The following is a 72,047-nucleotide window of genomic DNA, read 5'->3' as shown; positions in this document are numbered from 1 at the left end:
ACCTGTTATATTGCTATATATGTGTGTAAAAGCCAGGTGTAGTAAGATAAGCACTGGAATTACTAATACAGGCATTAAATGAGCACAAGATTGGCCTTCCATTTGCTCTAAGTAATGCAGACCAAGAGTTACACTGTAGCTTCAACATATTGAACTTGTTTTCTGTTCTTTATAAAATTCTTCCTGGCAGGCCAAGCTGCATCAAAATTACAAGGGAACTCAGTTCTGCTGCTGCTGACAGCACTTTCTTGTTAATCTTGCTTTACAATACATAATGCTGTTTGCTTGATTGCCATGTTCGCCCTTGCCTTCATAGAAATTTTGTGCCATGGAATAATTTTTATATGAGGAAGGAAAAAAACCCTTTTCATCTACTCAGATGCACAAAAGTCATGAATACAGGCAGCTCCAGTGCTAACCTGTACACTGGACTAAGTCCCTTAGGTTATGTCTGACACCAAGGGCAGCTGCCTGCTCCTGTATGAACAAATCCTTTTCCCTGTGAAATGGAACAGCTGCATCCTTAATCCCACAGGTAATGACCCCAGCTCCTGTTAGCTCCTCAGCTGTGTCTGGGAGCTGTGGGGGAGCGTGTGGGTTGGTCCCAGGCAGAAAATGCACCAGGAATCATTTCTAGAAACTGTGGATAATCAACACTGTTAACTTAATGGTACAGATGGAGCCTGAGAGTCCTCTTCTAGTTAAACAGGAGAAATAGGTGCTTTGTCATAAACACCAAATGTAGATTATTCAGATCTTTAGCTACTTATTTTTCTTATTAAAGAGAATTTAAAAGTATGAAGAGTGACTAGGAGAGAGGCAGACAACTACATGGTAGAAATCCAAAGGTAGATGGGATGAATCTGAACTCACAGCTATACTTGCAATATAATGTCCCATATTAAAGTCAGTGGAACTTAATTAATAGATTGGTTTTACACATGCACTTCAAATGTCCCTCCTGTCCATCAATGACGTCTAAAATCAAGGCCAGTTCTTTCAATCCTGTTTTCATTGAAGCTGAGGGCAAACTCTCATTTCTTCATTGAACCCTGGATTTCCTTGTTAAGGTTCAAGTCTCCAAATGAGAGATGCTCATTTTAATTGGATTACTCACTAGTGTCTCTGCTGATAGGCAGCAGAGACTGAGAAAAACAATTATAACTCTGATATTCTGGACAGCTTTGCTACTCTAGCTCTCCCCCAGCATCTGAAGAATTGGCAGTTCTTAGAAGAGAGTCCATACTAAATTAGGAAGTGTTCCTTTCTGCTCTATATTAACAGCTTGCAAGCAGCAGGAGACCAAAGAGTTTTTCTCTATGAATTATTTTTTTTTAATGCAGAGAATTAGTTCTTTTCTTGTTCTCTATTTTTATTGCAACACTTTTGCCAAGACTCCATATGCCAAGATGTAATTAGCTTTCAGAGAAGACATTTGCAGATCTGGCACAGACCATGGATAGTTTAACAGCTTCTTTTCTGTTTCTTCTGAATATTAAGCAGGAGCATATAATTGCTTGTGACTTCTTTCAGTGCATCTCTGGAGTTGAAATAATTTTTCAGAATTAAATAAATATTTCAAAAAATAAGATTAGCACAAATAGTATTCAAAGAAGATATTTTAGGCACATACAAAATCAGGAATTCCTACAATTATGTGGTTCATTTCAGTGCAAATCCAGCCCTATCTTTTCATTATACATATATTCATTCTCTCTCTTTCTATATAAAGATGCCAGGTGTGTGCACTAGAGAAGAGCTAATTTTCTGAGGGCCACCCTGTCTTTTTGTATTCCTTGTCTCTGGAGTGCTTAATATGCCATTCATTTCTCTTTATATTTTATGGCTTTTAATTTGCTCAGCAATTTGTTCTTAACCAGACATCTGGAGCTAGCACAATATTTTCAATCAGCTTGAAGATCATTGAAAGCATTGAAAATTTTTACTGATATCACTGCTTTTCACATCACCCAGAACTGTGCCTGCTCTCCATGGTATGAGCCATAACTGCACTGGCCCTCAGCTCCTCCAGGCTGGCTGATCCTTGCTGGTTTGCTGCCCACCATCATCTGAGCCAAGTACAACGGATACCAAACCTCACAGCCATGGTGATACTCCCCACATTGCACTGGAACAAGCATGCAGACAGGAATGAGGTAAATCAGCCTCACTCCTAGATAGACTGAGGATAAATGAATATCCGAGCCACAGATGGAAGCTGCTGGAAGGTGCATTACCAGTGATGGATTGATTGGGGATTTCCTCCTACGTCCTACTTACAAAGAGCCCCTCTCTGACTGCAACAGCTCTGTGAATAGCTTCTGCAAGGATGTCTGCATCTTTTTGATGAATTTTCCACAGCACATCTTCGCCTCTGTTTGCTGGACCACGTTTGGCTCTATGGGCCTGTGTTCTCAAAAGTGATAGGTATTTTGAAGGGTTTTTTCCCACACTTCTTGTCTGGCTCTTCCACACATCCATCTTCTGGCTCCTGTGCAAAAGCAGCTGCCAGTGGGACTTGCAAGAGCTGCTCTCAATGGCAGTGAACTCCCTTTACTGTTTCCCATCCGAAAAAAAAATATTGAAAGTTATTTTACTTCTGTAAGACTTTCAGAAGCTGGACTCAGTGATCCTGGTGGGTCCTTTCCAGCTCAGGATATTCTGTGATTCTGTGATAACTGCCAGTGGTGGCAATGCACATATTAGACAGTACATTGTTAGAAGATGCTGTGGCATGGGGACACAGCAGGGACAAACAGGTGAAGCAACCTTGTGCAGAACAGGCATAGGCATGAGGCTGCTCTGTGCATGGCACTTCTGCAGGAGAGTTCTTAGGATGTCCTGCAGTTTATGCAAAGCCCTGATGAAGTTTCATCTAAGTAAAAGTTTGGCTGAGGTAGGAAAAGACATTTGAAAAATCACAGACTCATAGAATTGCTTGGGTTGGGAGGCCCTTAAGGATCATCGAGTTCCAAATCCTCTTCATGGCAGGGCTGCATCCACTCAGGATGCTCAGGACTCCCTCCAATCTGTCCTTGAACACTTTCAGTGACAGGGCATCCACAACTTCTCTGGGCAACCTATTCTACTGCTGAATTAAATAAGTTCTCAATTAAAATGGAGTGTTTGCACATGTCCAACTTAAAGACTGCTTAGGATTTTAAACCAAAAAGTGTGACTTGACCTGAATACATGGAAGACATAAAAAAATTCAATTTCTTTCATAAAATACCTAACTGAAATGTTTTGCTGCTTGACTGCACATTGGCAATGCACCCAGTGGGAAAATATAAAGGCATCTTGGTTTGCTCAGCAACTTAATATGTAGAGCTATCAAACAAAAAAGATGTCAGTGTTCACTGAGCTGGTAACAGAGACTAATCCACTGCAAGGCTGGAAAAAAAATGTGTCTTGGGTCTTACATAATCTGGACAGCTCAGTTTTCAAAGGGATGTATTTTTGCATGTCAGAAAGTCAGGCTCTGATTAAGAAGGCATTTAGCATAAATTACATGGTTTTGACAAAGGAAAAGTGACAAACAAGCAGAATGTGATGCCTCCCCTGCCCTCTGGCTCCCTCCAAAGACTTTTTCAAATCCCATACTAATTAGATGCATTTGCAAACAATTGATGTGTCATGCCTTTAACAAGCAAAGGCTTGTTTTCTGTGAGCTAATTGCACCAAAAATTCATTCAGATTCTCCTGTCCTTTCCATAGGAAGGGATGTTAAGGATGGCTGAGCACCACATGCCATGGATCACCTGCCTTCAGCCTTCTGGTGTCCCTCACCAGCTGATTCCCACTGCCTGAAGAGCACAAGATGAGGCAGCCACTGTCAGATTCCATCCACTACTACCAGCCCAAAGTCTTCAAACAAGTGCCTGGGATGCTGCAGGCTTTCTTCACCTCTCCTGTGTGGACACTCCAAACCAGAAGGCTGGCTGTTGTCACTGGAATGAGGCTATGGATATTGCAGTGGGAAGCTTCTGGAAAGCTATGGATGTTTGATCTAAACAGCATCGTACTCATGAAATCCAGCACAAGCCAGCTGAAGGCTGCCAGCACACCCAGCTCTCCACATGTCCCCCCCTCCTATTTACCTTCAGCCTTTCTGTGCATCTTTGTCCTGTGCATGTCTGGAGAGTGAGGAAAATGTGTTTTTTCTCAGACTGCCATACAGTCCTCTCTATTATCACCACTGCAGGAGAAATTTTGTTGCCTTACAACTCAAATATTCTCACTTCAATACAGGAAGCAGACAGAGGGAGGACCATGACCACATAACTACACCAGTCCTGTGAGGATTAATCACAGGACTGTGAGAAGCAGGCATAAGTGACCTCAGGAAGCTGCAGATATGTCAAGCTAAAACAAAAAGTGAAATAACATAAATAGGGGCCCTAAGGACAGAACTTTTAGCAAGGCCATTGTTTGAGTCTGAATACAACACCAGGAACCAGGCTAGAGCAGCAGTAAGGCTAAGGTTGAGCCCCCATACTGCTGTCAGCTCTGCATGGGTGCCTTTCTGTGCAACATGTGGAGCTCTGCACCGTGGGAAATGGGTTTGTAGAGAGTTGTCAGGGCCTGACAGAAGGCCCCCACAGTATGCTTCCGTATGCAAACTTTGAGATAAGAAATGCTGATTTAGAAATGCCATGGAATAGGACAGATATTGTTGAGAGAGAAATGGAGCTAGAAAAAAGTTTTGAAGGATTACCTTGCAAATGAGACTAGATACTTTGGAGAAACAGAACTGTGAAAGATGCTTTGTAGTGGGACCCATGAGGGGTAGTTTTAGATGATTGGCTTGAAGACATTTACAGCGTGGTGTGGCAAAAAGCTGATAGGCCAAGAAACACTTCTAGTGCAATGTAATTAGGGGCTTCAGATTGTGATGGTGTGAATTATAACATCTGTATTGTCTCACCCTTCTCATGAGACTGAAAATGGAATAAAAGTTTTTAGAATGCCTCTCAGTTGCCACATCTCTGGGTCAGGAAAAGGGCATTGTCCAACACTACACAGCCTGAAGGATGCCTACAGGGTGGTGATGAAAGAACCAGCACCTCCAGCAGCACTTCTGACTGGGTGGACATGGCAGGAGAAAGAGAAAGTGAAGGAAAAAGAAAGAGAAAGAAAGATCAACAGTCCTCTCCTTCCTAGGCCACATTGAGGATTAAATTATTCACTTGATGGGTAATGTGAGATTGAAGGCAGCAGAACTGACACAGCAGAGACCCCCAGCAGCACCAGACATTAGGATGTTACTTGTTTGAAGCATGGTGGAGGAGAATGCATTTGTCATCATGCCATGGATGGCATGGACATGTGAACTGGGGGAGGGCACCAGCTGGCATTGCTTCTGTTGGATTCTGCAGCTCCTGAGATACGGCTGCAAACATGGGCTGAGAGGCAGGGCCCCATCAGCCTCCTAGAAGGGTTGGATACTCTTCCTCAGGATGGACTTTGTTTCTCTAAACTGTCACAGTGTAGAGCTGCTGTCCTCAATGTAAGCAAATTTATGAAACAGAACGAAGAGTCTTTTGCACCCAGAAAAAGAAAAAAAAAAGCTGGTGAAAGGGCTGCAAGGCACATCCTGTCAGGAGAGGCTGAGGGCTCTGGGTTTGTCTGGTTTGGAGAAGAGAAGGCTGAGGGGAAACCTCATTGCTCTCCAGCAGCTTCTGGAGGTGAGGGAGAGTGATAAGTTCTTCTCCCTGGGATCCAAGTGACGGGATGCATGGAAGGGTTCAAGTTGTGTCAAGAAGGTCAGAAAGGACATTGGGAAAATGCATTTCTTTACTGATAGGATGGTCAAAGACTTGAACAGGCTTCCTAGAGAGGTGATCAATATCTTAGACCTGGCACTGTTTAAGAGGCATTTGGATAAAGCCCTTCACAACATGCTTTGCATTTTGGTGAGCCCTGAATTCACTGGGCTGCTGGACTAGAAGGTTGTTGCAGGCTTCTTCCAACTGAACCAGTCTGCTCTGTTCTGTTCTGTTCATTTCTGTTCTGCTCCATGCTACCCTATTCTATTCTTCTCATCCCACTTGTGTGGGGTTTGACACATACAACCTTAGGGGTGCATCAATGGATTTATATGCATAGGTTCTGCCAAAATTCATGAGCCCTTGTTTCCAAGGATTCAACATCTATGCATGGAGTGCAGCTGAATTTCTCTGTCTGGTGTGGAAATGCCAGAACAAAGGAGGAGACCAATAAGAACAACTCAAGTTCACAAGGATTTAGTGCAAGAATTTTTCATCTCCTGTATTCAGACCACAACTCTTTCTCCTGACTGATGTTCTCAGGTTCACTGATGTATTTGCCATTTAAAAAGCTATTTTTGAACTCCCAAGTCATGCTTCACTCCAAAATTCTTTACAATGGAATTCACAACGAGTTTCTTGACTAAGGTCTAAACAACTCCTGCATTTTTTATTGTCTGCCATATTTCTATACCACCCCATCAGAATAATCAAGGTTAAACTGCCAAGGTCTGAATCTTCTGACAGAGTGCAGTAATAAATTTAGTGAAGACACTGTAATTGCTTCACCCTGAACTGCCAATGAATATGTTGAATATTGTAGAGCTTCTCACTGCCTTCTTATCATTTCCCAGAAAGATATATTATATGCAGATACTAATCTGTTAATTGTCATGCAGTCAGAGGCATGCAAATGATGTAAAAGTGGATCTACTAAAGAGTATTGACATGCAAATTTTAAGTTCTTTCAAGTCTAAAGGGAACAAGAACATTCAGCTCTTTCCAGCTCCAGTGCAAAATAAGAGTTTATTCACTTAAAAAAAAAAATTAAAAATAATTTTATTATGGGCTCCTAAAAGTAAAAGTAAAAATGTGTACCTGTAATTATTGGAGAATTTCTCTGCTGGAGTGACCTTTCAATTGAAAATGACATTTTTGAAAAGCATTGTACAGCCAGATTGTAGTGGGAATGAGGAAGTCCCAACAATTTACTCTCAGGAGATGGCATAGATAAAAATGCTTGCAGAGTTTTTTGCACTTAGTGCCTTTGGCATCTCAGCATGTTCTCCTTTCTCCTCAACTCCAGTCCAGAAGAAGGAAAGGCATTCTCTCCTCTGCTTTGTCTGCAAGTGGTGGTGTCTTTTTTCATCTCATCTGCCTTCTGAGAAATAAATCTTGTGCATTTGCCTCATCTGACTTGATAAATGCTGCATGGGAAGTGAGAAAGTGTCATGGTTTGACCCGGAAGTGAGTTTTTTTTTTGGAAAGTTATGGTCAAACCAATCAGTGGCCAGATGTGAAATTGGCATTTGGTGTGGCCACTGAGGATTTGGGTACGCCTCCGAGAACACACTCAGTGGGTTAAAAAGCAGAGGATTTAGAGAAGACCTCTCTCTTTGGAGTCCGGCCGGTGAGTTGCTCTGACCTCTCCCCTGCCCAGCGGCGTCTGGGCGGGGGAGGGGAGGCCATGCGGCCTGGGAAGGAAGGCCGGAGCCCCGGCAAGGTGCAGGGGTGGAGGAGTCCTGGGATGGTTTGGGCAGCCCCCCTGGGAGAGAGAATGATAGAGACTGTGCAGGCTGAAATTTGTTATCTTGTGCTGGGAGCACAGCCAGGAGGAGAAAGTGGGGGGGGCGGCAGGTGCCCAGCTGCCAGCAGACCGGGCCGAGCTTTTAACCTTTTTTTGTGAATTTTTGGAAGCTTTAAAAACACTGATCCTCCCCAGCTGAGGAGTGAGAGGGGACGGAGGATGGGAAAGAAGAAGAAGTTTGACTAGGTGAAGGAATGCTTGCAGATGAGAGTGCCCTAGGTGGAGGAGATGAGTGGAGTGGCTTTGGGCTGGACTTTTCTCTTACACAGCCACGGGCGAAACCAAGTTCTTCTGATAATACAGAGACTGCTCCTTGGGGGAGGCGGTTGGCTAGAAGCCAGGAGTGACAAGGCCGCGAAGAGAAGCGGAGAGAACAGAGACTGAGGGGGAGGGTGTGGTGGAGCCCTCTGCCTCCAGGGAAGGATCTCTGTTCCTGAGAGCCCCAGGCCCCAGGGGAAATAATATGGGGGGGACAGGTGTCCCAAATGGTGAGAGGCGGCCACTTCTTGGAACTGGGCAAAGCATTCTTAAAAGGACCTAAGGAGCAGTTTGGATCCATGGACAGTGGTGAGAGCGCTGGACATGGAAGGAAGATGGTCACCGCTACAGATTTTCTTCGGGCGGCTGCAGTGTGTGACATGGAAGCACTGGGGACTTTGCAGTGTTTTCCTGGGGAGGCCCATGGTGTGAGAGGAAGACTCCTCTCTCCTGATGAACTGGGGAGAGTGTGTGTGAAGGAGGGTATTGGATTGAGAATTGATGTGTTAGAGGGGATTTGTTTGTTGGAGAGGTGGGGGGAGGAGAAGTGTTTTTGAAGATGTTTCCATTGTGGATTGTTGTGTGTAGTTTTTCCCTTTTCCCCTTTTGTGTCTATGTAGATTAATAAAATGTTGTCTTTTTTTTTCCCTCCATTCCCAAGTTGGAGCCTGTTTTGTTCTGTTCCTGGGTCACATCTCACAGTAACCACTTTGGAAAATCCACCTTTCATGGGGGCGCTGGCACTGTGCCAGGGTCAACCCATGACAGAAAGTATTTCGTGTTTTTTGAAGACATGTTCTTGAAATTCTTGCTTTTGTGTTTTGTGACCAGTCCCTGTCCAGCATAAATCAGAAATTCTGATCCAAACCAAGTTTTTAAGCAAGAACTGGTGAGTTCAAGTTTAAACTTCTCCAAGGAAATGATGAAAGGTAGGGTCTGATCACTTATTGAAAAAGTGGAAAATCATTGCCCTCCAAAGGCATCTCAGATACTAAATATAGAAGCAATTGAAATGGCCAGTCATTTGAAAGTTTTACTGTCAATATTTCAACTCAAACGGAAATACTTTTACTGAGCCTATGGAAAAGGATGTTCTAGTTGATATAAGCCATTCATTTTTTCAGAAAGCTTCTGACAAAGTTGAAAGATTAGGAAAAGGAATTAAGCTGTCATGGCATAAAAAGGAAGGTCAGCTGAGGAATAAAGAATTTTTAAAGACAGGCAACAAAGTAAAAATACAGAGTTTTCACAATGGAGGATTATCTGTGGATCCCTAGAGAGACCTGGGCTCAAATTGGAGCTGCTCAACACCTTCTCAAACAGTCCAGAAAAAGTGATGAACAATAAGATGACAGTATTTGCTAAAATAAATGTTGAGGTGATAAAATGGCTTTCAGGAATCATATCTCAGACTGCCTGAGAAGAGCACAAAAATATCTGAAAATCCCAAGGAGCTGAGTGACTGAAGGAAACAATAGCTCAATATCTCTTGATCCAAAGGGGAGGATAAGTCTACCTAAACCAGTTTGATCTGTCAGTACATAGTGGCAGGTTCTTGTCTAGCTATTGAAACTCAGGAAATAAAATTTGAGCTCCCTGTAGGCAGTTTTATAAATATGTGGGCACAGTGCTTGGCAGTATTCAAAAGATAGGAGACCATTAGGAATCTGTAGGAAGGTCAGAAGTAACATGGTGCTGTGTAAAACCACAGGAAAAACACTTAGATTTTGCCCCTCTCTGTCCTGCATGTAACAGAAGTAGAAAAGGTTCTGAGGAAAACAACAGGATGAATCAAAGGAACTGGGAATCCCCAAGGATATGCTGATAGGCTTAAAATAAACTAAGGCCAATATTTACAGGATGCATAATTAAAGCACAAAGCTTGTAGGCACAGGATAAAGGATGGAGGTTTATAAGCATAGCTAGTGTGAAATAACAGCAACACAGATTCCCAGAGGAGTATTCCATCAAAGATAATTACATGTCAGCCCCCTAGGTCAGACTTTCCTCTAGCTGCTGACTGTCTGAGACTGTATCAGGCAAGGATCACTCTTTGCAAAATTTCATATACAGAGCATGGTCAAGTCTTCCCACCAGAGTGTGCAATACTGAATTTTGTTTCTCCCAGAATGAGGGGAAGGGGCTGAACTAGGTTGGAGTGTGCAAGAGATCCTGCCTGCCTCAAGGTTAGCAGGTGTGATAGGCCAGAGCAGTAGGAGATAGTTACTCACTGTATTTGCTGGCCTAGAAATGTCCTGCTTGAACTGAGGCACATCTTGGGCTAATTGGGATCCTGGCTTGGCTTCATCTGGTCTTTGTTGCCCCTACTGCTGTGGGCAGTGGCATAAGAAATTTGTTGGTGAATTAGTGCCTCCTGCCCTCAAGTGATAGGCTTCTGAATTATATCCTCATCTCTGCCACTGCTGGATCGAGTGACTGAGGTTTATCACTTTATCCAAAATTCTTCATATGATCACCCAGAAGATGAGCAAATCTTTCCTCAGTTTTGACTCTTAGTTCACCAATAATTTCAGCATCAGCCTGAAGTTGGGAAGCTTTCAGGGCTCCTCAGGAAGTGAGTAGAGATTACAGGGTATGATGTGTGAGGTCCTGAAGTAAGGCACCTGTGGATCTGAGCGCTGGGAATTTCTTATTGCAAAGCCATTTTTCCTTAAGTGACTCATCCTGACAATAAACCATGCTAGATGGAGAATTTAAGAGTTAGTTAGTTACTTAGTTTGTAACATCAAACTGTTCACTCAAATTCCTTTAGCAAAAGGAAGTGGTGAGAGTTCCTATGAACTCTAACCAAGAACTCAAAAATAAAGATACAAACCAGCACCACATTCTCATGGCCTGGAATAGACTGGTGGAATTGGGTTTAGTTCAAGACTGGATGGCAGTTTTGAAGTAGGTCTCCATTTGTTGTTTCCCTCTTTGCAATGTCAGGGAACAGATTTTTAGAACCACCTGAGCAGACACACTCTGTCATCCCCAGAATGGGCACAGAGGCACAAAAGCAGTGAGAACACTGTGCAGGACAAGAAATGGGGAGAACATTCACACTTGTATTCACACACAGGTGTTCCTTCCTCAGGCAGACTGAACAGTACCTGGGGTCCTCTTTCCCAGTCTGAGTAAAAATTCAGGCCAAAGAATACTAGATAAAGTCTTTACAGCCAAATGGAACCTGGAACCTCAGTCTGTCTGACCAAGCTTCGCATCTTTCTTTTCAAGATCCCAGTGATAAATTCAAGGTTGATATTTCAATAGCTATCAGTTGCTGGAACTAATTTTACAGCTCATTTAATAGGCAGACTTCTCTGTCTCTAACCACATGTGGTAATTTTCTTTAATCCTGTGGTTCAGGTATATCCAGTAATAAAATCTCTCCTACTTGAGTCCTGAGCTGATTTAAATGGTCATTTTTGCTGGCTGTCCTTGAATCTTCTATGCTGAATCCTGAATTAATACAAGGGGAAAGAAAAAAGAACTTCTTTGTCTATCAAAAGAACATGAACTAGATTTGAAGTTTTCAATGATGAGATAACAGGTTTGAGCTGACCCAGAGAAATTCATTTGTCTGGATAACTGTGACTTCCATGCCACACATTTCTCTACTACTTATGAACAAATATTAGACTGAGTAATCCCTTTGAAACAGGCATTAAAAAGCTTCCCTCAGTCATTAAACCCTTTCATTGCCTCATTAATTCTAGCAGTATAATCTGTTTTTGATTAACCAGGTTGTTAAGCATCCAGTGTCAAACACTGATAAAGAGGGAGAATTTGCTTTACAGATCACAGTCATGTAATTATGTATCTCAACACAGCTGATAAAATGTGAGAAATTACCTTCAGCCCCACAGAAACCCCCCAGCACATTAGCACCAAGTAATCTGTGACACCTTCACAACAATAGGTACATAACAACGTGTCACAGGAGCCTTTGATACTTCACCACCACTTTGAGAATGTTCAGACTGAAACTCAAGTTTTGTAAGATAGAAACTGAAAAAGTTAAACTGATTTATACTTTAGAGCTATACTGGAGGCACACTTGGAAAAGTTTTGAGAATGTTTGACAGTGACTTAGTTTCACACATGAATTCCCAGATTGAGCTAAAGTGTAGGCATAAATTTAAAAAGGCAAGCATTTTTATTTAGCATATTGAAAAATAATTTTAGTGAGATGAATATAGCTTTTACTACAGACATAAGGAAGGGTGACACTTTAAAGCATTTAAATAGCTGAAGCTGTAACTAGATACTGAGCAGAAATACACATAAGGAAGTTCTGGACATGGTGCAAGATATCAGCATCTTTAAATATTCAGAAATACAGTACAGAGTCTTAGGTTCATGGAAATTTAAAAAAATGAGTGAAAAAAAAGGACTTGATTCCCTTAGAGGATTTCCACTGCAGAATGGAGTTTGGTGCAGGAAAAGCAGACAGCTTGGATTTCTTCTGTAGCTGATGTCATGTTTCACTTCAGCTATCCTTCCTAGGTGCCTGATAAATCTCCAGGGATGCTTTCTCTTTGAAAATTTTTATACTGATGATGCACTTTCATTTTAAATATGGAAGCATATTGGAACTTTATTATCAATCTCCGTGAAATCCTTAATTAAAAAGTCAGATGGCTGCCTGCCTTGTTGCAAAACTAGAGGAGCCAACACTAATTTATGTACACTGTCAAACAGGCATAATTATGCTGCTGGTAGACTTGCAGATGGTTAGCAGTAAGAGCACAAAAACAAGGGTCAAAACATAACCACAGGTCACATCTTTCTAGCCAAATGTTCACCAGTCAGCTCTTCTATACACATATTTCCTATGAAGTTTCTGAAGAGGAAGGTGTTCATTGTTTAGAGCTGTGGAGTTTTTAAGTGCTTCTCTTCATATGATACATGCTATAACTTCTGAGATCTTTTTTTGCCCAGGCATTCAGGCTGTACTACACTGAGTTGTATTTCCAGGAAAAGAAGTATAACCCCCAGTGTGAACCTGGTTATTATGATTTTCCTATGTTACAAAAGCTGTTGCCAAATATCAGTAAGTGCCTTATAAGTTGAGATGCCTCCATATCGTGCCCTATATGGGAAAACTGGCACTTTGTGCAGATCTGAACTCATCCAAGGGCAAACTATTATGCTAACACCTAGAGAAAGCAGAGGGCTGGTTCTGTACTATCCCATCTCCTTAAGGGAATGGGCCTTTGACTCCTGATCCCTGGCCAAGTCCCACCACATCAGGGCTTCTCTATGAGAAGATGTGGAGTTTCTTTAAATGGATCTGTGGCTCACATTTCCATGCTCTAAGGGAGTGGCTGCTGTTGTCTCTAGGAAGGGTTTGTAAGGCAGAAGAAACTATGCCCAGTCTGTCTAACATGATTTCCTTGCTTCCCTGCTCTTTTTAATGTGTATGTTTTAAAATTAGCTCAGGTAATCCATGGTGATTCTGAAACCAACAGTCAACAGTCTCCAGAACTGATGTACTCTGTGGCTCTCACAGTGTTTTAACTATGACATGTTTGATGCAGGAAAAATTTGTACAAAACCTTCCTCAGAGAGATCCCACCTGATTATTAGATAGTTTCAGTGCACAACTGTGCAACCAAGAGCAGCACTTCTGGCACTAATAATATCTTTTATCATTTCTGCTTTTTAAAAAGTAAAACATGAACTGTCACTCTGAGTAAGCTGTGTTTTCTAAATTATGTCATATCTTTTGTCCCTGTTAATTTATATGCTGTTTTCTTAGATTTCAGTTTCATTGAGCTTTCACTCTGCCTGGGTGTATCAGAGGTGGAAGGAGAAAATTTGTTCTGTCAGTATTGCTTAGGTGCTGCAAATGAGAACAATAAGCTTCAGCATGCTACAGATTACTCTGCAACAGAAGAAATACATTTATTCACAAATAATTTGCAATTAAACTGTGAATAGCTGGTGGCCAGTGACAGGACCAGAGACAGTGGGCACAGGCTGAACACAGGAGATCCCTCTGACCATCAGGAAACACTTTTTTTACTGTGAGGGTGACCAGGTGCCTGCACAGGTCACCCAGGGAGGCTGTGAGTTCTCCCTCCCTGCAGATATTCTAAAGCCATCTCTATATGGTCCTGGACAACTGGCTCCAGTTTAAACAGGGAAGTTGGACCAGGTGACCATCACAGGCCCTTCCAACCCTGAGCATTCTGTGAGGCTATGATTTAGCTTGGGTGAAGTCACTCAGTCCAGCACTGACAGCAAACACCTGGTCTTTAGCAACTGCTCAGAAACAGACTAATGCTCAGGCCCCCTACATCTTTCTTTCATATTCATTAACCAGTAAGAAATGTATTTGCTACTTACCAGTTCCCCCTTATGGGAGTTATCATGTGAAACATGCAGTGGGAAAGCATCTTTTGCATGTCCAGTACTGTTACTCATATATAATATACTCTTATTGAGGATATGCAGAAATCTATTTAACACTAAAAGATTTTTTTGGTAGTTTTGAACCAAGTTTGCTATTTTATTGCACTATATAGTGCAATTAGTTGGCTATTTTTCTGCTCTACAACTGAAATTGGAAGAGCAGGATAGCTTTACCCTGTCACAGTGTAACAGATTCCCTTCTCCTTTTGCTTTTTTTGACCAAGATGAATCAATTTAGTGCTGGAAGGAACTGGACACTTCCTGGTTTGTGCATCAACAAAACTCTCATTTTGATGGCAAATCTAAAACTTACACCCTATCTCAATTTTAGAACAAGAGGAAGATTTTGTAGCAAATCCAATAGCATTCCTGAATTGTTAGACTTCTTTCCTCTCAGTACTGCTAGAATTTGTCATTAACCCCATCCATCTCCTGCCTACTGGATGATGACTAAATCCATCAACTGCATGCTGCTAAAATTCCTCCAGTCATCTAGTTAGAGGTGAAATATCACAACACACACTCAGTGCTTTCTGAAATTTTAATCTACTTAACCCAATTACATAGTAAGAAGTAATGCTGTATGTACAACTGCTGAGCCTGCAGTGGCAGAATGCAGCAAGTGGCAAATCAAAAAGCAGCACTGTTTTGCCTCCTCTAAGTAGGAGAATTGTGCTCCAGATGCACAATGGCTTTGATCAGCTGCCATGTCCTTAACTGGGGGGGACAAGGCTGGAGTTTCCTTCCTCAGTCTTCCTTTCTCTGGTGGGGGCTCTATCTTTCATTCCTTTTGTTTTCTTCTAATTTTCACTATACAGGGGATATTTTATCTGTCTTGTGTGATATTTTATCTGGCTGCATGTCCTTTGTCCCCTTTTGTCTTCTTTTCTCAAAAACGCATTGCAGTAATCAGAAACTTTGTAAGGTGTGTTTATGCTCTTGTGGTGTCATCTTTTGCTTGTGCACTTTGTCTCTCTGTGATCAACCTCTGCTTGAAACAGCTCTTTCTTCAGTAGTTCCAAGAATGTTTCAGTACCTGCTATTAATTTTTCTACAAGGTGTAATTGTATCTCAATATATTTTTTATTTTTTCCCCCCAAAACCAGAGCAAAATCTATTCACAATGAAACCAGATGAAAAAGAGAACTGAGTTGGAATGGGGAAAGATACAATCATATTATCCTTTGGTTTGACATTAGAGATTAATTTTTATAGCTCTCTTTATGAAAAAATAAAATAGCCATACCTGACCAGGCTGCATGGATGCCTCTGTTTTCCACAGTTGTGTGAAACTCTTGACAGGTTCATCCATATTGGCTGAAGGTTTGAAAGGTTGATTGTCCCTACAAGATTTTTAGAAATAAGCAATGAAGAAAAAGAGTAAATCCTGTAAAAGGTTCACTTAGAAACATTAGGAAATCCTCACAGCAATTAATGAAATTACAGGAAATTAAAAAATGTTTGGATCTGCTGCCAAAATTTACTGATTTTTATCTCCAAAAAAGTGGTAGAGCCTTTCCTCTTCATCTATCCCAAAGTCAGCAAAATTCATACTTCTGAAACAAAAGGAAGTAGTCTTGAAAGGAATAAAAACATAAATTGTCCATCTGATTGCTAAAAATTTACTTTACCTGTTGCCTGTTTTCCCATTTGGGCTGCACAGTTTCATGAAACAGCACCAACTTGTAGGACTCCCAGGCTCTCCCTGGGCTGCAAGGGGGTTTCTGCTCCACAGGGATTTCTCTGGGGCTGCCAGGGGGGGACCCCTTCTCTGAGCCTGCAACTCCTCCTGCCCTCCCCCTCCTCCAGCTCCCCTTGGGGTCCCTCCTCAGCTCCTCCTCCTGTTCTGCTGTCACCTTTGGCCCTTGCTGGAACCTGTTTGTCCCCAGGATCCTGCAGCCCCACTGCCACCCCCAGGGCAGGGACACCCTGTGCCATCTCAAATACAGAACCTTGATGTGCAATCTAGGAAAGGATCCATGCTCACCTTACGGCCATATTACTACTCAGTGAGATCAAGAGATAAAATTTAGTATGTCTTTTCCATATTAGCTGGCAAAGTTAGGCATTTCTAGTGAATTGGGACATATTGCAAAAGCAATTGATGTTTTTATACTCCATTAACCAGAGCAGAGCTGATTAAATATATTCCAGGGCTCAGAGGCTTGTATCACTGAAGAATTTATTCTGGAGTTGGAAAAACTGAGTCAGTGCAAAAGAAAAATCCAAGACGATATGATGGTCCATCAGATAATGCCCAAATTCAACTTTGGTTTATGTCTTTGAGAGATATAATTTTTCTTTTCAGCTTTCAGTATATCCAGCATTAGTATGAAACTTCATTTTTTTACCCTATATCCATTTCAAATTGCAACTGAAGAAAATGCATCGGTTCAAGCCCATCAGCCTAAGCTGATGGATATTTTCTGCTTCTCTTCAGTGCACTTTAAGATAGACTATTTATCTTTATCTTACATTAAACATCTGTGAAGAACTATAAAACATTTTAGAGTGGCTAAAAATTCCCAGAATTCATTGGGAATATTTTCATTCAAACTGCTGAGGTTTTTGCACGATGTTTTTCACAATTAGGGACACAGCACTTTCAAAGGCTGTGTTATCAACATGACTGTGCTGAGGATACTGTGGGCACTATCTGAACTTAAAGTGTTCAGTTATAACTGCAACTTATTAATCTTCTATCTTAAGGATGAAACAAGCTTTAACCAGAAAATATTGTTTGATTCTTCCTGACATTACTTACTCTTGACTAAAAGCACAGGCTGATTTGAATCTGAAGCATTTTGTCTTCCAAATGAAGTCTTCCATTATAAACAATTACAAATGCATAAGCAAGGTAATGTAGATCATTCAACTTTTTTTTTTTTCTTGAAGTTTCTCTTTATTTTATCCCAAAATCTTCAAGGACTGGGATTGTTAGGAAATCCAGAATCCAGGAGCTGTGCATTGTCCTGGAGATTCAGTGATGAAGGGTAGATCACAACAATATCTCTCACTCCAACCACACCCTTTTGTTCTACTGTTGTCTGTCATGAAAATGAAAACACTGAAGGACTACACAAATATTTTTCCTATCCTTAGTTTAATGAGAAAAATCCTAACTCTTGTTACAAGTGCTTTCTTCCTTCTTTTCTTTTCTCTTTTTTTACAGTAATGTGTCATTTCTCAACCCAGAGAGTAAATTTTGAAGAAGTTACAATCTCTGATATAAGGCCCCTATTCTAATTTCAGTTACTAAGTAAACAATCTAGAAAAAAACAATTTATATAGCAATATACTAACAGAAAATGCAGCAGAAAACACCAACATAAAAAAGTTATTGATAAGAAATGTAATGATATTGCCTACTTACAGCTCTATTTTATTTTATTTACACATAGGGCCATGAATTCAACACAAGCATTCATGCTACTTATAGAGGGGATATTTCAGAATGTTTCAAATTAAGGGAGGAACATCTTCATTATCTTCAAAATCAACACAGCTCTTCTTATCCTCAGTAGCCTTCTGTGGTTGGAGCTTTATAGGTCCCTGTCCAGTTCGTTCCTTTTCTTGGATTATCTTTGTCACATCAGGGAATGAATATTTACTAGGATCCACTTCCAACTTCTCAACTTGTCCACTCCTGACACAAGAGGGAAATAAATGGAAAAAACATAATTTCAGTGTCAAATATAACAGAACTGTTTGAATTTATTATGTGATTCTATGTTCTATTTTGGGTGCCTGCCTATAAACACATGTTATGAGGGTTGTTACTGAGTCCAATTAAACCAGGGTTAAGAGTTCTTGGAACTTGAGAATTGATTGCTAAATAAAAACCCTAAGTGCAAACACATGAAAGTAATACAAAATCTCTAAGATTTTGTACAAAAGAATCCCTAGTCTCCAACTCCAAAAGTTAATTTTAGATAGCTGTGATTCCCTTTATATCAGAACATGGTGACTGCTGGTATCACAGTACAAATCGTTGGCTTTTGATGTAAGATTTCTTTTTTAAATCCAATTGGTTTTTATTCTTTTTTTTTTCTGTTCCTTTTTACACAGTTCCTTCCCACTTACTGTCTATTAATTTCTAGGTGACAGGTCCATCTTTGGAAAACAGAAATACTTGCATTTATAGAGAAAATACAATTGTAGGAACTTGTCTGCCTTGATCAGCTAATTTTTATATTTTGGCAACATGAATCCTCACCATGTTTTTATTATGAAAAAAATAAATTGAATTATAAGAAAAGTCAGTGTTTTAACACAATTTTCATATTCTATTGCTATTAAGGATACTCTTTCAGATGACACTTAGAAATGTGTACTGGCCACTCATTAAAGTAACCTATCCACATCACATGATGATCAAAGCTTTGAAACTCTCTGTCTTGCAGCATTTAATCTCATTGTTTATTTCTAAAAGAGGAGCTCAATGATTAAATGGAAGAAAAATCTAACCTGCTTTCATGCAATTTGTAACTGTTTACATGAAAAAATAGCAAAATGGAAATTTAATTGTACAATTATGTTTAATTTCTTCAAATTACAACATGATTTGTACATCTTCATACTCCATTTTATACTGAGTCACAGCTCCCAGCCCAGCATTAGAAAAGACAGTGCCTCATCCTTCAGAGATGGAGAAAACTGTTTACCCAGGAGATCAGAAAGGCTCCTTAGAAATAGAACAAACAAGGGGGAGGCAAAGTCACTGCGTGACAGAATGCATTTTATGGATGGCAACAGAAAATTAAAATTTGAATATAAAATACAGTAAAAGATTTTAAACTGAAAATATACCATCTTTAGTTGTTAAAACAGGGAGTTTTGCAGGGCAGCTTCCAGATTCTGCCAGTGCTTCTCCATCAAGGCTCTGGGAGATGTGAGCACATCCCAGCCCTCACTAGTGCAGGTCTCTGTCCCACTGAAGGAGAGATGCAGAGGGGCTCGTGGGAGGGCTCCTCCTCTGCTCCTGGGCCATGCTGAGGAAAGCAGGAGTTCCAGAAGAGGCAGTCACCAGCCGAGCCACCTCTTTCAGCTCTATGCCACTAGATTTTTCTTGTACTAAAAGAATAATTTGATCATTTTTTTTTTGTGAGCAGAAAGCAGCCAGAGAAGCTAGCTGCTTTAATAACCTGCATAAATCTTTTCCAAATAGTGGCATAAGCAAAAATTACTCTGAGTAGAATTTTATGGGTAATGAAAACAAATAAAAGAAAAGTCTTATTTCTTTACCCTGAACATTCTTCAGTTTATAAAGCTAGATTTTTTTCTGATACTGCACTAAACTATTTAATGAAACAAAAAAGTGAAATTTGGGGCAACACTCCAAAAAATATTCATCCCCCAAAAGTAAAGGGCATTTTTTTCCCTGTAATTTACAAAATGTGCTGTGACCTGGATACACTTTATCAGTAGCTGTTGGTGAGATCACAAAGAGAGCAGACCCTTAAACTAATAATTTCCTACTAAGCTGAGGCACCTCAGAAAAAGCTAAAAAGCATAAACATGACAATAAATTAGGCTCAGCTTGTGCCTCCATCACATGCTAGAAAAGAATTTCCTTAATTTGAAGTATTTTAGTTAGCAGTGGTATCTCACATTTGTTCAACAGCTCTAAAATTGTACAAATTGTCATTAATGAAAACACAATAATGGAGTTTGAATATCTTATTGCTTAGTAGCAGAGTAAACTTTGGTGCACCAGAAATTATTTAACAGTGAGTGTCATAAGTAACAATCCACATCAACAAGCTATAACAAGGTTATTGCATCAGCCATTCTCAAAATTGCAACAACACATGTAATCTCAAAGTATGTCAGCAACAGGCAACAGGTAAGACTGAGAATCAAGCACAGTGAATTTTTCCAGAAAGGAGGTAGTTTTCATGTACTTACATGAACATGATCAGACATTCTGTACTTGTTTAGTAAATCTCCACAGTACTATCCCAGCTATCACAATACAACTGGCTGACAGCAAGACCCTGCTAGGCTGAAACTGGTGCAGCTACAACACAGATCTACTGCTCTCATCATACAATCTGTGCAAAAGAGGCTGGGTATTGATGAGGTCAAAGATAACCACCTGAACATTTTTTGAAGAAAGAACAAGTTTTCCCATGTAATTAACAGAATAAAAATCATCTTGTTGCTGAAGCTTTTCCATGAGCAATGGTAAAACAGCTGTTATGGACACAAAAATACTCCTTGAAGGACCAGCTAGAGAACATACCTTAATATGTCAGTGTTTGCAAACTATTTCAAGTTCAGGTCTAAAAACAGATGAAGTTCACAGTTTTTAGCACTGCTACATGCTGCTGAGTCTTCTCTACCTCAAAAATTATGTACAAACACTAGGGCTCCTCACCAAAACAAATTAAATCCTTTCTTTCCTCCAGATATTATTTTCCCTTTAAAGGCTATTTCTACCTCTACACAGTTTGATTAGGCTTTTAAAGAAGAAAATTAGAAGACTCCACAAAAAAGAAAGTTTTTCATAACTAGAGCAGCCTGCTGAACAATCTGGTGTGTAACATACGGCATATCTGATAATTTGATATTTCTTGATAATTTGCACTTTTATTTACATAGTCTTTAATCCCTGTACTTGATATTTAAATGATTTGACAGTTATATTTCCCTGTGTCAACTTCTGAATTTCAATAAAATTTAGATTGCTAGAGATTTCTCATATCTTTGATCCAGAATATATGGTTATTGATATGTGACTGAAAGTTTCCTTTCTGGTATCAGGATATAAAGATATTTAGGAGTCACAACCAAGTGCCTTTGAAGAGGTATTTTTTCAAATCTTTTACACTGTGAATGAAACAGGACAAAAAATCATTATCATCCTAGATAAAGTACTGACAAATCCTTATCTTGAATAAGAAAATAGAGTGATTCCAGTATATGGAATGACACCTTATTTGAGAGCTTGGAGAAAGACAATTCGTTATTTAGGTGTGTTAAAAACTGATGGTGAACATAGGACACTTGCATATTCTGGACTCAATTTCTGAAATTATAAGCATAGAAAAAATCTGCTGGGTAATCCAAGCAAATAATTATGGTTTTTTAAGTACCTGGAAAATTAATTCCTCTTTCATTGTTTAAGAGACCTTTTAAATCTCCATATATGTGTGTAATCTGGAATGAAGCTGTCACTGGAGCCTTCAGAATCAGTGGGAAGACATGAATACTGGTAGAATCAAATGCATCTCTCAGGGACAAAACACCAGTGAGGAATAACTAACAAATCAGTGCTAAATGTTCTGATAAAGAAAAGGCTGATGATATCTAGGCCATTCTGTTCTAAAATACAAATATATTTCATGAATAGGATTCATCAGACTGAGAATATGTATATTACTAACGTCCATGTTTCCAAAAGTTAGACAGAAAATCATAGCCACTGTGACATTTTCAACTTCACTGTTCCATCCCTTTCCTTCTTTTGAATAATCACTTCAAGATACTAATTTTTAAACTGACTTTGTCTGCAAGCAAGAAAAATATGCTCCAGTACCTGCAATATGCAAATTGACTCTGAATTTCTGTATGTGGCTCTAATACCATCTTATTTTCTTTCTTTTCACTGTTAAATTTGTCAAACTTGAAACCCTTAAACATTTGGGAAACATATACTGAAAACACACTTTATTCCAAAAATATTTTTTCAAAGTTATGGAATGTTAAAAAGCAACTTTTAAGTCCATTTCTGCCCTCAGACTTTTGTCCTTGTCCCATCTGCACAACCAAAGATAACTTCAGACTGCAGTGATCAGGTACAAACAGAAGTGTTCTCTTGAGAATGCTTTCTCCAGAAGGGCACATTTCTGAAGCCTTCTCACCTTTATTATAGTTAAGGATTATCAGATGCCGGTGTGCAAATTAGTTTTCAAATCTCTTCTGAGGAACCCCACCTGTTCTCCTAATTAGTCAAATGATGGAGATGTACACCCTCTACTTTGATTAGCTCCAGGCCTCTATGAGAATGCAAACTACCCTGGTACTTCAAGATTCATTTGAGTAAAAAATTTTTTAAATATGTTGCTTAGTCATATCTGACTACAGTTTCTGGTTAAGAAGCCAACTGAATTACAGTTCCTATGATTCCTCCTTTCCCATGTGATATTACTTGCATTCTTAAAGTTCTCAATGTCTTCATGACAGATAGCAAACTTCATTACCAGAAAATATTAATTTTGCAAACTATTCTGCTCTCAAGATTTGTGATCTAATCCCAGGTATTTATCAAAAGCATTACATTTCAATAGAACTGATAACTGACTTGTCATTTGTATCTTTGCACACATTTACCTATCTATCATTCAGGCCACTCTTCAGATGCACTTGTCTTTCTTCATATTGAAATGTTTGTCCTTGGTTTAGACACTGAGAATTTGGGTTCTGAAAGATCACATAAATCCTCTTGCAGCTCTTTCAGATCAGTTTGTCTGCAACACCATTCAGTTTCTGACCTCATCTTACCTCCCCTTCCCAATCCTGAGGAAATGACTCATTTTGTTCTACTGTATTTCTCTTCACAACAAAGAGTTCTCTCCCTTCCAACCCATCACATCCCTCTGTAGGGATTTGAGACTGGGAGACATTTTCAGCCATTCATTCTGTGGAAAGACAGTATTCTGACACTTCACAAGGACTGCTTCAAGAATTCAAATTAGAACTTCTCACTCCCAAAGAAAAATTCTTACTCTTAGATCTACAGTTTTTCCCAAGAATTTTTTCTTTCCCTCTTCTCCATCAAAATGAACCAAGTTAAATCAGGGTCATCCAGTAAAATAGAGCTTTGCAGTATGTTTCATCTTCAGCAACACTCAAGTGAGATGGCTGTAGAGAATTTTTGAAATAATCAGTCTTTTATTCTTTATTTGTTAATAAGCAAAGCTCAACTAAAACTAAAGACTTCTCCAAGAAAAGATATCCTTGTTTATCATTGAAACTGCAAGCCATAAAAAAAGTTCTGTTGATGAGTCTTATCATTACATGTTTTCTAGCATGTCTTATCATGCTAGAAAAAGACTGGAATTAAAATCCAATACAGTCATTAAAAACATTCAAGTTTTCTCAGTCTCAAGTTCAATATAAATTACAGGGAATTTTATATATTTTATGTCTCTCACAATTAGTGAAATTTGGTTGAAACTGGATAACCTGTTCAAAGGCATTCATGGGTCCACCAGCAGACAGAGGTGGACAATCCAGCAGCATATTTTTCATTTTTTTTCTCCTTAAGATTCCAGATCAAAAAAAAAAAACCAAACCAAACTAAACCAAACAAAAAATTTCCAAAAGCCAAACATTATTCATTGCCACTAAGAACTGATTCCAGTAGAATATAAGTCAGATTTCCAACCCAATATATTACATGGTATTCTCTACAGCATGTGCTGGCTTGCACCCAGTGCACTCCTGCATGCCTAAGAGGGGAAAAGACACTTAGGGCAGTCAGATTTGCAGTGCCTGAACTACTAAGATAGGAATCACCTCTACCTTACATTCCTTATTTCAGTATAAAAGGTGTGTATAGATCAGAACTTGCTGATTAGTTTTTAATTCTGCAGAAGTTGCCACTCCATTCCTTTGCCTCTCCAAATTAAACCATTCTCTAGCTACATTTCTCAGCCTTCTGTATATAAAGATCTACAGTAATAAAAAACAAAATTAAAGCAAAAGAAGAAGACTCAAAAAATGAAAGAAAAAGGTTGTGTTCCTATGAATATTTCATTACTGGAAAAACTCAAATGTGTGTATATTTACATTTAGAGACATTTTGTGTTTAATGTTTTTCTTCTCCAGCACAGAATAGAATAGCCTATAGCTGAAGGTATGAGACAAGGATTGTTGACTTTATGTAACTCTAAAGATTTCCAGTACAACTTTGAAAACGTCAGTTTCTATCTACCTCTGAATTTCCCCTATGCAGCTATGGAGAACTCAGCTTTGGTGTCTTACAGCTGAACTGTGAGGCCAGTTCCAGTAAGGAATGGCACACTCAGATAGTGCATTAATAGAGGCTTTGTAAATATAACAGATCAGTCCATTATTTTTAAATTAGTCTGAATATTATAGATCAGTATAATTCCTTCCACAGAAACTTGCCTCTTTGAAGGTTCCAAATACAGTTTCATAGACAGTCACAGAAGAACTCTCTCATACATGGCAGAAGTAATGACAGTACCATCATGTAATCTAGCTAACAAGACTTAAAGAGATTTAAAGTTCCGCATTACAGTTTGGCAGATTATATGTCTGACAGCATTTAGCTAAGACATCTGTAGCTGTCAAGTATAATCACTGTAATGAATGTTCTTCTGTAATCTAAGAGACAACTATTCAGCAAATTTTTAACATCTGGCTAGTCAGCGACTTTTCAGCTAAAGAGGTCAAAACATACTATTTTTAGAAAGAACTGTAATTTAAAGACTCTTTTCCTACTGCTACTTTTGTGGTATATATTCCTGTAATATTTTAGCCCTCAATATCTGCAGGAAGCATATTATTAAAACTGCATGGAATCAAACACAAATTTTTGGAATTTCACTATGCCACAGAATATCTTTAGTTCATCAGCTGGCAGGAAAGGGCACCATTCCACATTATTACCTCCATGCTCCCATTATTATTTAAATGTTTATTATGCAGCCAAAACTAAAGGCAGAGGGTTCTAAGGAACCTAGAACCCTAGAACCATTTTCCTAATCCACAAGCTGTTTCTTTAACTTATTTTCTTGTAATGCATTTAAAGATTTAGCTGCATTTCTGTGGAAAAGCACCATTCCTTTTGCAAAGAAGAGTCATAGAATAGACTCACAGAATGGTTTGGGTTGACAGGAAATTCACAGGTCATCCAGTCCAACCCCTCTGGAATGAGCAAGGCACATCCTTAAGTAAATCAGGTGGCTCAGAGTCCCAATTCAACTTGACCTTGAATGTTTACGGGGGGGGGGGCCTCCATCACCTCTCTGGGCAGCTGGTGCCAGTGTTTCACCACCCTCATAACACAACAATTCTTTCTTATATATTTCCCCTCTTTTACTTTAAAACAATTATGCCTTGAAATCTGTCCCCATCTTCTTTACAAGGTTCTTTTTAGTGTGAAAGGATGCTAGAAGGTGTCCCTGAAGCCTTCTCTTTTCCAGACTGAAGAACACAGGCTCCCTCAGTCTTTTGTCATACGAGAGGTGCTCCAGCCCTCTGATAATTCTTGTGGCCTTCCTCTGGACTGGCTCCAGCAGATCCATGTCTTTCCTGTACTAAGGATGCCAGAGCTGGATGCAGAACTCCAGGTGGGGTCTTGGTGGAGCAGAGCAGAGAGGGAGTATCCCCTCCCTCAACCTGCTGTCCATGCTGCTTTTGATGTCACCCAGGACATGGCTGGCTTTTTGGCCTGCAAGTGCACACTGCCTGCTCATGTCCAGGTTTTAATTTACCAGTATCCTCAAGTTCTTCTCAGGGCTGCTCTCAATCCCTTCTGTTCTCAGCCTTTATTTATACCAGGGGCTGTCCTGGTCCATGTACACCACCTTGCATTTGACCTTGTTCAACCCGATGACATTCATGTGAACCCACTCCTCAGGCTTGTCCCTTTGGATGGCATTCCCCCTTCAGGCATGTGAACTGCACCACCCAGCTTGGAGTCACCCACAAACTTGCTGAGAGTGTGCTTGACATGGAAATGTACTGGTCCCAGTATGGGCCCCTGAGGGACACCACTTGTCACTGATCTCCATCCAGAGATTGAGTCATTGCCTACTCTCCTCTGGAGACAGCCATCCTACCAATTCCTGATCCACTGAACCGTCCATCCATCAAATCCACATCTTACCAAGTCAGAGAGAAGGCCTTACAGAAGTCCAGATGACAGCTATAGCTGTTCTCTTGTTCAATGACACAGTCATTGGATCACAGAGGGCCACTAGGTTGGCCTTGCCCTTGGTGGAGCTGTGCTGATTGTCCTGAATCACCCCTCTGTCCACTGTGTGCCTCAACATCGCTTCTAGGAGGATCTGTTCCATGATTCCCAGGCAGAGTAGAAACCCCGAAGGTGAGGATGATAATCTGTCAGCTTCCAAATTCCTAGCATCCTTCTTTCTACTATTTTTAAAAATGGGTGCAATATTTCAATTTTTCCAGTCACCAGGGACTTCACCTGATTTCCATGACTTTGCAAATATAATGGAGAGTAAGTATGCTCCACTTAACCTAGACCTTCTAAAAATATTTTAAAAGTTCTGCAATCAGAGTGATGCACTGTTGTAATGACTGCTGCCTAAGGAAAGGTTACAGTCTTTGGGGCTCACTAATACCTCAACAAATTCTTGCAGGTGCCTTCTCCTCTTCTCACAAGGCAGATCATCAAGAAAAGAAGTTAATGACTGATTTTTCTTAGAAATAAGAAATTAAAAGTAGAATTAATTACAACGGACTCTTGCATAACCATTTTGCCAGTGTCCTAAATATTGAGACCAAGAACAGCCACGATCCAAAATGACACTTTTTACTAACTGCTTAGCCTTTTTAACAAGATTCAACACAATAAAATCAAACAAAGAAACAAGCACAACACTTCAAATATAAATGGATAAACAGTTTAAGGGACTTTGCCGTTACAATATCTTATTCTGGTATGAATACCATTGGCTATAGCAAAAGGAAAAGGAAAGATTAAAACATGTACCATGGTATTTGTACTTAGGCCAAGTGTTCATTAACCCCACTGTCTATCTACAGTAGCACTTGCTAATGGTAAAACCAGAAAATAGTGCATCACTGATATTCACTTGCTTTGGGCAGTCTTTAATTATGAGATTTCAAGAGCTGGAGTTGACATCACATTTAATAGGATGAATCTGTGTTACAAAACCTTGCAGAATTGTTTTTTGAACCTATTTACTAGAGCAGTAGATCAACCTTTATAACAGTAAGAAAATACATTCATGAGAGAGATTCAAAAGAATTGCTTTCTAAAAGGTTTCCAGAGTTGGGCTGCATAGCAAGGAGCTCTGCAGAGGCCACTCTCAGTAGGTGATTTTGTTTTAGTATATACAAGTTAACAACCTGAATGAGCTGATGGAAAAAAACTGATAGGCAAAAATAAGTGGATTTTTGGCTCTGCTATTGAAGGAGATAACTTTTTAATAAACAGCACCAGACAGGTTATTAATCTAAAGCTTTTAGACATACTTTTACTCTACACTAATCATTAATTTCATATTTTCAACAACAACATAAAAGAAGTACATATTCTGGCATGTGAATAACACACTGATAAAATAAAACTGATGCAGAAGATAAAAAGGAATTACCTTCTTGTGGTTTTTTGCTGTGTATTGCAGTCAGAATGTTTAATTGAAGCTGAAACTTTTTGCTTAGCCAGGATTATTTCTTTAGCCTAAAATAAAAATAGACAAAACATAAATTCTCATAAAAGTTGACACTTTTGCTTGCAAGCATTTAAATAATCTTTCAAAAATAGAAAATTGTGAGTGTCTGCATAAATTTTCTCTTGTGACATTTACTCTTTCTGTTACATTTTAACACTCTTCACTTAGCATGAAACACAGACATAAGGCAAGTTAAACCAAATTATCTGAATGGAAATATAGTCAAACATTTATAAAATTATACATAAAAGAGTCTTTAAATATATACATCTACTTGTGTTTAAATATATATCATCTCATTTAGCACCATGTTAATAATGCACATTATTGATTGCACTTTGGTTCTGGTGTCCAAGTACTTTTTCTGACATTTTTATTAAAAAATAGCTGCAATCTGGACTTCTCCTCACTCAAATGACAAGTGACCACAAACTCCCTCAGCTCCTTTGGCTAAAACAGAAACTTAGGTTCAAAGCCCACAGGAATTCCCCTTCTCAAACAAAACACATCTGCCATGATTTTTTGGAAGATGTGTTATTGACAAAAGGGTATCTCATTGCAAAAGGATCTCTTTCTCTTCATAACAACAGCATGGGAGAGGAATCCCTTAAGCACCTGAAAGGAGGAAGAATAGGGACTACACCAAATAGTTCATGTTATTGACTGTTTCATAGTCCAGCTGATTTGAGGGCAGTCTGTTCCAGAAGCCCTGTGAATTTAGTCTCCACTCTGAACCCCAAATTATATAAAGACAGAGTCTGTAGCTTCAGTCATCTGTTTCTGGAAATCAGTGTGAAGAGGCTGAACCCCTCTGATTCTGTATATGCTCTGATGACAGAAAGAAAGCCTTGTTTCTTTCTACCTTCCCTCTTTCCGAGTCTTCTTTTTTTTTTTTTTAACAGAAATTCATTTTGCTGATCCCCTTGAGACTTGTGCTTCTTACTTTGTCCTCAGAGCACACCATCAATGATGGTGGAGAAACATGCTGATTCTGCACTCCTAAGAAAATACATCCTTGACAAGAACTGACCTTGGCACTTAGGGAAGGGTTAGGATTTGCCTACTTTGGGCTCAGTGGTGAGATAACAGTGTGAAATTTGAAGCCTGTGGTATATAAGAAAATGGACTAAATTAATTTAATGAAGCTTTCTGAAAGTTATTCTATGATACTAATATTTATTCTATTAATACTATGATTTCTAATATTTACATTTTTGTGTACAGTTTTGGGCACCACAATATAAAAAAGACATGAAGATATAAGAGAGCATCCAAAGGAGGCCATGAAGATGGTGAAGGGTCTGGAGGAGAAGCTGTATGAGGAGTGGCTGAGATCACTTGGTCTCTTCAGCCTATAGGAGATGGAGGGGAGGCTTCATTGAGGTCCTCAGCATCCTCATGAGAGGAAGAGGATGGGCAGGCAGTGATCTCTTCTATCAGATGACCAGTGACATGACCCACAGGAATGCCTGGAATTGTGTCAAGGAAGGTTTAGGATGGATATTAGGAAAAGGTTCTTCACAGGTGTTTGGACAGTGGAGCAGGCTCCCCAGGGAAGTGGTCACAGCACCACACCTGAAAGAGTTCAAGAAGCACTTTGAGAATGCTCTCAGGCACATGGTGTTACTCGGGGTGTCCTGTGCAGGGCCAAGAATTGGATTTGATGATCCTGATGGGTTCCATCCAACCCAGCATATCCTATGATTCTGTGATTAATTAGAAAACAGAAAATGCATCCCTTTTAAGATCATTATCAAAGGATTTTAGAGAGAGATGTTTTAAATAAAATGTGGAGTATATTTGCGAAAGCCATATTTTTATTCATATTTTCAGTCCATCTTTTTCTTCCTACAATGGCTTTCTTATTCTTCAATGGAAATTCCTTTGAAACACATTTATGATGAAGGATTAGTAGATTTCTAGGGTTCCAGAGCTGTGTCTCCACATGCCTTTGATAGTAATGAAATATTACTACATTTACCATACCTAGATAAGTAAGAATTATATGAAGTAATTCTATCAAATAACACTGACATGGACAATACACACCACTCCTATTTTTAGATTAATTAAGGAATCTAACTCTCATTGATCTTTAAATTTCTAGTCTCTTTTGAAATCCCAGGCAATAAAAAGCTGTCAGCATTCATTTGTGGCTGGTAATACAATAAAGAATTAATCAAAAGTCCAAATTTCACTCTCTGACTCACTAAACTAAGAAAAAGAAAGTTTTAAAACATGACAGAGAATGTCACAGAACCCTAAATAAAACCTGCTTGTTAATAACACTGGGGTTTGATGCTTTTACTGAGGAAGCAATTAAAACACTGGGGTAATCTACTGATGACATTTTATGAAATAATTTATTTAATATGCCAATTTTAGTCAAATTCTACTAAAGAATCTCCCAGTTTTTCACTTGCCTGCATCATCTGCAAAGATGATGCTGCCAGAGCATAGAGGTTCATGTCACAAATATTTTTCCCAGAACACAGGCATGTACAATGTAGTCACTGTTACCTTATTCATGTAAAATCTCCATACAAAGGGTTCTTGCAGTATAAATACTACACTTTAAAAGTGTTACTATATTATTTCACTGAACATTGTGTCCTTCAGTTTCTTTTGATGACCTTACAAAAAATGTTGGTAAACACTGCCTTAGAAAGGCACCCATTCTGTGGTGATTTGCTGTGTAGCAAGTAATATGGTTAAAAATATGTTTCCAGATATGAATGTAAAAATTATTCCTTTCTTTTACTTCATGTGGAATTTATTATCTCCAGCATCTGTGGTGTGACAAGCTCATCAGAGAGGCAAGGAAAGAGGTTTTGGTTTTGTTTTTAAAGACTAGGGAACTATAAAGAGGCTGGAAGATGAATGGTGAAAGGTTTATTAACCTGATCAGAAGCTCCCTAAAACAAGTGAAAAACACTAAGAATTCAGATAGATTTCTATTGTGTTACTGAGAAGAGAGAGATATTTTTAGGATACTATTGCATGAAGTTTATTATAGGAGACTATTTTTAGATTAGTGACCAACATTTCAGTTATGTAAGGAATGTGCTAGGCCGTTTATCTAGCTGCAAAAAAAATATTATTTTGATAACTGTTTTTTAGAAACAAAAAGAATAAAACACAGTATAATACAGTCACTAAACTTGTCATGGATACAGCCTGAAAGAAATAGATTGTATTCTGGTCTTCCTATGAACTTACTAAGGAATTCCCATTAAGCTGTGCTGATCTCGAACTAGTATTCTCAAACATTGATAAAATCAGCCACAAAATTCTGCAAAAAAAGTATCTACTGGCCTTCCTGTTGTCAATCATTATTCATTTACCTTTTTCCTATATTACATCCCATTAATCGTAATGATAAAATTTGTATGGTTTGAGATAATTTGAAGAGGATCTATGCTCCAAATATTTCAAATGAGCACTCTATTTCAGTCCTAGGGAAAGAGAACAGATTCTGTGACTGTAAAAAGAACAGTAAACAATAGGTTAGTATCCTAGTATCCACATGCAATTGCAGTGAAGTTACACAGATCCATCTTTGGTCAGCAAATTCATGAAGTTCACAGGATCATAGAATGCTGGAGATTGGCAAGGACCTGTCATCTAATCCAAGCCCCCTGCTCAAACCACTTGAGCCAGTTGCCCAGGACCATGTCCAGATGGCTTTAGAACATCTTCAGGGATGGAGGATTCACAACCTCCCTGGGTGACCTGTGCAGACACCTGGTCACCCTCACAGTTAGAGTCTCCTGGTCTTCAGAGGGAACTCCTGCATTTCAGTCTGTGCCCACTGTCTCTGGTGCTGTCACTGGGCACCACTGAAAAGAGCCTGGCTCTGACTCTTTGCACCCTTCCTTTAGGTATTTCTGTGTATTGATAAGATCCCCTTGAGCCTTCTCTGCTCCAGGCTGGACAGTCCCAGCTCTCTCAGCCTTTCTTCACAGGAGAGGTGCTCCAGTTCCTTGATCATTTTTGTGGTCCTTTGCTGGATTCTCTCCAGCAGGTCCATGTCTCTCTTGCACTGGGGAACCCAGCACTCCACGTGTCTCCTACCAGTGCTGAACAGAGGGGGAAGATGGCCTCCCTCCACCTGCTGGCAATGCTCCTAACCTGCTCAGGACACAGCTGGTGTTCTTTGACAGAAGAGGGTATTGCTGACTCATGCTCAACTACATGGCAACCAAGACTCCCAGGTGTTTTTCTGCAAAGTTGCTTCCCAGAATCTACTGACAACAAGGACACCGTGCAGCATTCCATTCATGCATTCCTTGCTGTGTCCAAGCTACTCAAGCAGTTTTAACCAAACCAAGTCCAAGCTGAGAACATCTACCCAGTTATTCTATAGTGCTTCTCTTTCCTCATGTTTTACAAATATCTGAGAATCATGTATTCTGAGATGAAGTATACTCCAGAGCCTCAGGCTAGGCAAAATGCGTAGGTGTAGCTAAAATATCAAGGTAGGTTAAATATAAAGTTAATAATGGAATAAAGGCAGTTCTCAATCACAGTATGAAGAGAGAATATTCATTTTGCTGATTTAGGTATGATTTTATGGGTAGGAAGCAGAGTTAATATATATCCAGAAACACTTAGAAATATTTACATTTGCTAAGGCATTGATCATTCACAAAGGGACTAGCAAGATGTATGAGTAATAAAAGCAGGGTATGGGACAGAAAACTGCAAAGACAACTTTCATAGTTTAGCACTATTAAACAAAAATAAATCATATATATTTGAAAATTATACTATTCAAAAGGACAAGTATCAAGACTTCATTTTCAAACAAATTTATGGAAACAAATTCTCATTTGAGTGAATTTTGAACATGCAGAAAACCTTAACCAAATAAGTCCAATTTTCAGAATTCTTACAGTTTTTGGCAAAAAGGCATGTTTGATGCTAGAGTGACAGTTTGTGATTCAATGAGGGGCTGTCCTCATAGGGACAGACAGATGGTATGGGAGTGGAGGGTAGAAGGGAACATAGAAGGTAATAGCCACAAAATTTAGAGCCACTAGATGCATAGTCTTAGAATTAAATCAGAGTACAAAGAGAAAAAAATGACCCCATATAGCAGGTGAAGCTATTTGAGCTAAATAGTTTCTTCCTTCAGAAGGAAATACTGCATTTGATATACTCTGGTGGACTCACACATATCCCCTGCCCTTACACAACAGAGAAATTTCCTAAAGCCCAGAAGAGTAAGGCCAGAGTACCAAGAGATTGTTTTTTTCTGTAACTCTTCCCTGGGCAGGATTACTGTATTCCAAAAGCCAGAAGTATAAGATGTCCTACAGGGGCCTTAAAAGCAACACAACCCTCCCAAGGCAACAGCAGAAGATGCTGCAGTTGATTAACTTGTCCCTCAGCATCCCCACCATATAATCCATTTTCATCTCTGGAACTCCACCTCCCTAGAACTTCCAGCTCCCTGTCTCCTCCAAGCAGTTTCAGTTGAAACACCATGTTGCCACAACCTTCTTGCTCTATGGTCACAGTAGTTTGTACAGCTGGTCAGGGTATCCTTTCCAGCCAGGCAGAGCATGAAGGGAAAATGAATTAAGCAACTCTTTTTCCAAACACATGAGAAATGAGAGTAGTGCATCATCCCTTTATTTGAACAAATATGTAACTTTCATACACAGGTGTATCACACAAATTCTGATAAACTGATTTGCTCTTATTATTTCAAAAGTGGAAAAAGAAAGTAGGCATGTGTTTATTTTCATTATTTTAAAAAACCTATCTTCTTGGACATTTGCATAATACTGCATGTTTTGCATAGTCTTTTTTAGCACATAAAAAGCTGATCTTGTTTTAAGTAAAGGAAATACTAATTTCTATTAATACTAATTTTCATTATGCTCCTTTAGAGGGATTTTAAATACTAAGGCTTGGCTCTGCAATTAAATTGTCTTTCTGCAATGTTCCTTTTTTTGGAAAATATGCCCTGATGGGAAAGGCTAGAGCTGCATAGCTTTAGCAAGCCAGATGTTACCTGTAACTCAGAAACATTCCCAAAGTACTCACAACATTTAAGGGCTTTTGTGTGATGTCTCCTATTTTACATACCTTTGGCATGGTGACAACTAAATGGCCAGTTGTTTGTGATCTTTTAGCAGAGCTGCTGTCTGGCTTCACTTCCTCAGGGAGCACAAGCTGAAAAGGCTACGAAACAAAATGAAATTGAAGTATATAATGCTAAAATATCTTTTCTTTCTTTTACATGGACAAAATAAATACAAACCAACACCATCACATCCTTTGATTTTAACGACACTGCAGGTCTCAGTGCTTTCACTTTATGTATGGTATTGCTAAACCTAATAAATTATGCTAAATAGCTTTTGCTTACAAGTAGAGTCAGATGTATGTTCCTGAATTGCTGCCATTCCTGAAGTGGCATTTCTAAAGAAGGTTATAAATGATGCTTGACTTATATTAGCAATTAAATGAGAAAGATTATCCAGTCTATTTCAACATAAATCAATTCTCAAGTTCTGTTTATGCAGTTGGCTCAGTTAAAAATACGGATTTTGGTTTACTGTGGAAGTACTTTGAATTTTTTTTTCCTAAAAGGATGATAAAATTAATATCACTGAGAAGAGAGAAAACTGGAATGACATTTTAAATGCCCTTCCAAAAGAATATACATCCATTGGTTTCTGTCAGCTATAAATTCCAGATTGTGAAATTGCTACATTCTAGCCTAGAGCAACTAGGAAGCTCTCTTCTAAAGTGAATTATGGTACACTGTGTGGGGAGAATAAGAAGAGAGGAGAGAAGGAAAGTGAAATTTTATTTCAGGCTTTGTACATCTTCTGGTTAGGACTTCCACAGTTTATGTGTGGTTCAAAATAATGCCGGTATTGAAATAACATTCTCTCTGCATAGATGCAAATGATTGGTACCTTACAGAAGTCAGATCCAGAGGTCACTGAAAAACTATGGCAAGCATTAACTCTTGATTTGAAATGAATGTATAAGAAATCACAAACCTTTCCCTTCACCAGTACTCGTATGTAAGTTGGCTGTACATCAACATCAAGTAAAGAAGTGTCCAAATGTCTTCAGAATGAAATATAAATAAATGAATCAATCTACAATAGACCATATAGCTCTTTAAAAATTTCACAGTTTATAAAGCACAAGCTTAAATTTCAGTTATTAAATTTTCAAAAATACTATTAGGATTTAACGTTTTGGCGGAAAACACCCCATGATCTTCTTGTGAATGTCACCTATAATAATGTCTAAATTCTATCAAGTCCATGACATCAGCTATTGTATAACTGCAAGAATTCAAAATCCTTGAGGAAAAGAAAAAGGTCTTTCATCTGTTAGTCCAGTGCTTTACATTAATATTAAGAAAAATCTACATACTGTTTAAAATTGTGAAAATAATTTGCTGCTTTTCCTTCTGAAGGTTTTACTACTAAAATTATAACAGAAATTCCCTTTTTTTGTACAAAATTTGCTGGAAAACAATGAACATATATACTTTCCATTTCCAGAAAACACAGTAATTTTAAATCTTTCAAACAAAATTTGTGGCCTGTAAAAGCTCCACTTTTACATCTGCTCTTCACTATGAGACACCTGATGTGACTCCTGGAAATGCACAAGTACGTATTTCCCATTTCCCTTCTTTTACAACATTACTTTACAGGTGAATTTTTCAAATGTTTTAGTCTGCATTTCTTACAAGTGAGCACAGACTATTAAAATATGGACTATCCAGGGTCCCAAAGTGTTCAAGAAATGACTGTATGTGGCACTTAGTGCCGTGGTGTATTTCACAAGGTCATGATGACTCAAAGGCTGGACTTAATGTTCTTGAAGGTCTTTTCCAACCTAAATGATTCTGTGATTCTGGAGTACATCCAGAAATTTATTGCACCTGAAGAGATTTTCTGAGGTTCCAGAAAAAGTTCTGTACCTTATAAGTCAGAAACATAGAGCAAACCTCTTTTGAGGGAAATTACTAACTTTCAAAGGAAGCACACCTGGCATGAATAATATTTTTGTGCTATAAAACTAGCTCAAGTTTTATGTAACAAGTTTCTATTATGGATAAACATGTGGGTTTCCAGCCCCTTCCTGAAGAATTGAAAAGGTCACTGTAATGCTTAGCAGAATATGTACTACTTCCTTGTCATATTTTGCCTGGTTCAACCAAATTTCTTCCAAAAAATGCTCTAATATATTTCAAGAATAGGCATGAGCCATGGACTCATCTCACTAATCAAGGAAAATAAGACAAGTCTACTCTACTCTGTCTCAGGGAGAAGAATTTAACTAGAAGCACATGAACAGTACTGAAGCACTTCTAGGGCCAAAGCATGAGCAAAAAACCCACTCCCTACAGCCCTTATCTGCAAAGGAAGTATGGAAAAGATTTTACATATGTGTAAGAGAACAGGTGTGGAAGACACCTGCCTGTGGGCTGCAGAAAACATCAGTTCCCAAAAGGACTATTAGACACAGTGTCCATTCAGGATTAACAGAACAGTTTAAAGGGCCTTTGGCTTATTCAGCTTCACTTCTTTGGCACAGTTTTGAGATTGGTTCCATTATCCACTACATTATTTGTTTTCTTCTTGAAAAGTCCCTGTTACAGAGAGCAGTATAATTGAAACACTGTGTATTTCCTCTTATGAGTGGCAAAAATTATTGGGAAAAAAGATCTGACCTGTAAACAGCAAGATCCAAGATGATCTGGTTGTTTTCTTCATCATCTTTCAGAGAGAAATGAAGCCTAATAACAATGACAAGAAACACCTCCAGGATAAATACTGCTGGAGTGAATAAGCAAATATTACAGCATACTTCAAATGTTAGCAATTTTAGATTAATACAAACATCATTTAGACAATATGCCATGTGATCAATTAGAAACAGTTGCAATTTGCCCCATGAACAGAAAAAAATACTGGCATTTGAGCCGAGGTCATTCTGACATTTATTTTCTGATCTCCCTACTCAAACCACAAGAAAAAGAAAAAAGATCCTCTGCTGAAGGTCAGTTCAAATTAAGCTTATTCTGACAATGCAGAACGAGAGACATCTGCTGGTGAAACCTGTCTGGTCTATTACATCTTCATAGAAAAAAACTGTTCCAAAATGCATGAAAACCACTGAACTTTGTAATATTAACCTTACTGTATGTTCAAAAAATATGCACTTTTTTCATTGTAATTAATTTGGCCCAAGTATAAAAATCTGTCTGTGCATTTCCAAAGTAAAACGTGATTTGCATAATATCCTTGATTCTATAAGCTTTATATTTGCTGAAAATGAGCCTGTAGGTTGTATTAGCTCTGTGTTTGTGATCTGTTGGCTGTGTTCTTAAAATTGAGAATGAATCTTACCAGTTATAAATTGATGCCATCTATTACTATAACTGTAAGGAGATCTAGTGTAGACTTTACAAGTTCTGCTCATGTGCTCAAACATTTCTCATGCATGAAAGCAGAGAAAAAAGAGAATGAAATTGCCTACAAATTAGAAGCATTTGATAAATTAGTTATTAGTATTATATGAAGGGATTTTGCTTAGTATAATTTATCTGAGCTATTTCAGTGACACTAAATTACTTAGGTAACATGGGTTCAGGAAAGATGCTCAAATGTTAACAGATTAGATGATAAATTTTTTTAGCAATAAAAATATTTGGCAGATATACTTTGCACTCTTTGCTCTCCTGTATTCCGGGACAGTCAATTTGCAAGAAAGTTTACAGGTTGTAGTTTACGAGTATGTTTTATTGGAAAAGTGCAAAGAATACAAAACAGTTTTATTTCCTGTCTTACTGCATCAATGATCTTGAGAATCCACTAAAACATAAAGGGTGAACAAGAGGACAGAATTATAAAATTTTCCAGGAGGAATCTTAATTAGAACTGAAGAAGAGAAACAGTCTGTCCTCAGCAGCAAGCAGCCATTCCTCTTGCTAACTTTCCAAAAGAACAGCAGAGAAGTTTGGACATTTTTATGGACATGAGACTTCCACGTTGAAGCAAAAACTTTGGAGAACACCATCTGCTTACTTGTATCTCTTTCTTTATGTCTCCAATACACTGCCAGATTGCACTGAACAGCTGTGACATTCTTGTTGAAGTCATGACAAAAAATGCTCATTGGTCTGGCTTTATGTGGGCACATCCACAGACTAAATTCAGAAAACTCGGGTGACACAAACAGAGATGCTACTAACAGTGAACTCTGTTTCTTCTAAAAAAGATAGCTAGAGATTTAGTCTAAATGTCTCTGCTTTTTAGAGGCACAAGCAACTTCTATTAACACAAGATTTAAATTATTTTAGGCTTCTCTTTTTGGCTTAGAAAATGATACAATTTTTTTTTTTTAGTCAACACATTTTTACTGAAAAAAAGTACATCAATACAATGGAAAGTATCTCCTGCTATAGACAGACTAAACATGGCTCTACATGACACTAAACTCTTGTGCTACCTTTAATTCCCTCTGTTCTACTGAAAAGTGTGCACTACATACAATTTCTTGAATTTGCAAGGATTTCTAAATTTCCAAGATTTAGAAAGCAGTCTTCATGCTAATGATAAGCATGTCCATAGATTTGGTTTTGCACAGGTAAGTGGCAACTTTCTCATCCCACTCTGCTGCAGGAGGCCCTATGAGGAGTTTATAAGGAATAGTGTTTGCACTCAGCCCCCTGCTTTCCCTTAGAAAATGAAGGTTTGGTTTAAGTAAAATCAATGGCTGATATCCCTGGAAACTCATTCCAAAACACATGAAAACCCAAGTGCCTTTGTCAATGGCAAAACACAAAACACTCTTCTGTATGCCCATCCTCTGTTGCTGGAGACCTCACTCAGGGCCATAACGCCTCTTGCCACAGAACCTGATTATCCTTCCCAATTCTGCCAGTTTTACACCTGTCATCAGAGGACAGAATGATTTTGTCCAGAAATATTACTGGAAAGTATTTTTTCACATTTAAAGTGGCTTCTCATACACACTTATCTTCAACAGTTAAAACTTCTTACACTATTAGCAAGATGCTCCAAGAAAGAGCCTTACTATAGAAGGGAAAAGACTAAAATATCTTCTATCTTTTACAGAAAAACAAGTTCTTCACTCTTTAAAGACAAAGATGTTAAATTAAACAATCTTCAACATTTAACGCAATGACAACTGATTTTTTTTTCATCATCAGAATATAAATTTAGATCCAGTTTTCCCAAAAGGAATATAATACTGCAACAAGAATTTCTCAGCCCTCTTATTTTTGGATTGTCACATATATTGAAATAGTTGCCCAAATCAACTACAGAGAGATTAGACTGCTTAACCTCTTAACCTTACATACTTAGGCACATTCACATTCAGAACTTTTCCTTCTGCAGTGACCAATGTCCAAGCAGTCTTCTCTCTCTTTTTCGATTCCCTTAATAAAACAGAAAGAAAAATTGTTGATAGCTAATCATCAAAAAGTTGCATTATTATGCTTAATAACAAAAATAAAGAAGAGGATGGCAAGAGGTAAGAATTATCTGGTATTTGATGTTAAGGCTACAATTTAGATCAGGAACAAAACAGATTGCATCATGAGTCCAATTGCACACTGAGAATGTCTAAAGATGAACAAATAATTTATAATGTCAAGACTTACGTGGACTTCTTCTGCATGCCCATTATCAAGCAGAAATATATCAAATTATCTGGTATACAACAAGAAAATAATGGATGGCTTAAATGTATGTAATGGAACATTTTTCTAGTTAGGAATGGTCAAACTCATCATGAGGTGTTGCCACAGATAAATGGTTTGATGTATGGGCAAGCAATTCCAAAGAATTTTTATTCATGCTCACTTGATTACTCCCACTGAACAAATGCTTGGCCTGCCTTCAAACTGCATCTGTCTCTCAATCACTATTTTGCTCTAGCAAAAAGAATTTTAATGGTCAAAAGATTAAAAGCAGTATTAAATAGGATACAGTTGGACCAAAGGGCAGACATATAGATTATTTGTTGATGCATAGATTATATTTTTTGTTGTGTTCTTTGTTCAAAAATGCAATACATATTCCAGATTTATTGAGGATGTACTGATATATTACTTCAATACTCACTATCCATTTCCAGCTATTAGCAATTAAACTATATCTGACTTTCATTTAGTACAATAAACCAGCTACGATAAATTTATCTGCCCAAACAAAGTACAGTAAGATTATTAAGACTTGTAATACTGGTATTTTCCTGTGTAAATGTATAGATCATGAGCAAGGGAAGGAAGAGCAAGGAATCTTAGTAAAAAGAAAAGTCTGCTCACACCTAAGTTAAAATATGGAGTTTTCTTTAAAAATACAGAACTGTAATTGTCACAAGGCATTATTCTTCAGCTGGTTAATATAGTGGGTATGACCACTTTAGTCACCATATTTAAAGGGAAAACGTTTATCAAAAAAACCCCAACAACAACGCATTGCTTCTTTTTTGTTCCTGAACCTATTTCTTTCTATAAGTTCAATATTAAGAGCATGTTAAAGGTAAATCACTAATGATAGATGTAAAATATTATATATTTAGAACACCTTGGGGGAAAAAACCCCATAAAAACAGATTTGGTCTATAAATACAATGGATAGAAGAAATAAAAACACTTAAACAGATCTACTGGAACAACTACATAAAATGAATTTCTGTTTAAGAAAGACAATTATCCAAGTGTTAAACCCTATTCTAAAATATAAATCAGCTTTCGTGTGGAATTTGTGGGCTGCCAGTCTCCACACCAGAATTCCTATACTTGACACCCAAATGCAAAGTGAATGAACCACCACTCTGTTCAAAAGGTGTTCTCAGAAACACCTCACAAATTATATTCTACCACCTGTTAGCCTTTAATAATCTGTTCCCAGATGAAATTGTCTGTTCATGTGAACCATTTTGAGATGCTGTGAAACTTTCTCAGCGCCAAATCAAACGACCCACGAAAGGATTTTTAAACTCTTTCAATTACTTGGGAATTTAGAAAAATTCAGAAATTAATTATTCCATCTTTATTATAACACTGTTTGGATTCTCCTTGAATCTTGAAAGGGAAGAATTTGGAATACATTTGCTTTTCACTAGAGCAGGCATTTCCAAACACAGCAAAACTCAAACTGGCTAGAAGCTGAGTTTCACAGAAATTCTTCCAGGAAAGTGCTAGAACTTGAATTGATAATAGCAACAAGTTATGCACGTTTCCAGATTTCCTGGAGAATTCCCTAGGACTGACTTTTTCAATACTTAGCCTTGAGAAAAATTTTAGAAAGCAAGCCCTTACAAAGAACAGCAAAAAAAATTTCTGGCCCAAAGTATGTTATATAAGTAAAAGAGAGAGAGAAAGAAAAAAAAGAAGACGTAAACAAAAAGACATTGTTTACAATGTCTGTGGAACTGATAAGCCAGCAGCAATAAAATACTGGGGTTTTTTGCTAGTATCTGCATATGTTTTGCATGTTCAGCAAAACAAGTAACAAATTTATAAAGTTTTAAAGGCTTTTGAGGGACCAGACTTATTCAGATTCACCATGCCAAATAACACAGATAAAAGAATCTTATGACTTGTGACAAATATCTTTGATAAAGTATGAGAAAAAAATTTCTCATTTACATGGAAAAGTTCCTGAAATGCCACTTGGGCAAAAAACTTGTAGCATGGCCTGCATTACATAATGCAATCTGCAGTATGGATAAATGGTTTTAGCAGAATGTTAAATGCTGAACTACATAAAAAAGTTAGATGACAGAAAAGTGGAACTTCTAAACTCCATAAAAAGAGGTTGAAAAAAAATTATATTTAAAAACTCTGAGGAAAAATAAAATAAGGAGTACCTAAATTAAGTTTAGAAAATGAGGGAAAACAAAATCAACAATCTGAGTATTTAGTTTAGACTGTATAAGCCTATTTTAAGAAGCAACAAGGATTTAAGCTGTCAGTTCTCAGTAATATTTAATGTCAGGCAATCATCTGCCTGTTCTCTGCACCTTTGAAAATTTCTCCTTCAATTCATCAAAGATAAAAAACAAAGAAGTACCTTACACTGTCTTTAGCTCTCCGTTTTTCTTCAATATATCTGTGAGTTTCTAATCTAGATTCTGGAGTGTATGGTGTAGGCTCCTCCCAAAATTTTCTGTCTTCATCATCATCATTTTCAACTGTTCTGCATTCTTCTTGCTCTCCATCTGCTTCTGCCTGATTGGGTTTTTCCTGTGGGGACTCTGGGCTATACAAGATCACTGAAATATTATCCCAATGAAATGAAGAAAGAGTAACTTGCTAATAAATTACTGCAATAATATTTTTTCAACCCAATAATAACTGTACAATTCCTACCAAGAAGGGTATCTTATATATTTGGAGAACATTCTCTGTTCTGCTTCGTTTGTCAATCAACAAAGCATATTTTGACATAATGCTTTTCATTTACCTGACTATGAAGTGATAGTAGCTATACCTAATCCCCTGAAAACCCTGATAGATAGTTCAACAGATTTAATTTCAGAAAAGAATTTTCAGATACCCTCACAACTTTCAGGTGAGAAAAAATCTTCAGTCCATATGCTGTTTAAGAATTCCCAATATTAGGCAGCAACAGATTAGAAATTTATAAGGTAGCAATGAGCATCTCCTCAAATGCAATCTTAACACCTGAATAATTTTTTCTCCATAGCTCTAAGTTTCTATAAATCTCTATCAACAGAGAGATAAAACTAAATTTATGATACAGGTGGATTATGATACTATGAGGATACTATGAGGACAAGTTCTTCAGGCAGCTTCATGAAACAGTTTTGATGGGATTAAAAATAAAATGGCTAGCAAGAGCAATAGAAGATGACCCCAGACAAAAATCCTGCTGCTGTCTAGGTAATTTCAATGACATGAAGTAGAAGAAGTAGGAAAATCAACACCAAAGGCCTGCAATATTCCATTTCAGTCTTGCTGAAGATAATGCTAAGGCAAAAGCAATTATAGATGAACAGCTGTTTTCTCTGAAACCCCTGCTTTACCTTAAACAATAATTTCCAGCTGTTCTCCTGAAAGAAACTATTAATTACACTATTTTGGCACCCAGACAACTTAGCCTGGAGTTCTGGGAGGAAAAAAATCTATTGAACTGTGTCTGCAGGTCAATAATAAATTATGTTTCCAACTAATTATATTTTTCATTAGAGGTAACATGCATGAGGAGAAATATCTCTGCTTGAATCAACAATAATGATGAACAAAAATATTTAAGTGGAGTTATATAAACTCTTTAATAGAAAAAGCCAAACTTGTGAATAAAGAAAGAATAATGTTTACTCACAAACTGCTGTTGTTCACTGTTACCTGTCACATCCAAGCTTAGAGTCCATCTGTTTCTGTTTCTCATCCTTTCTTTCTTGCATCCTTTTTTGAGCCTCTTCCTTTTCTCTGGCCCTTTTGAGAAGGTAAGCTTCTTCCTGTTCTCTGATTTTCCATTTCACTTCTGGATAGTTTTGAAGTGCTTTAATCCTCTCTGAACGTTCTATTTCTTTACTATCCAAATACTTCCCACGGGGGAAAAAATCAGTATGTGGGAAATTATAAGCATATTCAAATCAATAAATCTATTCAATTGTAGTTTAATTTTGATAATTAAGTTCTGCCTATAATTAGAAATGCATCTTTCACATATCGATAGCACTATGTAAGTTATACTTTATTACAAAGAATTAACAATAACTTACTATTCAGATCTGAAAATGGTTTTGTGTTTTTAAGATCTGCTTTTAGCATTTTCCATGAATTTTAATTAGTCTTACTAGACTATACAGTAGAGAGAGTCCCTTCAGCTATTTCTGGTCTTTGTCTGATTTTGATTCAAACCAAAATTATTTCCTTTGGTGTCTAAGTTTATTGCCAACTGAGTAAGTTGAATCTACTCTTAATAAGTTAAGTAGTGCCTGTGGTTCTCTGAGGAAAATTGTGAGAACATCTTTCAGGCCCAAGACTGCTTCATTGACAGGAAATCATTACATCAGTTCAGTCACAGCAGAAAACCACAATCTCAAAGTATCTATTTCTAGCCAATGCAATGCAGTGCAATTTTTCACCAACTTGGATTTTTTTACTGTCTCACACTGCAGGTTTAGTACATATTGTTGGAATGGTACCAACAACCCACTAACTTTCTGCAATCATGCTAATAATTTAAAAATACATTGTATATAACAGCCATGAAGAAAAAACTCCCAGAACTGTACAATACATTTATTTGAAAAAGAACTGAAAAACTTTTGTTTAAGAATCTCCAATAAAGATGACAGAAAAGTTAATGAATAATTGTGATCCCATCAGAATAGACCAGTTATTATCATATTATTTATTGCAGTAATTTCTTCTTTGGAATAGAATTTAATTTCCTGTGAGCATTAAGAAAAAGTCTATTAGCTTTCCAAATAAGGTGATTATTTTGTTTAGGATAAGTATGTTCAGTCAACAGTACTCATGTTTTATTTGGATTTAAGTTTTAAAATCTTACTTGTAACTGCTGAAGAGTTGCCACTACAAATTGTCTATATCCTTCAAATTCAGTACATGGGTTACCCATCAGAAACAATTCCTTCAGATGAATATTGCATTTTAGGGATTCAATACTGGAGAGTTCACCAATGAAATTTGCTGTCAGGTCAAGTTTCTTTAATTCTTCACAGCCTGTTTGAAAGAAACCTTAATTCAATTTGTCCATAACATAACTGTACACATGATATACATACAGACACACGGACACAATTGGATATAAAACTGTCTCCATTTGTGTTCTGTAAACTGGTTTCATTCTATCAGAACTTCATATTTTCCAAGACTCTTTCTGACAGAGAGTGACTCACAGCTAAAGTTTATGAGCTTACAATACTTACAGGAATAAAAAACTTCAATAAAATACAAAATACCATAACATTATTGCTTTACCAGTATCAAAACCTTGTAGACATTCATAGACAAACTATTAAATATTTAACTTTCAGATAAGCTGGATTTTATTTTTAACAGTCTGATTGCCTTGATACCCCTTCTCAGCTAATTCTCAATCATGTGGCTAAAATTCAATCCAATTGCTTAAAGACAGCAGGATCAATGATGAGTTTCAGTTCTGAGTATGGTTAATCTCTGGTAATATTATTCAAATACAAAGATAAGACTTCCCAAAAACTCACTGCAAGTTAGGTTTTCCACTCTGTGGACTCAGCTGTCATTGTAAATACTTTATCACTGATTAAATTGCAAATACTGGTCAGAAAGTGTTTGTACTAAAAAATTCATTACAAACAGAAACTATAAATTAGATAACAAAATGCTCTGGAAAATCTGATTTTTAAATTTATTAGCCTTTCATTTTAGCATAATGTATCCATGAATCATAAACTTGACTCTAAGAGTAAAAAGTTTAGCTGAGAGCAAACTCAGCTTTGATTCACATCACTGTAATCACTTTCCTTTCCTGGTCTATCTGCTAATTTTTATGCACAGTTGAGCTGTAAGAAAGTAAACAATGTAGAAAAATTTATTAAGGGATTTAAATAACCCAAATTTATGCAAGGGCCAATCCTGAAGGTTGTAATTCCTAAGTAAATGACAAATCACAGTAATAACTAATGCAGACTGATAGATGAATTTAAAATTTAGTGGCATGAAAATAAATGCAACTTTCTCAGCAAATTCCCAAATATGTACTACACTACTTACTTCTTCACCATTTTCAAATTTGTGTTTAGTCTATTTGCCTGTTTTTTATTTAAGCCATCCCCTTGAATCAGCTTGCAGACTTAAAAACACAAAGTAAACCAACCAACCACCCAACTAAACCAACAAAAGAAAAACAAAACAAAACCAAAAGACACACACACACAGAAATAACCAACCAACCAATCAGTTTGTTTGGAGTTGTTTTTTAACTGTTCCTTTGTTAAGATGGATATATTAAAGATTCAGCAACAGGCTAGTCAGAACTGAGAAAGAGAAAACAATCAAGTCAAGTAATATGGAATGTGTTTATAGGTTGCTCCAAGTCTTAGGTATTTATCTTGGAAAATGCCATATTTTGCACATGGAATGTGCAGAAGTGACAGGACAAAGGATTAAACACAGATAAAACAGACATGATGTCAAGCAATGAAAGAGAAAAAAAATCCTTTGACAACCTCTTTTAAAAAAACTCAGACCCTCAGTGCAACCTGTGCTGAGCACAAAACCTTCCTGTGTGTGACATTTGATTCCTGAAGATGAAACATGACCAGGAGACATTTAGGAAATGTCAAAGAGAAAAATTCAGCAGTAGGAAGTGCTTGCTAGAAAGAAGAATTTACTGAAGCCCTGCACCCAAGGATCCTCTACATATCCACAAAATACCCCTACAGGTGGGCACACTTAATGGCTTCCACTCTTTTACACCAAGTCACAACTTCAGTGTTCTAATATGAAAAGGCAAAATGGCTTTTTTCAAAATCTGACCTTCCAGATTTTCAATTCTTTCAATGTTGTTCAAAGCTACATTTAAATATTCCAGCTTCTTTAGTTTGCTCACATTTTCTGTAACAAAACATAGATGGATTATTTTAGTTATCAGCACTGGAAAGTATGATGGTTTCACTTGCTTACTTTACTTTAAAGCAACAATGAAGCAAAAAAATTAGGAAAGGACAAATTTGAATATGTATCACATTGCTGGACATTAATATTTTAATGTTAATAAAAAGACAAAACAAAAAAGTTTTCTGAAAACACAAAATAAAAAAGCAAAAATAATAAGGAAGTTATAAACACATTTTTTATCACAAATCCATAAAACACATATCTAATTCAAGAGAAATGGCTGAAAAAGCACAGTGAGACATTCCATCTTGGGAAATGTGAGATATCTACAAATTCAGTGACATGAATCCTACCACAGTTTACTAAAAACTTGGAGAGGTATTTTCTACATAATTCACAAACAAATGGTGACATCAATTTCTGAGCTTAGTTTGGATGTTTGCTTTTATTGCAATATTTCTGTAAAGAAATGAACATTTCTGTATTTCTGTATGATGTGAGAGCTGTGTTGAAGCCAGTGACACCACACACACACAGAGGATGCCTGAGAAGTCCCTGCCTGCTCACGAGGCAGGGCTGATCTCAAGAGCTGCATCAAGGTTTGCTTTAAGAAGAGAAAAGAAACAGCCCAACAGAGCCAATATAAACCATTTCTCTATGATAGTCAGAGGCATGCTTGGAACTGCTGCGTCCTCTGCAAGGAGATGTTGGTATCCACTGGGAAGAAAAACTTCTCAACTTCAGTACTTTGTAACACAGCCCCTGCTGACAATGGTTTTGGCCACTACTATAGTGTGGAGAGGAGTTGGTGGTGCCTGTTTTGGTTGTTTTTTGGTTTGGGGTTGTTTTTTTTTTTCATTTGTTATTAAGGTATTACCTCAGAAAGCTGTCATATTTTACAAGAATATATTAATCAGCAAGTTGCATACTTTTTCAACTCCTACAGTTAGATTATGGTAACATAAAAATTGCTAGTCTCAAAAATGAAATTGCTGAAAAAAAATTGTGTTCAAAAAGCAACAATCTGAATGTGATATCCTGTGCTAACCTGAAGGAGGCCTGAGTGTTGACAGAAGAGCCACAAGATAAAATCTTGTGCCTTATTAAGGACCCATTAACAGAGAGAAAACCAATTTAATTTAGTCCTTCTTTTGATGGGGCAAAGAAGTAGAAAGCAGCTTAAAAAACTTGTTCTCTCTGGGAGAAGATTCCTCCACTTTAGGAAATGCTAAATCTAAATCTCTCACTTGAAAGATTAAGTGTTCTCAAGGGACTCATCAGGAAACTAAGGATTTGCCTACAAGTTCTGAACAGAGAACTTCCTCTTAAAACCTCAGTATTTTTGTCTTCCTCTTAAGGAACTTCAAAGAGATATTCTAATATAATTTCTGAACACTTCCAACTTTTTGTTGTTCATCTAGACAATATGTGTAGACTCTAAGCTTTTCCAGCCCAAGGCTTGATGTCACATCTTCCAATATGGAACAAAACCAAACCATATGAAATTACGTCTTGTCCTGTGGTGCAGGAAGACCATTAAGGCTTTGTTGCAGAAAGTTTGGTTCATGCTCATGTACACAAGCAAATATTTTATCTCAATAAAAATTGCTTCAATATTAACAAAAAAAAATATTACTTGCATGAAAATGAAATTTTAAAAAGAGCCTGAGAGAGCTAATCCTGTGATATCAGAGTCCATGGTATATGGTAAACTCTTTTGACTCTCTGCTACAAGATGGGATATTTAAACTATGTCCTGATTTTTGAAATTTTAAGGTGTTTAAAAAGGGTTTCACACTCATATTCTAGTGACTTGTAGCTCAGTAGTATATTTTTAATTTTAAATTTCCCTTGAAAATTCTTGAGCTTCTTAGAAATTTAATAAAGAAACCAGGAAAGGAACTCTTGTTAGGAGCCCATTCCCTCAAGTATAACAGAATATTTTTTTTTCTGATTTCAAAATTATGCATGTGAATACATTTTAAAAGAATCATACTGACAATAGACTTACCAATTTTTGGAATTAGGTTATTCTGAAGATAGAGAATTTTTAAATCTCGACACCATTTGTCAAGATGCTCTAGCTTTTCTATTTCCTGCTGATGTAAAGAGATTTCTTCCAGTGAAAAAATTTCACAGTTGTTATGTTCTGCACGTCTTCTAACAAGATCTTCAGTGACTGAAAGAAACATTAGATGTTAAATTTCTCTTTAATCATTTTCTGCCATCTGACTTAGGAGCAAATTATAAAATCATTAAAATATTTTGCTCCACCATACCAAATAGCCCAGTAGAAATGACAACAAAAATAAAATCTGCCAGAAAAGATATCAAGATATCAAGTAGCTTTGACCCACTCTGCCACAGTCACGTCACCTGTAACATTCGGAAAGATCCATATGAAAACTGCTGAGTCTTCCATAAGAATGTGATACAGCCCTTGCAGAAATTAATCCAGCAGCCACTATTTTCAGCATAGCTTGGGTTGCAGATTGATTCATGTAGACAAGTAGTGGAGTGTTTTATGCTGTTTTATTTCCAGATGCCAGATGTTCACATCCCAGACAGCAACGGGGGTGGGGGGGAAGCAAACTACAGTGTGTCATCATATTCTTTCAGCAGCACAGGGTGCACAGAAAAAAGCATGATAAATGCTGAAAGTGGACAGATATTTTTTATTCCGTAATTAACTCTAACTCTTTATGTTAGAATGAAATGTATACCTGGTATTTCTTAGGCACTACCAGGTCATCAGAGCCAGCAAAGGAGTTTCAGTGGCTGAAAAACACCAGAGACCTGGGTTCAGTTATCATGTTGTAATATTTAATGCCAGGCAGTCTCTCAAACAGTGAAAAGGCTCTGTGTAATGAAGGTAAAGAAATTCTAGAAGAACCAGCGCTCACTCCTGAGCTAGATAATAGAATTTTGTTTCCAGCACACTGCATCAAAAAGTGCCAGCATTTTCCTGTCCTTGACAAGCACTGGACTATAGTGAAGTCATGAGGAAAACCACAGGGTTTTATCAAGTTAGCATTATTTTAATGCTGAAAAAAAAAAGACAAAAAAGCCTTACAAAAAGGATCTGAAGAACAGTAAGTAAAATGAAAAAGTATATAAAGATCTGTGAAAATTAACTTCCTACCATGCATTAATTAAAAGTACTCTTTACTTCTTTGTCTCAGGGAGGTTTTGTGAAATCATCCAGCTTTATTAGTGGTCCTGGAATGGCTGCACACATTCACATGGACCAGCAAACTATGTACCAATACAGCCCAAACTCTCATTTGTCTGTAAGCTCCTCTATCTGTAGTCTTCAGGAAACTGGTTGTATTTATATTATATTACTTATAAATGTCCAGGCTTAAATCTTCCTTCTGCTCAAAAGAGGGTTGTTGAAACTCAAAAGAGTTTCACCTGACAGAATTCATTTACAGAATTAAATGTGGAGATACAGATACTGGTAGAAGGGGGGAACCTGTCTGCACATAAATCATATTGGAAAAGGTGTCTTTGTCTCTCTTAACCACATTGAGCAGGTTTATTGCATCTGAAAAATCATCTTCCCTTCCACTTGAACTTGATTAAAGTAACAGAGAAAAGAGGAAAAAAAGTCAGTAATTGTGACCAAATACTTCGGTCTTCACAGTAAATATGAAAAAACACTGACATTTTATTAAGTTACTTGGCAAATCTGCTGGAAATTGAAAGAAAAAAAAAGTCTGCTTACTACTGTGTTTGGCTGCAGATTTTTCAGTGCTGCTATTACCAAGTAATTTTGAGCAGAAAAACAATACTCCCCAATCTGCATATATACACACTGGTGGTGTGAAAAATGCATATTTTATGATTGGCTTTTCTCAAATATTAAAATTAGTATTATATGTGTTATGTTAGAAAATTATGCTGTATTAATTTTTTAAGTAGTGTGTTAAATATAGTTCTAGGTTATAACATAATGTTACAATAGAAACTATGCTATGCAAGGTAGTTTTTTAAAAGAGAGGACTCGCACCGAGATAGGAGCCACAGGACACCTAAATCTTTCAGGGAAAGAGAATTTATTGCTCCATTATCAGAAGAAATGAACTTCTTCCTGCCTTGCTCAGTTCTGAAGACACTGTTAGGACTAAGAGCAAGAAGCTGACACTGACCAGACAGAATCCTTTGTTTGAATGGAATTTATGCATCATGTAGGAGGTGTATGGATATGCAACAGGCTATTGTTTTTAAGGGTTAATCCTCTGTTATGTTGCCCAGAAAAAAGTAACTCTTTGTTTTTATTGTCTCATATTGTCCTAAATCCTGATTGTCCAAATTTTTATTACTCTAATTATATTACTATTTTATAACCATTTTATTACTAATAAACTTTTAAAATTTTAAAAACAAGTGATAGGCGTTTTTCACAGGTGGCAATATTATGCCCTATACCCTTTATACAAAAAGAAGTCATACAAACTATTCCTGAAAGCTTAATTACAGCCCAATTTCCATTTGGTGATGAAAATTGAAATTATTTTTGCAGCAATTCTCCAAAAATGTCCACTTTCATTAACACATGATTTGCAAAGCAGAGACTGTCTTTCACAATAAAAGCTACAGTGAAGCTTTAGAAAACTAGAAACCTTTGATATCCTGTTGTAGGGAACTGCCTGAATATTTGACATTTTGTGTAAGATATAGTTCATTTAAGAGGAATGAGGGAAACAAGCTTGCAAGAGAAAACAAATATTAAATAAAATTTTAAATAACAGCATCTCCAGGACATTGAAAAACACACTGAACTCACTAAAAAGTTCATTAACCAGATTTTCTGGTGTTGTGTGCAGTAATAGGAGACTGGAGCAGCAACCTGAGTGTTCACAACTACTCTCAGGTTCCCATGAACACAGGAGGAAATGAGGGATGGCATCAATCAAGTGGAGAGAACAGATCTTGAAGTTCTAATGCCTGGGCTTCCAAAACTTACACGCTTTACTCAAAAAAACGAAGCAGAAATGAAGGATGACATTAAAGAAATTGAAAGAATAAGCAGATGGACAGCTGCAGGTGTATCAGGAGATGATGGGGGAAGCTGCATTTCAGAAAAGTGAAGTATGCCACCATTACTTTTAGACTCCAATTCATGCTGCGCTGTTCAGGAGATAAAGTCATTCTCCTTCAGGCAGTGCCTGCTCCAAGAAGGCATCTGCCAGCTTCCTGCAGGGAGAAGGAGCACCTGTCCAAAGCACTGTTTGAGCTCAGCATGGGACTGGCAGTCCAGTGAAAATATACAATCAAAACAGATTACAAGAAAAATCACAAAGGAAGGGAACTCCTTTTTCATGAGTAAAAGGTGTGAACACTCAGTCTTTTGGGTCATACTGCTGTACCTGTAAAAGATGATCCATTCATAAGTAACAGTATAGAGTGTTTTACCTCTATTTGGGGTTTTTCCACATCTGACAGACCTGGGCTCTGACATAAGCCATCCTATCCAGCATCCCCCCTTGAGGGGCTGCCCCACCAAGGAGAGGTCCCCACCTGGGCCACCCCAGTCCCCACTGCTGGCCCTCTCAGGGCTGCTTTGGGAGGCAAGGAACCCCTGTGCTTCACGTGGGGAGATAAAATGGGGGCTATGGCCAGGGAGGAGGAAAATCTGACAATTATCCAAGGGAGGCAGGAGGGCAGGGGGCTGCCAGGGAACTGTGGGGATGGTGGGGACGGGACACAACTGCGGCAAAAGGGAACGTGAACCAGAGAATAGTTTAGATTGGAAAACACCTTTAAGATCATCTAGTACAACCCAGCACTGCCAAATCCACCACGAAGACATGTCCCTAAATGTCACATCTACATGAGTTTTAAATAACTCTAGACGTATTGACTCCACCAGTTCCCCGCTCAGCCTGTTCCAGTGCTTGAAAACCCCCTCCATGACCCATTTTTTCCCAACATCTAAGCTAAACCTCCCCTGGCACAACTTGGGGCCATCTCTTGCCCTGTCACACGGAAGAAGAGGGCCGCCAGGGAGTTGTAGGCAGCCATGAGTTCTCCCCTGAGCCCCCGGGCTGAGCACCCCCAGCTCCCTCAGCCGCTCCTCATCAGACTTGTGCTGCAGCCCCTTCCCAGCTTTGCCGCCCTTCTGCGGACACGAAGGAGGCGCGCCGGGCGCGGGGCCCATTCCGGAGAGGAGGGCAGGGCCCGGGGAGGGGAGGGAAGCGGCGCTCTCCGACACTCACTGCGCACCATGACCGCCCTCGGCCGCCGCCGCGCAGCCACAGCAACGGCCCCGGGCGGCGGTGCTGAGGGCGGCGCTGAGGGCGGTGCTGAGGGCGGCCCCGGGCGGCGGCGCTGAGGGCGGTGCTGAGGGCGGCCCTGAGGGCGGTGCCGCGGCCTCGCTGGAGCCCCGGGCGGAGGTGCGGCCCCGCGGCTCTCGGCCCTGCTTTCCTTCGGTGTCTTTTCCTCAGGCATAAATCTCACGTCTCGTCCTTTGCATGACACTTCTGTCCTCCTCCTGCTTATCCGTCAACTAGTTTGCCTCACATATTTTGGGCTGAAAGCTTGTTTTCCGTTGTTTTGTTTGTGAAAGCAGCCTGTTCCAGTGATTCGCAGTCTCGTACAATTTTAGAATCGTAGAACAGTTTAGGTTGGAAAAGTTCTGTGAGATCGCCAAGTCCACCTGTTAATTTGACACAGCCAATTTACCCATAAACCATGTACCCCCCAGTGCCAGGTCTACATCTCTTCCAAATTTTTCCAGGGATGGCGACTCCACCGCTTCCCTGCACACCCTGTTCAGTTCTGGATCACAACCAGCATCAGGTCAAAGTGGTGACATCAGGAAAGTCATTCTGTATTTCTTACCTGTCTTCATTAACCTAAAGTTCTAATCAAACTGAAGGGTTATCTTCTACTAACAGGAAATTTACCTATAAATTTAAATAAAGCAGCAGGAATTTTTATAAAGATCAAATTTATTTATTTAGCCATTTACCTCTGATGTAAATGCAGTTCCCCACAGCCACTCTGCAGCTTTCTATCTATATGGCTGATTAGAGGAGTATGAATGTGCCATTGAGTTAAGGCTCCTGAGATTTGTGGAGATGATGAGACACAAAGGAGCAGGAGTGGTTTATTCACTTTGACTCCACTGTGTTTGTCCTGGCCTATCTGACTGGATAAGTGACAACTCCACTCGGAGGATAGCAGGGTTTACACAGATGGTTAGATGTGGCCCAGGGCCCCTGCACAGAATCACAGACATTAAAGAACGGCCCATACATTTACCTACACATTTATATCAAATTGCAGGCGTCTTCAAATAATAATTATTTGCTAGTAATATATATATATATATTTTTTTTTTTACTTGGGAAAAAAACTCACAATCAAAGTAGTAATTTCAAACAAGGAAAAAAATCTTGTTTTCACTGTGTACAGTATTTTAAACCCTGTGTTTATGTTGTGTAACATTGAAATGCCTGTGTTATTTGGTTAAGCTAAGATCAAGGGGCGAAAGTGTTCTTCCTTTTTTCAGTATCCTGGATGATAATTCTGAAGAAAGGAATATAAAATCTGCAATTAATTAAATTACCAAATAAGTGAGTTGACTTGATGAGTGGGTTGACTTGGCAGAATGCCAGGTGCTCACCAGCTTTTTTTTTTTTCTCACTTCCCAGCCTCAACAGAAGATGGGGAGAAAATTTGATAAGAAGCTCATGGATTGGGATAAGGGCAGGGACATCAAACAACAATTACCATCATGGGCAAAACTGATTAAATTTGGGGAAATTAATGTAACTTTTTGCCAATTAAACAGAGTAGTTTAGAGAGACATAATAACAAATCTAAATCCACCCTCCTATTATTTCTCCCTACTCCCCAGCTCAACTTCACTCCAAACCCTTGTAGCTCTGAGTTAAGCCACAGTTTGTTTTAATCAGTATGTACATAGGTCCTGTTTGACAAATCTAGTTCAGATGCAGGACTTCTTCTTCAAGCAGGTAACTTTTCACTTGTGGTGAGCACAAAAGTAGAATTATCTGTTCACCAGTGACTGAAAAGCTCTCAGAATGTGTGTTCCAGATTGCAAGGCAAGATGTATTCTATTGCCATCTGTATGGCAGTTGTCTGGTGTCAAGTGGGCAATTCTCCTTATCTCTCTTCCTGAGTGATCATAATCAAGGTCCCTCAGCAGAGAACATCTGCTGATAAGAGGCTATTGAATGTCACCACATGACTGATAAGAACTATAACATCCCATTGTGAGATGCTCCGCCCAGAGGGAGGAACCAAGCATTTCTACCCAGATATAACCTGGAAGATTCTGACACACCAGCACAGCTCTTCTCCACTGGACTCCCCAGAGGAACAGCAGCTGCTTCTACTTCCACGGATCTGCGGAGGAAGAAGACACCCCTTTCCTACAGGACCCCCTGCTCCAACAGAACCACGCCTGACACTCCAGGAGGACTGCAGCCCCTTTTCCAACTGGACTGCTACCAACACCCTGACCCACAGGGTGTCAGGTTGTGTTCTGACTCTGTCAGTGTTGTTCTAGTGTATTGCATTGTTTTTATTTTATCTTTTTTTTTTCCTTCCCTATTAAAGAACTGTTATTTCCTGCTCCCACATTTTTTGCCTGAGAGCCCCTTAATTTAAAATTCATAGCAATTCAGAGGGGTGGGGAGGGTTTGCATTCTTACTTTCAGGGGAGGCTCCTGTCTCCTTTAACAGGCAACTGTCTTTCCAAACCAAGACAATGTGTTTGATTTTCTCCTGTGAGGAACAGGGTTTTTTCTGACTCAGGGCTAAATTATTCAGGAAGACAGTAAGGAGCACTTTGAAGCATGTTTGCAACCCACTGGTCCTCACCTGGTGGTCCGGCACACACAGGGCAAAGCTAGGTGCTGAAGTATGTTATTTGCTCTGTTCTTTATTTTCACACAGTTGTTGGTTTTTTTTCTTTTTTAAATTATTTACCAAGAGTTTTTAACAGCTCAAGGCTGAAATCCTAGCATGAAGTAATGTACATGCCAGAGATAATGTAAAGAACCATATTACAAACAGGGCATTGGAGATGAGAAGTAAAAGTCACCTCTGCATGTCTGTCATGAAGAAATTCAGTTTACCATTTTAATATATGACAACTTTATTTGTTACATGTGTAAAACAATGCAATATGTATTTCTATGTAATGACAAAAACAAGCTTTATAGTATTATTATTATTATGCTAGCATTTATAGCATTATTAATACAGAAGTATTTTGAACATGTCTTGACTTTGTCCATATAGACAATCATGTAAGGTGCTCCAACTCCAGAAAATTGATGTCCATGGACAAAGCTGTTGAAATGCTGCAACTTAGAGTCTTGGCTGGTGTAAATCAGCTGATTGATATCCACTCAGAATTTGAACCTATGTATTTTTATTTATTTCCTATTTAATTACTGTTTTTTCAAATATTAATTTTTATTTTATTTTTCTGTGGTGCTAGGTAACTTAGTCACCAGTACAAAACAAGGCTTTATGTTTGCACTAAAGTACTAAAAAACCCTCCATCAAAGAGCACACAGTCTGCAGGGCAGGACATGTACTCACAAATAAGAAATTCACTGAAATATATACAATTTCTAATAATAACAATCTTCATTACTGAAAAGCACTCTCATATACAAGAAGAAATGAGAACAGGAACAACTTTACTGATATAGAAGTGCCAGAGATAGGGGGGAAAAAAGCAGCATGAGAAACTATAAAAATGGAAACAATATAAATGAAGTAACAGTTTTGCTCCATGTATATAGAAACGTGCAAAGAGATTTACAAAATAGTGCAGCCAGTTCATAAAAATGTACATCAAAAAGAAGATTTTGAAGAACTGGACTAAGTGGTCATAACCTGTGTTCTGTACCGTGCAGTTTATTCCATATAACTTAAATAAAAGATGGTAATCTTTGTATGGTTTGGCTTCTATGAGTAATGCTTTCAGGATAACTACAAACCAGACTTGCTCACAGACCAGGAACATTAAAAATTAGGGAATGGCATCAATATTATCATCTTCCACAGGAACATTTTCCCTATAAAGCACTACATGATATATACTCAGGAATGACCCTGAAATTCATCTGAACACAGCTGAAGTAAGAGAGTGTAAGACAAGATGTAATGATAAGGATCATATAAGTTAAAAAAACTATAAATTGTATGAAAAAAATGTACAGGGGGTATGAATCTACATCTCAGCACTTCTATTTGATTCTTTTCTTTAAACAAGGTGCTATATTAAAGGGGAGCAAATGTTTAATCACTGGGGACAAAAAACCCCATAAAATTCTACTTGTTTTCTCTGTTAGTATATGTGTTAGTTAATCACTAATCAATAAATGTTTTTACTGTGAGAGAATTATATTCCACAGTTATTCTAGGCTTGATGCTGTAGTTACCAGAAGCTGCAAATACCCATTACCTCTGAAAGTCTGGATTTACAGATTTAGGTTGGAAATTTTTTTTCAGTTTTTCATCAAAAAAATCCTGGCTTCAATTTTTTTATCCAACAGGAAGAATCATATGATTGTGCCTCTTTTCAGAGAAAAAAGATCAGGCCTGTTTTTATGTCCACAGGAATATACAGAAGGGAACTGCCAAAACCAACCAGTCTGGTATCTGACTAGAAATTTGTTAATTCCACATCCACGAATATCAGGGAATGCAGATCTTAATAGATCCTGAGCATTTTATTTTTAGCCCTTGAACTCCAATTGAGAAATTGTCCCAGGAGTTCCCTCACTCCAGATCAGAACAATTCTGATTTACAGTTTGTATTTATTAATAGACCGATCATAGGAATTTATTGTAGACTTTTTTTTTCAATCTCAATCTGATTTTTCTTTGATAGTTTACAGTGAACTAATGAGTCTACAGTGGACTCTTCTAGTTTTCAGCTTTGATGACTGCAGGGTAATTACAGTCAGACTTTTCTCTCAGAATGGGATTTAAATTTCCAGATTATTATTTCAAGAGATTATTTAAACACTAAAAATCTTTATAATCCTTTAGTTTTAATTTTTTTTTAGTAATGGACTTTTTACAATAGGCATAAAATAGATAACAAAATATTTATATGTTTTACAGAGTGATATTTACTCTCAGTTGTCTCTGTATTTTAAAGAGGAAATATTTAACACTTACAATATTATTCAAGTGCACTAATTACAAGTAAATATGAGGATGAGTATAATAAATACTGTTTTAGTTGCATAGTAGATCAGTTATCACAAGTACTCAGCCACTATCCAAATCCATTATCTTTGATAGCATGTTGTAACAAGAAATGCATAAAATATGACATTACATCATTTTTATAAAAGAAAAAATATTTCCTGGGAAGTACAAAACACTTTTCATTATCTAGATAAGATACTACACATATAGCATTTCTTCGTGTGATTTCTTTCAGGTAATCACCAAGAACTAAGGCCTCACTCACATTTGACCAGAAGAAAAATAAAGGTAAAATTAATTGTGTTTTGGAGGAAGAATATTATCAAATCTGTTATATTTTTTTCCCACAGGAACATGTAACCATGGCCATAAGGAGATATCCAGGAGTTTGATGCTGAAGAGCTGATGAAAATAAATTGGAGGAGGAGGAAAAATGAAAACTGTTATTGAATTCATTTCAAAATGCACAGAAGTAACAAATCTGCTTTTAAGTTTTTACGAAGTGCAAGAGACAAGCGTGTTTTGAACTGTGAAATGTCCTGTCTTGCAGTAACCTGTGTCAGTCTGTGTTTAGTTTAGTCCTGCCACCCAAGTGCCAAGCTCTTTACTCCATCCTGTTGCGCCTGCTTTGGTTAACACTGACAGTGGCTTTCAAAACCAGAGTGAGCTTTCAAGCTCTGGTGTTTCAGCCCTTACATAAACAGTTCCACTGACTTTAAGAAGTGCCATATGTGGCATCCCCAGCTTAGCATGCTGTGAGTAGGACATTTTGTCACCATAGGCAAAGTGATCAAATGCCTGCACTCCTTTCTAAAATGCTTTGTTCTCAGGATTAACAGCCCCCTCCTAAGAGCTGAAAGAAGGGTTTTCCAGGTTGTGTCTGCAGCTCTGCAGATGCCTTTAGATCTCAGAAGCTGAACTGCACTCAACCAGGAAACTGATGAAGAAGGCTGTTCTAGCCCCACTATAAGGAACACAAACTAGGCACAGGTCCACTTGGTTCCTTCTTTTCATTTTTAACTGTACAAAGTAAAGACATAAAGGAAATAACAGAGCCAGGACTGGGATGACCAACTCCAAGTACAAATAAAGCAGTGCTCTTCTTTTCAGGGTTTGAGCTGCAGCAAGGCTTAGAAATGCTTGATAAACAGAAACTGGAGTGTGAGGATGAGGAAAAAGAATAGGGAATAGAAGAATGCCTAAGTGTTTTTCAGATATTCTGGACCAATTCATGTTGATGCTGCTTCACTGCTTCAATGGAATGCAACCAGCTCAGAGCAGCACATCACCTGGTCCTGCTGTTCAGTTCACACTTGGGAAAAGGAAGGCTTGTTTTGCCTGTTACTGAAAAACATGTTTTCTCTGGGCTGAAACACAGCAATTGTTAACAGCTTACACTATTTAGACACTGCTGCCAGACAACAGAAAGAAAATATACAATCCAAATGCAATAAAAAAGGAGTTGTAGACATCAAAGTGAAGTAATTTGCAGTGAAAACTGGCAAGGGCCCTGTAGCTAAACCTTATTTTAATGAAAAGTTCATGGAACCTTTCTGGTATGTTTGGACCCTGTTCATTAATAGGACTCATCCCCAAAAATATGGAATTCTTTCTAAACTTAAATATGTACTCACCAATTGTTCTTTATTTCTTATTATTGTCTGTGGGGAAAAAAAAGAATAATATATTTTAGTACCTTGATTTAAATCACAGTTTCTTATAATTATTATTTACTATCAGTAGGTCCTGTTTGACATCTAAGCTGCAGGACTACTTGTTTGAGCAGGTTACTTCTCACTTGTGATGAGCTAAAAAGAGGCCTTCTCTGTATACCTGCTGCTGAATAGCTCTCAGAGTGTGTTTTTCTCTTGTGAAGAACAGCTTTGTTATGACTAAGGGCTAAACTATTCAGGAAGAGGGAAAGCAGCACTTTGGGGCATGTGCTTGCAACACACTGGTCCAGACCTGGAGGCTTTGGTAAAACCAAAGTTTTAGGGACTAGAGACATAGCAACAAACTGATACATCATCTGTCAAAAAGTGGGACTGTCATTGCACTGGAGCTGTCCAAGTTGTGCCTTGCTGTTTCTTACTTCCAATGTACCCAATTCAAAGGCTGAGGTCTGCCAGATTGTCTTGGCGCCCTTGGCATACAATGATCTCCTGAACCCTGACAGCTTCAAAAACAAAAAAGCTCCTCTTGAACTTCACTTTCAGCCAATAAAAATTCAGATGAGCCCAAACTTTTTAGTCTTAGAAGCATTTTGTATTTTAGACATTTAGAATTTTGTGATGCAAAACAAGGTGAAGGAATGGTAGTTCATAAATCCAGCACACCAATACTTGCTTTCAGCATGAAGGCCTTTGTGTGAGCTAATGGTCCATTGGGTTAGAGAGGCCAAATCATATCAATTTTGTAGTCCCTGGAAGTTGGTAATGTGGCAAGCGTCACAATTAGCTGGTTTTATTTTTTCCCATTAAAAAAAAAAAAGGCTAGGTCTGGTGGTCTGGGGGTGGACTTCAGTGCAATGCTTGAAAGTGCACCTCTAGAATCTTAAATTACACTGCTTGGACTGTGTCTGCATCATGTTATGGCATATTAGGTTTACCTCCCTTTTCTGCTACATCATTTATTGCACATCATGAAAAGGCAGGTTTTTTAATCAACAGATCAACAAAGTTTCTATGAATACAAATCAGTAACTGGAAAAGCCAAATGCTCCATCAGTAACTTCAGATCCCACCTTCTGTCTTCTGACATGAAAACAACAGGAGGAATCTCCTTCCTCTTCTTATTTATAAAATGTCTAAATTCCTCTGTTCATCACATGGCACTGGAACCACTTACCAAAACTTAGTTGTTTTGAAAAATGTATTGAGATTGAAGAAAGATGACACAGCAGCACCTTGGGACAAAAGAACTGTGAAATTAAAATGCAAAATGCTGTAATGGATTGAAGGTTACATTTGTCCCCATTTGACCCTATACTGCTCTTATTAGAATCAGTAAGACCCATGGATATACATCCAAGGAAAGAATTTATTCCTCAGATATGACTTACTAAAAAAAATTATGTTGGAAATAAAGAAATTCTATACTTACAAACTAAAATAATCAGCAACAAAGTGGCAGACAGTCCTCCCAGAAAATATCTGAGAACATAACAATACCCAGAAAGGTTAAGAAAAGCCAAGGGATGCATATTGGGTTAAAAGAGGTGAAGCCTTGGTGGGAGGAGGAGGAAGGGTTCTTGCAAATGAGCCCTCTCAACTCTAGTAGGTGAACTGTAATTTGAAACTTTAAATTACGTAAGCTATTGAAGATAATCTCCTGGAAAGAAAGACCTCAGCATTCAGACTGAGAGAAAAACTCAGTAAGAAAGACATGGATCCATTCTGATTCTTCTCAGCCTGCCAAACCCCTGTCAAAGCACACTTGGCAAAGTAGCTTTCATATCTGCATACATATTTCTTATTTTTGTGCATATCTATATAGCTCAGATATTTGCCTGCATTGACTATTATATGAAAATACATTTTCACAGTAAGATACATATAACTTTGAAAATGTGACCCTTAATTTAAGTTTTATTCACCAGTTGAAGTGAAGCAAGCACTCATGTCAGAAACAGAAAATAAAAGAAATAAAAATTACCTTGTACATACTGAAATGATTAAACACATGATCAGTGCAACCATCTGAGAAACGACATTTTGCACTGTCCTGGATTCTAAAATAGAAATCAGGAAAATAATGGGTTTTAATGAAAGTAAGTATTTTACAGGAGGTGTTTGCAAAGGCTACCTTCAGCCTGTGAGACCAGTCTCTTCAGCTGCTTTTAAAGAGAACTCGCCTGGAGTGATTCAAAGCTGAAACCTAATTTTCATGCTCTGGGTGTCTCTCAGGAGTCTTTTTCCCCCACAACTACAGAAACACTGTGCCCTCCATGCTCTCAGAAAACAAGCCTTTCTGCATAATTGCGTGTTTTAGTTTTTGCTCCCATGCCCTTTCCTCCATTTTCCTCTTCACTCCTCTTTTTTTTCTGAAAAGGGAGTGAGTAAAAGATGTGAGCAGGGGGTAGTAATAAAATAGTATTTTTATGATTTTGTTATTTTTAATCATTCATTTAAAATATATGTTTTGGTAAATAAATTCTATTCTGCAAGGGGCCAGATCCATATCGTTAAGGTATTTTCACTTCACTCTAAGAATGAGGCCAGAATAAGAACGTAACATACCTGCATTGCTCCACTTCTCTTCATTTGCATTTATCATAAATGAAGAGCAGGATTTTGAAGCACAAAATGGTTCCTCAAAATGAAGAAACTCATCATCTTTGGTGAGAAATGTTCCATTAGATGCTGGAATTTGCCTTTGTGACACATGGTTATTATATTCAGAAGAAAAGTCTGAATCACCTACAAGAAATGCATGTATAACTGAGATTGCACAGAAGAAGAGCTCTGAGACTTTGTATTAATGAACTTAGGAATTAATTACTGAATCATAGGAGAGGTTGCAAATTGTTATGGGTAGGGAATTGGTGGGTTCAAATGTATGCAGGAGGAAATATGCAGAGTAAAGAAAAAACTGCATAGGGCATAACAGATGAAGTTATTGAAAGAGGCAGGTGAAAGCAGACAGTGCCAGGTATTAATTACACCAGAATAAACATTCCTGATGATGACTTTGCATTCAAATTCAGTCTTTTTGGCACAGAGGTCTTTGCAGACTCATACCTAGTTTTAATGCCAGGAGCTCTATTTATCCCTTAGATTCTGTATGTCATTCTATCCTTTACCTGCACACCATGGGAGACAACACCTGCATAACTTCCAGAAAGAGATACCCAATTCACACTAAACACAGACTGCAATGTTGTATACCTTGATTACCAGGTACCTGATCAGGGCTTACCAATATCACTGAGACTGGCTTCTAGTTTACTGCATCCATCAGGCCAAGGATCCTCTACATGGGAGAAATCCATCCTGCTGGGAATGGTGGAGCTGAGCCATGAGCTGGAGGCACTGAGATTGAACAAGCTGTCAAGAGAGCGACGGATTTTCTTCCTTCGCCTGAATACCCTAGAAAGAAAGGATATGTTGCCAAGGAATAGAGTTAATTATTCCTGTTGAGCAGGGACAGAGCTCTAAAGCTTGCAGGAATGACATGAAAGAACCAAGTTCTGGGTGCTGCTCCCAGTGCTGTTCTTGACCCTGGGCACGTCACCAGGAATGGCTGCTGCATGCCACAATGTGTCAGGGAATGTATTAACAGCAGGGCTGATCATGCTGTTGTGATACAGGGTACTGTGGTACCAAATGATACCACAGCTACTGCTCTCTGATAGTACTGTGAGTGCTACCTGTGATTTTCACTGTTGTATCTGATTTGGGATAGTCTAAATCCATTGAATTCCAGTTTTTTTTGAACTACATTTTACATACTTTTCTAAATTGTTGTTCTTCTAAATCATTAGATGTTTTTGCTTGAGTAAGAATTCCAGGACCAGACCTTTTTATTTTTATATATGTGTGTGTATGCGTTTTAGATAAAGATATTTATATATACATTTTTTCTTAGTCCTTATCAGAGCAACACCCCATTGGCAAAATGAGCTGTAGCTCTCTCCTTTTCCTTTATTGAATACAACTTCAATTATAGCAACAACTCTGCACTAAAGAGTTTTTAGGTAGTAAGATGTGACTGAAAATCAGGTCATTTCATTCACTGCACTCTCTAAAGCAATTGAGATGTTCCCAATCAGAAGTAATGCTGGTCTTATGTCGAGCAAAATGTGGACAGACACAAAGACACCTCCAGATACACCTCTAGATAAGGCCAGAGATGTGGAGGCAATCGCCAACATGGAGTAAAATCTGCACATAGTTCACTTACCGAGCTAAATTCTCTTTATATGTAACACTGGTGTGGGATGGTGTCAGTGTTATGTTGCCCTCTTCATCAGACAGAAAACTGTCTTCTGTCAAAACATAATAACCATTAGAAAGCAGTCGAGGGCTGCGGCGGCATGTAGGAACGGAGCCCGTCAGAGGGTTTGTGGAGCACTCATAGGCAGGACCGTCATCCAAAAAGGCACAAGCACAACTGAAAAGGAGAAATGAAAGCCTCTAATTTAGAGAAGGTCTGGACAGAGCAAACCCATGATTTAATAGTAATGATTTTACATTTCAAGCTGATGGGGACTGGTAATGACTTAGATTTAAAATACATGGATGTAATGATATTATTCTGTACTGGGGGTTTCAGCCAGCTGAACGTGCATCACACGTTCCAGAGCTTCAGATTACAGGAGGGATACATGCCAGGGGAGCATTTCCTGAAGCATGGAGCCAGTTTGAGCTCAGAAGTGCTTGGTGTGTTTCTGTGGCAGTGCTCTTGGCCAAGGAGCCCTGCTGGACCTACACTGACCTGGAGCCATCAGAGGTATTCCAGTATTTGACATCTCTGAGTACCTCTACATGGTGGAATCTGGGTGCCCCTGAGCCAGGCAGGATTTACTTGCTTTTTTATAAACTAGCCATACTTGGTGAAGATTTAAGAATACAAGACTTTTAATTCTCACAAATCCTAGAATGCCATGCAGCTGGAACAACATGGAATAAAGCCCACACATTGTGATAACTCTATCTAGCACTGAAACACAATTGATTTTGGAATTAAATACAGCACAGAAAAATAAACTCTCTGGTGTTTAAAGTAGAAGGGAGTAGTGGCAGAGGTGAAAGGATCTAAAAGTTGTAGACATTGTACTTAGTTTGACTAAAATTTAATTTATGGTTATACCTTTCCCCTTAACACCTATGAGTTCCAAATTGCCATGTAGTGACATCATGGAAAGAAAGGCAGACACTGGATTGATTTAGTGTCTGACTTGTGTTTCAGTAAGAGGTTTAACTACCCCATATGGTATGTCACAGAGAGATACCATAATTTCAGTGTAGGGAAAAGCAGATGGAAGAGAGATACTCCAAAACCCTGTAATTGCAAAGCCAGTGTTTCCAACTTCCACAGCAGTACTTCTGAACTTCCATTTAGGGCAGTAATTAAATAATTATCAGCACTACATTTCTCAGTGGCCCAAAAGGACTTTTACAAAATCTATGCCAAAACAAAAATAAAATTAAGCAAGCGTAACTTTCCTTAATACCTTGGAAAAATATGTCTTGAGAGGCTGTGCCTATGCTCTTCCTTAAATGGTGTTGAACCTGCAGAGGCAAAGGTGAAATAAGAAGGAATTTTTTATCATATTCACTGACAGGTAGCTTGTGCATACCAGAAAGATAATAAAAAAAGCTAAAAATGAAAAGAAAATTAAGGGAAGAATTAGAGGAGACCAAACATATGAAGGAATTGGGGAAAGACTTAGTGTTTAGAGGAAACTCATTTCAACCAGGACAACACAGAATCAGAGCCAACAGAAATCAGATATCTCTACTCTGCCCAGATAACAGGCTTGAGAGAAATAATTATGGACACAAATACAATAACTGCAGTAATTTTAAGGTGTTTTACCAGAAATCTGCTTCATGCTAAAGCCAGAACCTGAACTGGCACTAGATACAGAGTAGAATGGAAAGGCCACCATTATGACTACATTATATTTTTCAGATGAAAATTGCAGACATAGCACAATGAGTGGAGGGATTGCTGCAGTGACAAATATTTGACAGTAATATTGTGGCAGGAGACTAAGGAAATAGGATTTGTCTGGATTACCATGGCTCAAGTGTGCAAAGCGCTGCTGGATGTTCTGCACCTGACAGAATCAATCTTACAAAATATGAGCAAGGCCTATGCATAGGGAGAATTTATGTCTATTATTCCATAAAAAGATAAAAGATATGATATTTTCCTATATTACCTTGTCACTCCTGAATCTTTAGAGCTTCAGACTTACAACACTCTTAGTAAATGCCCATCTTTCACCTCTGAGAGGAGATAGGGCTAAGAGAACTTTATATTTTTATGTTCAGTTATGAGCTGAGGCAAAGAAAAGACATGAAAAGTCAGGGTTTCCACTTTGGTAATCTTGTTAACCTCCTTGGGAGCTCAGTTGTCAGTCAAAGACTGGGTGTGAAGGCTGACTCAGACCTGGGACCAGGCAAGGTGACGAAAGAAGAGAAGTAAAACCTTCAGGGTATTTTTCACAAATCAGTCCCATTACCTTGGTCCCATACATACTGCTTCTTCTACCATTTGGGAAAAAAAAAATCACTTTACCATGAACAAATTATGCTCTAATGGCTGCAAAAATAACTTGAAAAGGAGAAAATTAAAAGAATTTGGGGGAAGGTACAGAGAGATCAAGAAGCATCAGTCAGAATGCCACAGAATCAGAATGCCACAGAACAAGTTGTACAATGGGACCAGTGGTGTATTTCATAGTTTGACAGGTATTAGAGCTATTTTTAACATACAACTACCTCCTTAAATAATTTCTCTTATGTTAAGGAAAGTCATGATTCTTAAATGTGTAAAAAATCTTATATTCAAAACCAAGAAATGCATTCAAACTTGAGAAGAAAATACAGGACGGACTCAACAAGCAGTTTGTAGATCTGGATATAAACCAAAACCAGCAAAATCCTAAGTCTTATCAGTCAAAAAAGATCCCTTTCACAAGGTATTTATTTTTATTAAAACTCTGACAAATGTATCCAAATTTATTTGCTCCTGGAGTTGATGCAATATGTGATGTTCCATACATCTTGAAAAGGACTGTTTCATACACCCTAGGATAACAGGGAATATAGATTATCTGTAAAAGAGTTTAAAAAGAAATGGAAGCATGTTTTATTTTGTCTTGTTTGAAAATCAGGATGTGTAAGATAGTATCAGCAATGTTGATCACAATATTAGTTACAATGTCTTTTCAGGAAAAAGTAACTGATTCTAGGGCAAATTTGTTTGAAGAGGATATATAGAAGTATTTGTCAGGATCAGTTATATCTATCACAACTCTTTAATAATCTAAGAGTGAAACTTTCCAGCAACTGAAACCCACAGCACAGCTGTATTGCACACAATTCTTTCAGTTATGAAAATAAAAAGTAGCAACATCTAAAAAAGGATAACTTTTAGGAGTGGCAGCTTTCCTGTGGGGTGGTGCTTTCACTAGAAAGTGTTGACACATGCTGATCACAGTGGCAGAACAAACCACAGTCCTTCTGTTCCTCATTTGAATTCTCTCATAACTTTGCAAGGTATGTCTCTGCAGGATGTTTATTTGCCATCCTCCAGAGAAATAAAATTTAAGATAACATAGAGTATATTCATATATTTCTAAAGGAAAGTCAGCAATATACATATGCAGATATACTACTGGGGAGGCAAGACATTTCCCTCTTTTCAAGAACAGTTAATAAGTAGCTGTAACTTGCTTATAAACTATTTTAAGTAACAATAATATCAAGCTTCTGTGAGCAGTCATGGAACAGGCAGTCCAACAGATTTTTTTGCTCCCCATGATCAGGAAAATTTTTGGCTCATGCATAATGAAGAGAGTTCTTGAAAATAATTCAATCAATGATGGAGAAAGCATGGAAACATTATGTTGTAGACAATGCTGCACAGTGTTCTGCTTTCATTTAATATTCAGTCCTATTTCTGTGCTATTAATAGCGTGAGAAGCTAGAGTAATGACAGAGCAAAACAAAGCTTCTCGACCACCACTGTACAATGGAGCAGTGGTACTGCGTCTGTATTCCACAAAATAAGCCATCAACCTCTAAACAATGGCATGAGAAAAAGCCAACAGCTCTATGAAATCTCACTAAAAGCGAATCTGAGGCGAATGTGGCAACATTTTATGTCAAGAATCCAAAAAAAAACAACCCCCCTTGGATTTCAAAACACACAAAAGTTCATGTTGAATTATAAACAAAAAGTCATTGTGCAAACCAGTCAGTTTTCTACCTTTCCCTCCAAAAATCAAATTAGTGTTTAAGCCAATGATGCCTTCAGCGTACAATCTAAATATTTACATTAGTACCTACCAAAATATAGTGCTAACTATTCAAATAGCTGAAACCCAGGCAATCAGTTTGATTCTATTTTATCTACCAAACACAAGTGTCTACAAAGAGTTTTATTTGTTCACACATATCAGTTATTTTTGAAGAGCAGCTTTGTCTTTTCTCCCTGCAGGTAATGGTAGCAACATTCACAAAACTGCGAAACTTCCTGACGAGCAGCACAGAAAGCTTAGCTATTCCTCAGCTGGCAAATATATTAAGAGATAAATAAGTCTAAAATCCTTCAAACCTGGAAAATCCATTTCACAATTAACACATGCGTGCAAAAATTTTCTCTTAGTCGGCCGGAGAGCCCGTGCGGCGGCTGGTGGAGGCTGTTCCTTGAGCAGCTTCCTGGGAGAGCTCAGCCCCGGTCTTCTTCGCAAGGGCAGGTCTAGCAAGTCCCCTGTTTCCTTTTGAAAACAGCCGGTGCAATCAGCGGCACAGAGCCCGAGTGAGGTCACGTTTCCTGTAAAGTAGCCTCACATCAGAGGCATTCGTTCTGAAGAGCAAACCGAAGATAAAGATTAGCCCATGAACACTCCTGCCGGCTGTTGCAAAAGAGAAGAAGCACTACAAATAACGTCTCGCCCCAATGATCGTACAGAGAACAAAGACAGAAAGAACATTTTCTCATCAGTGACACAGAGTTTTGTTTCAGATTTGCTTTTCCACCTCGCACTGAAAAATTTCAAGTTGTGTATACAATCATTCTATTTGTTGAAATACTAGTGAGCCTGGCAGGCTTTGACGTAAGAAAATGATCCAGTTACCAAAAAAACAAAACAAAACAATACATTTTGCAAAAGAACTATTGTACAGAAGATACCTTTGGTCAGAGTTCAGAGCTATGTTTCACAGCTGAAAACATTACTGCAAATATATGCCATGCAATGTTAATCTAAATTCCAAAGAAAGAAGAAAGGAATAAAGCTATTTGTAAACATAGTCATTGTTGCATGCTAAATGTTTCATACTCGGTAAGGTATCCATTCATCATACCTTAAAGTATAAAAAATAAAATCAAATCCACATAAGAGAAATGGAGCCTGAATAAGATATCCTGGCAGTCAAAGGACTTGGCTACAGAACTATTACATACAAAAGTAATATATATCAGCTCTTTGACACTGAATTGTACAGCCTTAGGGGGTAACACTTCATCTCCAAATAGATAAAATGATCTAGTAGTTTTCTTTCCTGATGTCTGTATGTATCACTGACAAAAAAATGAAACCATAAATCTAGTAAAATATGATTGATTTTATGATAGTTTGTGGGTTTTTTCCCCCTTGGAGAAGGAAAAATACTTCCACTGATAAAAAGAATGTAAAAAGCTCACACCCCAGAAAAGGAAACAAAAATAGGAATTAGGCAATTAGGATGTTGCAAAAGATCTTCTGTTTGCGAGTTAAACTAAAATGAACAGTTTATTATCCTTTTGTTCAAACATGAAAATAGGGACATAGTCCATCTTCACATCAGTTCTTTTAATTTAGTGGAATTATGTCAATGAGGAAATTTAGTCCAGCACTATTTCCATGGATGCATGGGCTTCATCACAGCAGCATTTCCCTGGCCACCCTGCCTCTCTACAGGCAATGAATATAAATTCCCAATGATCTTTAAAACTAGGTCACTTGCAGAAGAATTTCTGTACACACAGGAATTTACTCCTTGGGCATATTTTTGGTCTCTTTTCTTATTATTCTCAACAGTAAGAAGTTAATTCCAAGCTTGAACTGCTTTTCTGAAGGACATTGGCATTTCATGTTTGTCTATATATTGTGTCTATGTCATCATATTCAGGCTTGGAGGTGTTTTCTTTTTTAATCACTGCTATTTGTATCTGAAACTCACTGTTCCACAAGCTTTTGATGCATAAACTTCATGCATTGGTGAATATTTTATAGGTGAGTGCTTGACTATAGTTAATACACACAGACACAAGGGTTTATATACAGCTTTTTTTTTCACCCTGTAGCTCCTCAAATTTCCCCCTCCACCAACGCACCCTATCTCAACAATAACCAGGTTTCAAATTTTACAAAATGAGTACACCGACAAGCTTACTTGCAGTAGTTTTATGCCTGTGGCACACATTACCATTCAACCCACAAAAGGAAGGAAATTAGAAATTACGATACTAAATACCACCCATCTTTGTACACTTCTCCCAGGCTCACTCTGCTTTTGATGCAACAGTTTGTGCAGGTCTGACAGTCCAAGAAAGGTGGGGCTGGAGCAGCTGCATGCCTGGGGTCCCACCAGCATTGAGCCAGTACCCCTGGGAGGGACACGCACAGAGTGCATTTATAACCACACGTTACACACACAGCTGGCAACACAGGCAACAGGCACAGAGAGAGCACTCCCACAGCACCAAGAGCCTCATCCTTCTCAGCCCTCTGGCTGAACAGTGCAGGAGGCCTCTAGTGAGGATACACACATCTGTGCATGCCTGTCAAGCAGCTGGGCTCAGGAACTCTGCCCAACAGCTGCCCCTGGATCCCAGTCTCACCAGTTGCATGCACCTGGATATTGGAGCTCTCAGCCCACAGCCCAGCTGGTGGTGCAGACCATCACACACACAAGTACAGCTGGCTGGGATTGCCCAGGTCCTCAGCAGCCCACAGAGAGCCACCCCAGCCCATGGGTGTCCCATGCCCCAGGCAGCAGCTCCTCCCAGTCCCGAGGTGCTCTGGTGTTAACTCATCTGGGTGGGTTCCATGCCTGGCCACAAGGGCTGAGAATCCTCTGGGACAATCTTGGGAAAGGCCCAGCAGACAAAGTGTCCCTTCCTCTGAAATCTTCATTCAGGTTCCCACCTGCCTTTGTGCCAGGCTCCTCTGGCTGATCAGAAAGGCTTTTGATGGGCTGATGGCTCCTGGAATGGGAACAGCTGGGTGTGGGGAATTTTTTGGGCTCCTTCCCCCACTGCTGTGCTCCTACTGTCCCCCTATTCTGTGCTGCTCTATGAGTGTGCAGATGAGCTTTTAGCACATATTGCACTATAACTTGGCCATCTCAATGGCCCACTGCAACTCAGTGCAGAGTACTGTTATGCTAAACACTCAATTTTCAGGAAGGGTATTTTCTGGTAGAGTGAATTGAGTGGCCATGGTGGAAAGAGTGGATTGCTTATTGATTGAATGTAATTGAGAGTAATGTGATGCCTCTAACTCTCTTTGAACCTCTTGGAAACCTGGCAACTTTCAATTGTCCACCAGCTTCAGTAACCATCAAGTCAGGCCATTTTTCCTATATCACAGATCTGTTTCAATCCTGTTTATATAGTACTCAAAAGTAAAATAAAATTCTTTGATATCTGAAAATTAATTGAAAAAATTTTAAAAATCCAGCAGGAGAAAGGCTGGTCATGAGGATCTCTGAGCAGCCTCACTGGGTCAAAATGAAGTTCTATGAAACTCTCCTTGCCTGCAGTCTTGCTGCAGGGCAAACTAAGACCCATTTTCATTCACCTTTGTGAATGATAATGTTTTAAGCTAAGTGCATTCCTTTATGCAGCAGAAATACTTGGCAATATTTGACGGACTCTAGCAATTAAGAAAAAAATCTCATAAAACTTGACATTTTATTTCAATTTTAAGAAAAGGGTAATCCTGCATTTAGATAGAATTTCGGTGCAGGTTACAGAATTGTCACATCATATATGATTTTAATAACCTTATCAGGTCAGCTGTATGAACAAAGATTAATTAGCCTGAACAAAGATTAATTTGCCTTGAAGTGGAACAAATCCATTTTTAATGCTATCAGATGGAAATCCCATCACACTCTATCAGAGACTTTCTGAGTTTCAGGATTGATTTTTGCCCCCAAATTCATTATTTTAACTTAATTGTTCTGCAAAACAGGCAAAAAGGGCATTTCTTGTTTGCATGGTGGAGTACAATGAATAGACCTGTAAAATTTGGACTTAGCTCTGAGCTTGCTGATACATCCATACTACTTAGATCTCAAGAGCTTACCTCCAATAATGCTACATCAGCTACCTCTTTATTAGACCACAGACACAGTCCAGATAGACAAAAAATGTTTAAAAAGGATCTAAATCAAGTAAGCCTGTGATGTACAATGATATTTCTCTGTACAAAGCCATGACCAGGCTGTGTCATATCTCCTTGCTTCTTGATTATATGGTACCATGGAGAAATTTCCTTGGTATCAGAACCTGATGTAGACATGGGAAAATGCCACACCATGACGCAAAAGCAGTGTAAAAATAGGCATAGGAAAAATACAAGTGTTTCCATTAGAATCTGTAACTTCCCCACCCTGCATCTGAAAATACTGCTTTAAAACCTCTTTTGTCGGAGAAAGAAAACAAAAGGAAGAGGTTCAAATCCATCAGGCAAAGCAGAATTTAGTCAAGGTTTCTAATAGAACTCAGGTGAGTCCTCATTGGAGTTCTTCATAAATTTCCTCACAAGAAGATCTGACTGTTACTGAAGAAGAAAGTAGGAATGCAAAAAAAAAAAA

At 38.2% G+C, this 72,047-nt stretch overlaps 2 protein-coding genes across 2 annotated transcripts; both read right to left on the bottom strand.

Annotated features, from left to right (window-relative positions):
- Positions 1–17,571: 17,571 nt before the first annotated feature.
- Positions 17,572–52,554, bottom strand: DNAAF11 (dynein axonemal assembly factor 11). Its single transcript, XM_084213465.1, has 12 exons — positions 52,515–52,554; positions 48,305–48,472; positions 46,213–46,290; positions 44,243–44,415; positions 43,069–43,268; positions 41,771–41,959; positions 39,049–39,126; positions 36,391–36,456; positions 34,697–34,766; positions 33,771–33,866; positions 27,597–27,682; positions 17,572–17,899 (listed from the first exon to the last, which is right to left on the bottom strand). Exons 1-12 carry the CDS (start codon positions 52,522–52,524, stop codon positions 17,713–17,715), a joined length of 1,401 nt encoding a protein of 466 aa, XP_084069591.1. The 5' UTR covers positions 52,525–52,554; the 3' UTR covers positions 17,572–17,712.
- A 2,868-nt stretch (positions 52,555–55,422) lies between these two features.
- On the bottom strand, positions 55,423–67,927 carry TMEM71 (transmembrane protein 71). The gene is made up of 10 exons (XM_084226260.1): positions 67,795–67,927; positions 64,679–64,736; positions 63,406–63,615; positions 62,422–62,591; positions 61,743–61,922; positions 61,159–61,234; positions 60,607–60,656; positions 60,352–60,424; positions 59,139–59,165; positions 55,423–57,906 (listed from the first exon to the last, which is right to left on the bottom strand). Coding segments are annotated over exons 1-9 (831 nt in total). The 5' UTR covers positions 67,808–67,927; the 3' UTR covers positions 55,423–57,906; positions 59,139–59,164.
- Between the last annotated feature and the right edge of the window lie 4,120 nt (positions 67,928–72,047).

This window comes from Fringilla coelebs (assembly GCF_963513975.1).
Source record: "Fringilla coelebs genome assembly, chromosome: 1".
Taxonomy (NCBI): Eukaryota; Metazoa; Chordata; class Aves; order Passeriformes; family Fringillidae; genus Fringilla; species Fringilla coelebs.
This window is presented reverse-complemented; position numbering and strand designations above follow the sequence as displayed.

Excerpts from the sequence above, each read along its gene's own strand:
- DNAAF11 (XM_084213465.1), bottom strand. Across the intron at positions 39,127-41,770 it reads AGAGCTAAAGACAGTGTAAG|GGAATCGAAAAAGAGAGAGA; the intron begins GTACTTCTTTGT and ends TGTTTTATTAAG. Across the intron at positions 33,867-34,696 it reads GAGTACTGGTGAAGGGAAAG|CCTTTTCAGCTTGTGCTCCC; the intron begins GTTTGTGATTTC and ends TTTGTTTCGTAG.
- TMEM71 (XM_084226260.1), bottom strand. Across the intron at positions 62,592-63,405 it reads TATAAAGAGAATTTAGCTCG|GGTATTCAGGCGAAGGAAGA; the intron begins GTAAGTGAACTA and ends CTTTCTTTCTAG. Across the intron at positions 60,657-61,158 it reads ATCATTTCAGTATGTACAAG|ATATTTTCTGGGAGGACTGT; the intron begins GTAATTTTTATT and ends TTATGTTCTCAG.